This window comes from Neoarius graeffei, chromosome 15, assembly GCF_027579695.1.
Source record: "Neoarius graeffei isolate fNeoGra1 chromosome 15, fNeoGra1.pri, whole genome shotgun sequence".
Lineage (NCBI taxonomy): Eukaryota > Metazoa > Chordata > Actinopteri > Siluriformes > Ariidae > Neoarius > Neoarius graeffei.
In genome coordinates this window covers 1,170,528-1,242,616 of record NC_083583.1, presented here as the reverse complement: position 1 = coordinate 1,242,616, position 72,089 = coordinate 1,170,528, and the positions used below count along the sequence as shown (strand labels likewise).

Genomic DNA, 72,089 nt, shown 5'->3' with positions numbered 1-72,089 from the left:
ACGCACTTTGTGACCTCTCCCTCCCCCAGGGCTCTATGATCCTGACATACGCAGATGATCTTCTGATATCCACTGAGTCACCAGAAATCTGCCAAGACACATCATTGCACCTGCTCCAACATCTGGCGCAAAAGGGTTTCAAGGTTTCCAGAACCAAGCTCCAGTTCTGCAAGGACACTGTTAAGTATCTGGGCTTTGAACTTTCACAAGGTTGTCGTAAGCTGTCAGCTGATCAGCTGCAGGTGATTCTAGACACAAAACACCCTGCCACTAAGCATGCACTCATGTCTTTTTTGGGTCTTATCATCTATTGCAGACAATGGATCCCTGACTGCTCCTCATATGACAAGATTCTCCGTTCTGCAATCTCTCATCAAGATCCACAGCGACATCCTTTGACCTGGACTGACACTATGATTAACGCTTATCACTCCCTCAAAAGCGCTCTCTGCTCCGCCCCAGCTCTGGGTTTACCTGACTACTCAAAGCCCTTTCATCTCTACACCTGTGAACAACAAGGTACGGCGTCTGGTGTTTTGGCTCAGGAGCATGGAGGGGGGATTCGTCCGTGTGCGTTCTTATCTAAAACATTAGACACTGTTGCTCAAGGCTTGCCTGCGTGTCTAAGAGCTGTCGCCACCTGTGCTATGATGGTTTCAGATGCAGAGAAATTGGTTTTGTCTCACCCACTGATCTTGCACTCATCACATCAAGTTAAACAGGTATTGCAAAATTTACAGACTCAACATATGACTGCGCAGCAATGATCCGGATATGAAACCATTCTCTTTTCTACTGACAATCTCGAAATTCATGCCACATCCTCTAATACTGTAGGTCATGCTCTCGCACGCCTTCTTAACTCTCAGGGCAACACCTTAGAGGACACCGATCATGATTGTCTATCTGAAATCTTGCATACTACCAGTATCAGGCCTGATCTTTCCTCCAGCCCTCTGGAGATGGGGGAAGTAATCTTTGTTGATGGTTCTTGTTCTAAACCTTCAGATGGCGTTTTCCTCTGTGGCTATTCTGTGTGTTCCCTGCCTGACATTGTACACGAGGCCTATGCTCTCCCATTCTCTTCCGCTCAGGCAGCTGAGTTGTATGCACTAATGTGTGCTTGTATTTTGTCTCAGGGCAAGGATGTCACAATCTACACAGACTCTCGTTATGCCTTTGGGGTGGCTCATGATTTTGGGAAGATTTGGCAGTCACGGGGCTTCCACGCCGCAGATGGGAAGCCCATTTCACACTCTACCTTAGTACAAAACCTTATTGATTCTTGTCATCTCCCTAGGTCACTCACCATAGTTAAGACTAAAGCGCATGCCTCGGGAAACACCCCTGAACGCATGGGTAATTCTCTTGCTGATCGTATGGCAAAACTTGCTGCTGCTTCTGGTGTCATGTATCCTGGTCTAGACCCTTCATCATGTAATACATCTTGTCTTGCTAGTAGCCTGATCCCAGATTTAGACCTTATCTCTTTATAGGCTTTAGCTTCTCCAAATGATTCTGCCTTCTGGCAGCTACAAGATGCTTATGTCGCCTCTGATGGCCTATGGTACAGCCAGGATGGCCGCCTTTGTCTTCCATCACATTGCCTTCCCTTCTTCGTGCGTGAATTTCATGGCATGACACACCGTGCACGAAGGGGGTAAAGGGGGACATGAACAAACTTTTCTGTATAGCCAATCTAAACAGTTTGGTGGACTCAATTCTCGAGAGATGCCTCATCTGCGCACAAAACAATCACTCCAAAGCAGTCGCAAAACACGAGTGTTTACCTATACCTACATCTCCATTCCTAGAATGGCAAATCGACTTCACACACATGCCTCCTTGTGGGCCGTTTAAATATCTCCTGGTGATTGTGGACAAATTCTCTAAATGGGTAGAAGCCTTTCTGTGTTCTAGAGAGAATGCAAAGGTAGTGACTCGTATGCTGGCAAAAGAAATAATACCTCATTATGGGGTTCCCGATGCCATAGACTCAGACAAAGGTACCCCTTTTGCCTCAAAGGTCACACAGGACCTGTGTAAGTATCTTTCATTGAACTGGCGTTTTCACATTCCATACCATCCTCAATCTTCTGGTATCGTAGAACGTACTAATCGAACATTGAAAGACAAACTAACTAAGGCTATGCAGACCACAGGTTCCAAAAATTGGGTAGACTTATTGCCAGCTACACTGGCTGAAATTCACATGACATCGAAGCCTAGTCTTGGCGGCTATTCCCCCTATGAGATCATTTTTGGGTGACCGTTCCCTGTCCCCTGAAGAAAAGGGACTCCGGCTCTGGGTACCTCTGATTTGAAGACACATATGGATGAGTATTCTGCAGCCCTTATTGATAAATTGCATGAAATTTGTACTAAGGTCAATAGTACGATATCATTTCCACCATCAGCAAACACACACCTTCCAAGTGGGAGACAAGGTGCTGGTGAGACTTTTTAAATGATTTGGACAATTGGGAGAACCTAGATATAGTGAGCCTGCAGAAATAGTTGCCATTATTCATACTGCTGTCTTAACTGACCTTTTTCCACAGTGGATCCATGCCACCCGACTGAAGAAGGCTCCATAACAAAGTTGTGTTACACTAATCAGTTCGCTATTAACGCTTTTTGTGTCCCTATCCAGTCTGTCTGTCTCTCTCTCTCTCTCTCTCTCTCTCTCTCTCCCTCTCTCTGTGCTCTATATAGATTTGACCTGTGTGCAAACGCTGACTGAGTTCTGCAGCCTGGCTGACTGAGAATCAGTTACTGCCTGCGAGACGTTGTGAACAAAAAGGGGAAGAGATCTCGCGCCCAGTTTGGAACCACCCGTGAACCATTTGGAACCACCTCACTACAACCATGATGGTCCGCATCGCGGGTTTCGTGACTTCATCATTGCTCGGGGCAGGGCTACCCGCCCAAGCTTTCGGAACCACTTCATTGCTCGGGGCAGGGTTACCCGCCCGAGCTTTCGTGGCTGCTTCATCTCTGCTCGGGGCAGGGTTACCCGCCCGAGCCCTCGTGACTATTCTCTTATTGCTCGGAGCAGGGTTACCCGCTGGAGCTGGACCTCGAGACAACATCTTCTGGCAATTCGCTAACTGGACTGCACGGGCTCACACAAACAAAAGTTGTTATGTATGTCATTTGATGCCGTCTTCTACTATTATTACACACCCACCTTTGCCGTTATGCTCTGAAGCTTTATATTATGCTTGGGGGCCAAAGGGCCAACCTTTTAAATTTTGGGGCCCTTTCTGTGATTACTCTCCTCACCCTTCTGTGGTAGCAAGGTTAAACCAGACTTCTTTAGCACATGGCACAAATACCCCCGACATTATATTGCAAGATTCCATTCTCACTACTCTGAAAGTAGATATGCCTTCTAATTTCACTTTCCCTCAATGTTTTAGAATGAATTACTCTCAAAAAAGTAACATTTATTTAGGACACATTCCTAAGTCTCAATGTAAGCAGATATATGATCAGAATTCCCCCACCTCTCCATGTCCTCGCTGGGTCCCGAATTCATGTCGATGTAACCCTCCGCTAACTGATTGTACACTCAACAGTATCGGGTATATCAAAAATACATGTAGGGCTCATCCTAATTGTGTTCCACCACACCCTAATAATTATCCTGGTGTTAAATTAGCATTAAACTGGTACTGGTACTGCGGTAATAGTGATCTCCTTGTTTCGTTTCTCACCAAGTGGTCAGGCATTTGCGCTCCCATACAACTCAAAAATGCTATCACTGCTATCTATCCTCTCTCTGCTCATCGCCCAAAACGAGATGTCATTCATAATTTTCCACCCTTGGAACATCATCTTACTACTAGGTGGCACCAGTTTTGGACATCAATGTTTCCTCATTTTGGTGTAGCTGATCTATGGAAGAATGTAGAATTAACACATTATCGCTTAGCCAGCTTTGTTAATGAAACCATTAAAGCTGTTGATGGTATTAGGACTGAATTAACCGCCCTGCGTCTAATGACTACTCAAAATCGTATGGCCCTTGATATTTTGTTAGCAGAAAAGGGGGGTGTTTGTGCTATGATCGGAGACAGCTGTTGCACTTTTATTCCTACTAATGATAACCCGGATGGTGAAATAGGTGCAGCCGTACATCAAATGAGACAGATTGCTCAACAACTAGAACATGATGAACATGGGGATACGGCAGGGTGGGTGTGGTTTTCTAGACTGTTTGGTAATTGGTCTGCTATTCTTTCCATGTGTATCCCTGTAGTGGTGATTTTTCTTTTGTTTATTTTCCTGGGACCTTGTATTTTGAGATGCTTGATGGACAGAATGCATAAGATGATAAATAGTCTTACCCGCAAACCCCTGCATAGAGAAAACAACGTATATTATCGTCCTGCTAGGGTGTAACACTAATCTAATTAAAATCTAGTTAATACTGTGATTAGTATTAAAGGGGGGGATTGTTAGGTCAAATTTTATTATATGTAGGTTATGATCAGAATATGAATCAGAATCAGTAGGTTAAATCAAGATATATGTAGACATATGTAAGTTTAGTTAAGTATTAATTCTTGGCTTATTCTGTGTCAAAATTATATTAGTTGAAACGACCTTATGTCTCGGCTGGACATTGTTTGGGAACATTTTGTTTATTTTTTGATATGAATGTGTATTTTGAACAGAGAAGTGTCTGAAGGATTCACCAAGGTCTGTTTTAGTGTCAGATCGACTCACACACACTCTGAAATGGTAGAATTAAAGTTCATGTTTATGTTAATTCATTTAGTTGAAACTTAGGTTATAAGCTTCTTAAAAGCTTGAAATATACTATGGTAATGATTTGAATCCTGTAATTAATGAATGCATTCCGTGATTAATGTTAGTTTTATAGTTTTAGATTAGTTTCATAATGACATTATAATTATAATTAAGATCTTATGATTCTAAGGGTTTTTAGTTTAAAAGCATTAACCTAATTTAGTTATGAGTTTAATCCTGTTAGTTGTTTAATTGTTCTCCCACTTTCAGACATATTCTCATTGTTCTTGTGTTTAAGTTGCTCTTATTTTTTTATGTTTATTTTCTTATAACATTCCTTGTTTTAGCATTATTAAAGACATATTGTTATTTGTTATTTTACTTATGTTGATGAAATCAAGATGTAATTTACTGACTTAACACACATTTATGTGTTAAGAAATTATGTTTAATTATTAAGATCCTTTCTGTGCAAACTAGTGTCTTTGACCTTCTCTGTAGACTAGACATTATCCGTGTTTAAACATTCCATGCTATTCCATGAATATTAACCATAATATTGATCATAAGCCAAGACTCTGATATCTATCTGTACCTTACTGTCAGCAAAAATATATTATATTATGATTGATTCAAGATCATTACACACTTCCACATAGACGCACACCCATCACACACACACACACACACACACACACACACACACACACACACACACACACACACGAAGACAAAACATAAACACAGAGACACTATAAGACGTTTTCAAGAATGTTTTCAAGTCAAGTCAAGTCAAGTCAAGTCAAGTGCTTTTATTTGTCACATACATTTTACATGTAGTGAAATGTTAAAGGGGTCATCAGCTCAGCATATAAATAAATAAATAAATAAATAAATAAGAATAAAAACAACATATGCAAATAATTAACCGCACTAGAAAAGTAAAAGATGACTCCTGAAGCATGACATGTAAAAAAATAAGTCTAAAATACTAATGAGTAAGTTAAAATAGCCTGGGGATAACAACAAGATAAAAAAAATGTGCACAGTTAGAAAGAGGAAAATGAGTCCTCTAACACTGATATAAAAACTGTAGTAAAAGGGATTATTTAAAATGTACTGAGTTTAGCAGTCTAACTGCCTGTGGATAAAAATTCTTCCTCAGTCTCTCTGTTCGTGCATGGAGACTTCGTAGTCGTCTGCCCAAATTCAGCAGGGTGAAGAGGTTAGAGTTTGGGTGTGAGGCATCCCGCATGATTTTCCTGGCCCTAGCTCCCACCCTCTTTGTGTATATGTCCATCAGACTCGGTAGGGGGGCTCTGATTGTCCGTTCCACAGAGTGCACCACTCTCTGCAGTGCTTTCTGGTCACATGCTGTACAGTTCCCAAACCAGGCCGTAATACAGCCTGTTAGGACACTCTCCACCGCTGAGGAGTAAAATGTGGTCAAGATGGAAGGGGAGACCTTAAACTTCCTCAGTCAACGAAGAAAGTACAGCCGCTGCCTGGATTTTGCTGTGAGGTGTTGTGTTTGTAGTGACCAGGAGAGGTTCTCAGTCAGATGTACCCCCAGGTACTTGAAGCTGGGGACCCTCTCCACAGGCTCCCCGCTAATGGTGAGTGGTGTATATGTCCTGCTCTGCACCTTCCTGAAGTCCACTACCATTTCCTTTGTCTTGCTGACATTCAGGGCCAAGTTGTTGGACTGGCACCACAGTGCTAGGTCAGCCACCTCCTTCAGGTAAGCCTGCTCGTTTTTTTGTGAGATGAGACCCAGCACCACGGTGTCGTCAGCAAATTTGATGATGGAAGTGGAACTGCTGGTGGTTGTGCAGTCGTGTGTGTAGATGTTATAGAGCAATGGACTTAAAACACAACCCTGGGGCGAGCCAATGTTGAGGGTCAACTTCCCTGAAGTGACACCCCCCCCATTCTGACCACTTGGGGGCGATCTGTGAGGAAGCTGAGCACCCAATTGCACAACTGGGTGTTAAATCCCAGCGCCCTCATCTTATCAGCCAGGCGAAGGGGGATTATGGTGTTAAATGCTGAACTATAATCTATGAACAGCATTCTCACATAATTTCCCCTCCCCTCATCCAGATGGACCAATGTAGTGTGCAGTAGGCTTGAGATGGCATCGTCCCTACTTCTGTTTGCTCTGTAGGTAAATTGGTGAGGATCAAAAGAACTGGGCAGGGTGTGGCATATGTGTTTTTTCACAAGCCTCTCAAAGCACTTCATTACCGCTGATGTAAGGGCCACTGGGCGGTAGTCATTCAGGTCTGCTGGCTTACTGTTCTTAGGCACAGGAACAATGATTGATTTTTTAAAGCAAGATGGAACCACGGCTTCAGCCAGTGACATATTGAAGATCTCAGCATAAACAGGGGCTAGCTGATCAGCGCAGGATCTCAGAATCCTGCCAGGGATCTGATCGGGGCCTGTTGCTTTCCTCCCATTTACGCCTCTGAACACTCCCCTCACATCACTCTCACTGATAATGAAAGGAGGCGTCCCGTTACCACTAGACTTTTCAGTCACAGCTACCATGGGGTTAGCAAGGTCAAAGCGAGCATAGAATGTATTTAGCTCATCAGCAAGTGAGGGGTCAGAGCTATGCATGGAGGTGGGCTTGTTTTTAAAATCTGTCATGACCCGAAGGCCCTTCCACACACTGGCAGGATCACCAGCCTGGAAGTCAGCTTCCACTCTGTCCTTGTAGCGGAGCTTTGCAGCCCTCACAGTCCTCCTTAGGCCATAAACTGCTTCTTTATAGCCTGTCACGTCCCCTGATAGAATGCCAGCCTTGTATGAAGCAGTTCGAGCTGAAAGTGCTTTCCTCACAGTTTTATCTACCCAGGGTTTCTGATTTGGGTAAACTTTTATTTTGACAGTTTGTATGATATCATTGATAAGGAAGTAAATGTAGCTCCCAACCGCGTCTGCATATTCACTGATGTCATTTGAAGATACCTGGAAAATCTCCCAATCCGTGTTCTCTAGCGCGTCTTGAAGCAACATTTCTGATTGGTCAGTCCAACGTTGTACTGCTTTCGTCATTGGCGCTTCCTGCAAGATCTTGTGTTTATATTTTGGTACTAGGAAAACCGCAACATGGTCGGACTTGTCAAAAGCGGGCATTGGAAGGGCTTTATAACAGTCTAAAAACAGAGTATAGCAGTGATCAAGGATGTTATCACCCCTCGTTGGAAAGTGGATGTGTTGCTTGAATTCTGGCAGACCGCGGGAAAGTTTAGCCTTATTGAAGTCACCGAGGACGATGAAGGCAGCCCCAGGGTGACGATGCTGTTGTTTATTTATAACCTCCTGTAGCTCAGATATGGCGACATCAGTGCTTGCACTTGGGGGGATATAAACTGCAGTCATAATAACTGCTGTGAAATCACGGGGCAGGAAGTGTGGTCTGCATAAGATAGACAAGTGTTCCTGATTAGGAGTACAGGCATTGAGAACAGTGATGTTCCTCGGCTCACACCACCTGTTATTGGTCATAAAACAAACTCCCCCGCCCTTGGATTTCCCGGACTCCTCGGTTCTGTCCATGCGAAGGATGGAAAAGTGGTCGGCAGGCATGATTGAGTGATCCGGTATTGAAGATGACAGCCAGGATTCAGTAAAACACAGAACATTGCAGTCCCTGATGTCCCGCTGGAAGGCGATCCTTGCTCTCAAGTCGTCCAGCTTGTTCACTAACGACTGGACATTAGCTAGCAGGATACTGGGCAGAGGTGGACGGTTTGCCTTACTTCTCAGTCGATTTCGGATGCCTGCTCATCTGCCCCTGTGTTTCTTGGTCCGACGCTTGGGCCTACTTGCGTCTTGAGTCCCATCACTGTGCCGGAGTATCTCAGGTGGAAACGCCGTGTTGTTGTCAAAGGGCATGTCGCCAGGTAAGCACTGGTTTCTAATTTCTAGAAGTGTCCCGCAATCGTATGTAATCATACTTAAAACTGGTCAGTGAAAACTTAAAAAGGGTAAAAACAAAAAAAGATAAGGTTAGATAAAGTTAAAATCTACAGAGTGACCCCGACGGCGTCTGGACGCAGCCGCGCCATCATTTCATTTTGACGAAGTGACTGTGTGAATAAACCGGCATGTGAAACCTCTGGTTCTCTGTCTGTTTTTCTCGACCTGTTGATTCGTCCTCGGATCCGAGGGCCCACGAAGGAATCAGGGTCTCTTTCTGGGTGAACCCAACAGGTGGTGAACTGAAATGACAGGAGGAGGTTTGGTTGACAAGGCTGAGGATAGGACACACAAGTCTAAATAGTGGGTTGTATACAATAGGGAAACATCATTCTGGGGCCTGTGCACACTGTGGAGAAGTAGAAAAGGTTGAGCATGTTCTTATACACTGTACACAGTATTCTAGTGAAAGAGAGAAGATGGGGAGAACATTAAGAAAATCTGTAACTATAGACAACTTATTAAGTCAGCCATTCACACAATCAGCAGTAACAGCTCTAACACAGTATTTAAAGGACACTCAACTAGGAAATAGAATTTAGTTTTTTTTTTTAATAATCAGTCTGCAATTACTTGTTTATTTGTTTATCCTTGTGAAGGGTTTCACGGGAAGATCCTCGTATCCTCGTAATTGGTTTACGGGAAGATTTTTTGTTTGGTTATCCTTGTAATTGGTTTACGGGAAGATTTTGTTTGGTTATCCTCATAATTGGTTTACGGGAAGATTTTGTTTGGTTATCCTCGTAATTGGTTTACGGGAAGATTTTTGTTTGCTTATCCTCATAATTGGTTTACGGGAAGAGTTTGTTTGGTTATCCTCATAATTGGTTTATGGGAAGATTTTTGTTTGGTTATCCTCGTAATTGGTTTATGGGAAGATTTTTGTTTGGTTATCCTCGTAATTGGTTTACAGGAAGATTTTTGTTTGGTTACACAAATTCTAGACAATTTGGCCAGAGTTTCTCTAAGCTCCAGTGAGGTGGGACGAAGGCTGATAGGGCATGCCCACCCTCTGAGCACCAATACACGTCAAGAAGAGCAAGGATTGACTCAAGCATACATCTCTTAATATTGTTGATATTCTACTCCATTCTATTTTACTATTTCAGCTAGAAGGCTAGAATTCTTCTGTGACCTTGTGTCTCACTGTGTACTGTACTGTTGTGATGACACATTGCTCGAGACATAATATTGATATCGTTTTGAACATTTTATCAGGACATGACCTGCTCAAGGTCTGACTACAGGCTCAGTTTTGATTTATTCTCATGCAGGCATTTGCAACGATTAATATCCCTTGAGATCACACCTCAGCCTGATAGATGGCGGTAATACACATCGATTGTTAACTGCTAATAAATCGACAGAAGAAGAAGAAGAAGAAGAAGAAAAAGGGTACTTTGCCAGAATGTCTTGTCTGTTTTTCATGTCGTCTCTGTGCCATTTTGCTTCCTGAATTTTTGCTGTCTCTTTTTGCCTATTCTTTGCCACAGTTTTTGTACTCTCGTCTTGCCGTTTTTTCATGTTTTTGTGCTATGTTTTTTGTTTACAGTTTTTTTTGTCTGGACTATTTTTGTTCATTTATTCTCTTGGACTTTAATTAAATTTTTTTTTTATTAATTGGATTTTCTGGTTTGTGTTTCTGCTTTTGGATCCTACTCACCACATCTTGTCACCCATAACAGTACATTCTGGCCAACATGGATCCAGCGGAACTGAACCATCTGAGAATGGCTATGCAGCAGCAAGGAGCCCTCCTCGGGACCCACCAACAGGAACTCAGGCAGATCACCCAGAACCTGGCCACCCTGTCCGACTCACTCAACCTCCTAGCCACACAACTCCAGCACTCCCAAGCCATGCCTACCCCTGCCCAGCCGTCTCTTTCTTCAACTCCCACCACCGCCACTCTCCACGAACCAAGACTCCATTCGCCTCAGCCCTACAGTGGAGAACCAGGTACCTGCAGATCTTTTTTGTCACAGTGCTCGCTGATCTTGGAGCTTCAACCTCTGGCTATCTCCAAAGAATGCTCCCGGGTAGCCTATACCATCACGCTCCTCACCGGCAAGGCCAGGGAATGGGGACAGCAGTCTGGGACACCGATGTGCCCTGTTGTTCCAGCTTCAAGGAATTCTCTGAGGAAATGAGGCAAACATTCGACTGCCCTCTATCTGGCCGGGAGGCGGCAAGAGAGCTCATGGAGCTGCGGCAGGGGTCCCGATCTACCTCGGATTATGCCATCGAGTTCCAGACATTGACAGCGTCATGCGGTTGGAACGAGAGTGCCCTGGTCGACATGTTCCTACATGGCTTATCCGACACCATCAAGGATGAACTCTTCTCGCGGGAACTGCCGTCGGACCTCTCCAGCCTGATGGACCTTGCCAATCGTATTGACGCGCGGGTTCAACAATGGAGGAGAGAGAGGAGTCGCCTCAACTCTACCACCCACCTCGTCTGTCGAACCCATGCAGGTAGATCGGGTACAGGTGTCAGCAGAGGAATGACTGCACCAACGGAGCACGGGGGCTTGCTTCTATTGTGGTCAGCAGAGACACATCTGCCAAGCCTGCCTGCTAAAAGGACGAGCCCACCAGTGAATCGAGGGGCCCTGGTGGGCAATGCTCAGAACCAGTCCCCTGCCAACCGACCGTTGCTCCCCGTTATCATCACTCTCAACAACCAGCATCACCATCTTCGGGTGCTTGTCGACTCAGGGGTGGACAGGAACCTGATCTGCTCCGCCACCGCCAAGGATCTCAGAATCCCGTTACTCACCCTCGAGGTCCCTCTCATCGTCCTGACACTCAATGGCACTGGCTTGACCACCATCACTCACCTCACCACCCCGCTCACTCTAAGGATTTCAGGTAATCACTCTGAAACTATACAACTTCATGTCATGAACAACCCTCATGTTCCCATTATTCTTGGATTACCCTGGTTGATGCAGCACAACCCCCACCTAAACTGGACTGACCACACCATCTTAGGCTGGAGTCCTTCCTGCCTGGCCTCCTGTGTGAACTCCGCTCTGCCTCCCGCCAAACCACCTCTGCCCTCAGCCAGCGAGTTTCCCAACCTTTCTCATGTGCCTCCGGAGTATCTGGACCTCAAGCCTGTCTTCAGTAAGATCCAAGCAGTGTCCCTTCCCCCTCATAGGCTTTATGACTGCGGTATCGACCTCCTGCCAGGGATGGCGCCACCCAAGGGACGTCTCTACTCTCTTTCCCCCACCGAGAGACAGGCCATGGAGAAATACATCACTGAGTCTCTGGCAGCTGGGATTATCTGCCCTTCCTCCTCTCCGGTGGGGGCGGGATTCTTCTTCATGGAGAAGAAAGGCAAGTCACTCCGCCCCTGCATTGACTATCGAGGTCTCAACGCCATCACAGTCAAGAACTGCTACCCACTACTGCTTATGACTACAGCCTTTGAACTACTCCAGGGAGCCAAGGTGTTCACTAAACTGGACTTATGCAATGCCTATCACCTAGTTAGGATCAAGGAAGGGGACGAGTGGAAGACGGCCTTCAACACCACCACAGGCCACTATGAGTACCTCGTAGTCCCTTTCAGGCTGACTAACTTGCCCACAGTATTCCAGGCGTTGGTTAATGATGTCTTGAGGGACTTTCTTAACACCTTTGTCTTTGTTTACCTGGACGATATCTTGATTTTCTCTCACTCCCTGGAGGAACATCAGAGTCACATCTGGTAGTTTCTTCAATGCCTGCTGGAGAATAAGCTGTTTGTTAAGGCAGAGAAGAGTGAGTTCCACCAAAGCTCTGTCTTGTTCCTGGGGTTCATCATTTCACCAGCCAAGATCCAGATGGACCCCCTCAAGCTGGAGGCAGTCACTGACTGTCCCACCCCATCTTCGAGACGAGAGCTCCAGCGCTTCCTGGGGTTCGCCAACTTTTACAGGTGTTTCATCTGCAACTTCAGCACAGTGGCCAGACCTCTGTCAGCCCTGACCTTGACCAAGACCAAGTTCAAGTGGGGGGAGGAAGCAGAGGGCATTTTCCAGTCTCAAGCACAGGTTTACCACAGCACCCATTCTCACCATACCCGATTCTACCAAGCAGTTTATTGTCAAGGTCGATGCCTCCTAGTCAGGGGTCGGAGCCATCCTATCCCAGAGGGCCAACGACAACAAGGTCCACCCATGCTCCTTCTTCTCCCACCGACTATCCCCAGCCGAATGAAACTACAACATCAGCGACCGTGAACTACTGGCCGTGAAACTAGCCTTGGAGGAGTGGAGGCACTGGCTCGAGGTGTCTGACCTCCCGTTCCTAGTCTGGACTGACTATAAAAATCTGGAGTATCTCAAGTCTGCCAAACATCTCAACTCCTGTCAAGCCCGTTGGTCTCTCTTCTTCTCCCAATTCAACTTCACGCTCTCCTACTGCCCAGGCTCCAAGAACAACAAACCTGACGCCCTGTCCAGGATGTTCTCCTCCCACTGAGAGGAGTCCAAGCCACCCAAGACAATCCTTCCTCCACACTGCCTGGTGGGAGCCGCTATTCTAGAGGTTGAGACGCTCATGCAGAAGGCCCTGGAGCAGGACCCTGGTGAAGGTAACTCCAACAATATTCCTTGTAACCATCTGTTTGTCCCCTGTCATGTGCAAACTCCGGTGCTGCAGTGGGGTCACAGTTCCAAGTTGGCCTGTCATCCGGTAGCCGCCTGAACCCTGGCTCTCATCCAGCAGCGCTTTTGGTGGCCATCCATCAAGGAGGACATCCAGGAGTTCATGGCAGCCTGTGACACATGCTCCCAAAACAAGACACCCAATCGACCCCCTGCTGGCCTACTAAGACCCCTTCCTACTCCGCATTGACCTTGGTCTCACATTACCCTGGACTTCATGACAGGACTCCCCAGTTCAGGTGGCAATACATGCATCCTCACTGTCACTGACTGTTTTTCTAAGACCTTCCATTTCATTCCTCTGCCCAAGCTCCCCTCAGCCAAAGAGACCGCAGAACTACTCATCCACCACGTTTTCCACCTACATGGTCTACCTACTGACATAGTTTCTGACTCAGTTCACTGCGCAGTTCTGGAGAGCCTTCTGCAAACTCATTGGGGCCACCTGTAGTCTCTCCTCAGGCTTCCACCCACAGACCAATGGCCAGGAAGAATGGGCCAACCAGGCTTTGGGGGTTGCACTCAGGTGCATGGCATCCAGGAATGCCAGTTCTTAGAGCAAGTACCTTATTTGGATCAAATACACACATAACACTCTCCCTTCCTCTGCCACAGGTCTCTCTCCATTCCAGTGCTCACTAGGGTACCAACCACCACTGTTCCCCAGCCAGGAGGAGGAGGTCACTGTACCATCAGCCCAGGCCTTTATACACTGCTGCTGGAGGACATGGGCATTGGCCCAGAGAAGACTCATTCACTCCACACTCGCATTCAAGAAGCAGGTCAACAAACATCGCTCCAAGGCACCCACCTACCGAGTGGGCCAACGAGTTATGCTCTCCACGCACCACCTGCCACTTAGGGCCATCTCTCACAACCTGGCACCCAGGTTCCTTGGACCCTTCCTCATCAAGAAGGTAATCAACCCATGTTCTGTTTGACTGGCATTACCACTCACCATGCGACGTGTTCACCCTACCTTTCATGTGTCACAGCTTAAACCTCTGGTTTCCAGTTCTTTGGACACCAGGGTTAGGACAAGTCAAAGAACTGAAAAGGATGAGTTTATTGAAGGATCAAATCCCAAAACAAAGCACAAATGATGCAGTGTCAGTAAACTTACATGTCCTTCCCCTTTTAGTGTTTCTGTTGAGAGATCGAATGTAGTATTTGACCCTGTAGCTCTAACAGCCCAAAGATTGTCATCATCTGGTAGCATATGAGCTCAAGGAAAATCAGAGTGAAGGAAATCAAAATCAACTTCAACTTAAAAAATAAATGTGACAGTCCTGCTGTGTTTACAGTCCTTACTTGACTGAGTGAATTCCCTGCTTGTGTTCCTGTTCATGAAGTGTTTTGTATATTCTTACGGCTTTTTCATCTAACCAGCAGCCAGCAAAAAAAATTTCACTGTGGATTCTTCTCTGATCAGTGTCTATCTTTCTCAGCTCTTCTGCTGATCTTTTAACTTCTGCAGGTCAGTAATTATTGGAACACTCGTGTTGACAGACGGAGAAGGCTGCTGACTGTCACCCAAAGTAGAGATGTTCAAAGCATTCAATATAATATTTACAAGCATTTATTTCCTGACTGATTTCTCGAAGTCCACAGAAAAGGCTTTGCAGATTTCTTTAAGCTTTTGTTTAATTAGTTTTGACACTTCTTTGAAGGTTTTAGAGAGATTTAAATTTGACAGATTACTGTCAGTGTGTGACGCCATGTTGTTTTAGTTTATTTATATTTTGGTTACCCCCCTCCCCCCGCACAAAGCATTATGGATAATGTGAGTCAATATATAAATAGGTGTTGGTGCCCCCTAGTGGTTGGTGCCCCTGGGTGCTCACACAGTGCCATATATGTTTGATCTGAGCCAGACAAACAAATGTATTTAATAGCTAGTGTTTAATATTTGAGTTTAATATTTGACAGCATTAACGCTGTTTTTCCTTCTACACCAAACCCCTTTTTAACCCAAACACAGATCCTCAGTCAGTGGTTTAACAGTGTACAGTGTTTTCACTCGTGTAGTTTGAGTCTTAACCTCAAACGCTTCACCTACAGCTTACTGAGAGTCTGATGTTGTTTGGACACTTTTCTGGCCACAAGCTTCAGAATCCGACTCACACTTCTGTACAAAAACACATTTTAACACACTGACTTTTGTCAGTCAAAGTGCCCTGGGAAAGGAAGTGGCTTTTGGTCTCATGTATTGAAGAAACAATCTGTCGGTCCATACTGTGTTTTATATCAGGCTTGTAGTACTCGAGTCCGACTCGTGCCTTAATTTTAAGGACTCGTGACTTGACTTGGACTTGAGCACTGATGACTCGGGCTTGGACTTGGACTCATGCATTAACTGCATTTCGACTCATAAATTGGAGACAAGGACTCAAATGTTTTCTTTATTTTTTGTAACATGCCATAATAACTTGCCATAAAATATTTATATCTACATTAATTTTGCACTAATTTTGTGTAAGAGTGTGACACCTGCGCGTCTTGGCGCATGCATCAGATAGACTTTCGGGCACACTCTGGACAGTGCGCGCACCAAGCGGGCTCTCATATGCCCACGGCATAAATGACTCGCACCTGTACAGGATTAAGGCACAATCAGCGTGCCTATATAAATACTGTGAAAACACACTTACTTTGCAAAGTATTGAGTTGCGTTGCTGACACATTACCAAGCCTTATTTCCTTGTTTGGTTTCCTGATCCCTGATTTCCTGTTTCTCATCTTTGATCCTGCCGAGTCTACGATAGCCTGTTTGTGTCTCACTCGACCTATCGCCTGTATCACCATTTTACAATTTTGCCTTCCATTCTGGATTGTTTACGTGTCTTCACTTGTATTAATAAGCACACCTTCTGCACTCACATCTGTCTCCCAACCATCTCTGACAGAATACTTCACACTCCCTGATAAAGAGAAGCACATTCACCTGTTCATACGCCACGTTCAGGAACAAACTCATTTTAATGGTGCTGAAACAGACACTGTCACATGGTGTGGGTGGAGTCTCGTTCTCAGACTTGACTTGGATCAATAGTGTACTCGACTCAAAATTTTCTTTAATGACTTGGACTTGACTCAGACTTGAACACTGGGGACTTGAGACTGGACTCGGACTCGAGGTTTAGTGACTTGACTACAGCACTGATTTATATTTTAATGTTTGCAGCTTAATTTAAACAGAAATATGACTTCTGTTTCCAGTACAGTCCACAATACACGAAAACACAAATGAGCGAAAGAATTTTAAATAATAAATGAACATGCACAAAATTTGTGTTTGTTTATTTGATTATTTGTTTATTCACGAAGGTGCCAGTCCCAGTGCCCCCAGCATGTTTAGAGTTAAACCTGTTCAGATTTAAACCTGATTAAAGGCAACAAGTTTCAGGATTTATTCAGTAAATTTATTTATCTGTTTGTTGTAATTTAGTCTTTTACTGAGAAACACACTGACGAGAACTGAGAACACACACACACACACACACACACACACACTACAGCAGCACTCAGGATAAAGTGCACTGTTCAGTCCATTCCCTTATGATATGTGTGTTTCCTGTTTACACAGCTCTCAGTTCAGAGGTCAATCAACACTGATTTGTGTGTCTTCATGGATTTTTCAGTGTTAAGTGTTGAATGTTAAGTGTTCATGTGGTGTTGAATAAAATCACAGTAGTGAGAGGAATGATCTATAAATACATAAATAAAATAGAAATACAAAACACTTCACACAGACGCCATGAAGCTGTCATAAAGCACTGTGATGATGTGTTACATGGCTAAAGTTAGTCTCTCTCTCTATCTCTCTATCTCTCTCTCTCTCTCTCTCTCTCTCACACACACACACACACACATTCAATAATACTTTACAAAATTAGAATAAGTCCAACATTAACATGTAAAATGTTTATAAAGTGATTATAAGTGGTGCCTCATGAGGAAGCGATCAGTGGTGATGTTAGCATTAGCATGTTCAGCATTAGCGTTACTCAGAAAACTGCAGTTAATCCAGCGATGACACTGACGATGAGATTTCACCGCGAATACAAACGCATGTGCTGTAGCACTGAAGTTACACAATAATTCCTTTTAACATGAAATGTTAACATGGAGAAGAATCTAAGGGCCGCATGGGTGGGGCTGCTTGTGCTTTTTCCCGCACCGTCGTCCTGAAAAGCAGCAGGAAGCTCTCCAGGTCCAGGGTGTGGTCAGTCTGAGCTCCTGCGTGGTCTCACAGAGGCTTCAGTTAAATCAGGACTCATGCAGGTCACCGAAGTCCTTCTGAGGGAATCAGGACGTCCTCTCACACGTCCTCTTGCCATCAGACCTGCTGCGTTACTCACAGGCCAGTTTGCTGTCGAAGCTGGACAGGGCGATGGCGAAGGCCTGCAGTGCACACATGGGGTAGTTATAGTCCATTGTGAAGACATCCTCTGCCACTCGGCCAAACTGCATCACGATGTAATCCGCTAAACACACAGAGGACATGATTTACTGTTGTGGAAATGTCAGAATTTAAACATGAATATTCACTGCACTGTAAACATCAGGGCTTTTATTTACAGCCAGTTTTACAATAAACTCTGCATTATGGGATGTTTTAGTCCTTTCCTGGAAATCAGCTTAAAGAACTGGAGGATTGATGTGTAAATCAGTTTCCACTGATACACTTCTATACTGTAAGTGATGGTATGAGTTTACAGTGAATTATATCTCAATATATTCTATAGATTAATGACATCCCCTCACTGCACTGTTCATGTTCTTTCAGAAGCTAACGTTATTCACTGACTGACAGCATGCTATGTGTTCATCTCCCAGCGAATCCAACACACCACCAGGTGAAAGTGTTTTATGGCAACTCAGAATCCGATCTCCTTTGTGTATTGAATTATGGCACATTTTAAAGCAACATCACACCTCAGTTATCTTTTAGTAAAGTTGTGTGTAAATGTTTTTTGGAAGACAACCTGAACTAAAAACTTCCAGTCAATTTACAAAAGTTTCACCAAAACTCTGATCTTCTTCGTACTCATGTGCAGATGTTGATCAGCTGCAAAGTGAAAAGCTCATTTGCCGATCTGCCCACAAAACTCCCACGAAAAAAGAATGACCATTTTTGTCCTGCCATGGCCATCTCCATCTCCTGCCATGGCCAACTTTATGGAGAACTTCCTCGAATCTCAGAAACCATTCAAAAATATAGACTGAGATTTGCAGGCCATTGTTGGCACAGCAAAGAGGAACTCATCACTGATGTGCTCTTATGGCAACCACCTCACAGGAGATGTGCCAGAGGAAGACCTGCAACAATGTACGTTGACTAATTACTTAAAGATACTGGGCTCATATATGGTGAACTCCAAATTGCCAACAGAGATGATTGGAAGACTCATGTCAGTGGCTGCCGAGCAAAGTCCTCGTTGCAGTAGTATGGCCATCTCAGTCCTCTGAGCTGAACCCCAGTGAAAACCTGTGGGTGGAGCTGAAGAGGCGAGAGCACAAGAGAGGGTCGAGGACCCTGGATGAACTGGAGAGATTGTGGAGAGAGGAATGGGCTCAATGTCCTGCTCTGGATCTCCAACCTTATAAAATGTTACAGGAAAGAGTCAGTGCTGTTTTACTGGTAAAGGGGGTTGGACAGAATATTAAATGCAGGGGGCCAATAATAGTAGCACATTTGTTGAAAATAATTATTTTTTGATGAGGGATTTGTTTTTCTCTGAATAAATTTATTTAGATTAATGGTTGGATTTTTCTCATTTTTCAGTGTGAGATGAAGTGACTTCACCAAAAGGTGGATTTTTATTTATTTATTTATTTAATCATTTAATTTGAATTTTTTTTCATTCCTTTTTTAAATTTTTATTTATTTTTATAGGGCGGCACGGTGGTGTAGTGGTTAGCACTGTCGCCTCACAGCAAGAAGGTCCTGGTTTCGAGCCCCGGGGCCGGCGAGGGCCTTTCTGTGTGGAATTTGCATGTTCTCCCCGTGTCTGCGTGGGTTTCCTCCGGGTGCTCCGGTTTCCCCCACAGTCCAAAGACATGCAGGTTAGGCTAACTGGTGACTCTAAATTGACCGTAGGTGTGAATGAGAGTGTGAATGGTTGTCTGTGTCTATGTGTCAGCCCTGTGATGACCTGGCGACTTGTCCAGGGTGTACCCCGCCTTTCGCCCGTAGTCAGCTGGGATAGGCTCCAGCTTGCCTGCGACCCTGTAGAAGGATAAAGCGGCTAGAGATAATGAGATGAGATGAGATTTATTTTTATTTATTTATAATCTTTTTTTTTTACTAATCTTTACACAGGGTGCCAATAATTATGGAGGGCACTGCATATTTTGAGCATCAGAATTAATTATTATTTCATTACTTTAATTCTCATCATGAGAAAGAAAGTAATTTTGGAACCACTTTTTAAAGAAAAGAGGCAGACCTGAAGAGTGTCTGTCCCAGCTGGGGGTGGAGCTACTTTCTGGGTGGAGCTAATTATTCTGTTCACATGTATGTAAACTGAAACTATCCAGATCTGTCTTACAGTTACACTCTTAATCCCAGTTTTTGGTTTTAGACTTAAAGCAGCAGCTCTAAGTTTTACAGACATATGTGATCATCCTGAAGACACTTTAAGAGCTTCATCAGTTCTTCTGTAAGGTGAGAATCTTCTCAGTTTGTATGTGTGAGGGCATGACTGACAGGTGACATCATTAAACCTGATGAGGTGAAGTGAGAGACACCAAAGTGTAAATGGATGTAAATGTTCGTCTGTGTCTCAGTGTTAAAAGCCTGGTGGAGTCTCCAAATCTGAAAGCTCCTGAAAGTAACTGTGAGCTGAAAGACGTTTCTGAACTCACGGTCGTTGTCGTGAATGATCTGGAAATTCTTCACCGAGGCCTGAGTGACCCTGCCATGGAAGTTCAGCACATACGACTGAGTGTCATCGTTCCACACTGGCGTCTTGTTGTGGAGCTCAATCACACTCTCTGTGCTCTTGTTCTGCCAGCGAGCCAACAGCGTTTCATGCTCCTGCGGTAAACAGGACAGACGTGAGACAGACATGAGACAGATATACAACCCCGATTCCAAAAAAGTTGGGACAAAGTACAAATTGTAAATAAAAACGGAATGCAATTATTTACAAATCTCAAAAACTGATATTGTATTCACAATAGAACATAGACAACATATCAAATGTCGAAAGTGAGACATTTTGAAATTTCATGCCAAATATTGGCTCATTTGAAATTTCATGACAGCAACACATCTCAAAAAAGTTGGGACAGGGGCAATAAGAGGCTGGAAAAGTTAAAGGTACAAAAAAGGAACAGCTGGAGGACCAAACTGCAACTCATTAGGTCAATTGGCAATAGGTCATTAACATGACTGGGTATAAAAAGAGCATCTTGGAGTGGCAGCGGCTCTCAGAAGTAAAGATGGGAAGAGGATCACCAATCCCCCTAATTCTGCGCCGACAAATAGTGGAGCAATATCAGAAAGGAGTTCGACAGTGTAAAATTGCAAAGAGTTTGAACATATAATCATCTACAGTGCATAATATCATCAAAAGATTCAGAGAATCTGGAAGAATCTCTGTGCGTAAGGGTCAAGGCCGGAAAACCATACTGGGTGCCCGTGATCTTCGGGCCCTTAGACGGCACTGCATCACATACAGGCATGCTTCTGTATTGGAAATCACAAAATGGGCTCAGGAATATTTCCAGAGAACATTATCTGTGAACACAATTCACCGTGCCATCCGCCGTTGCCAGCTAAAACTCTATAGTTCAAAGAAGAAGCCGTATCTAAACACGATCCAGAAGCGCAGACGTCTTCTCTGGGCCAAGGCTCATTTAAAATGGACTGTGGCAAAGTGGAAAACTGTTCTGTGGTTAGACGAATCAAAATTTGAAGTTCTTTATGGAAATCAGGGACGCCATGTCATTCGGACTAAAGAGGAGAAGGACGACCCAAGTTGTTATCAGTGCTCAGTTCAGAAGCCTGCATCTCTGATGGTATGGGGTTGCATTAGTGCGTGTGGCATGGGCAGCTTACACATCTGGAAAGACACCATCAATGCTGAAAGGTATATCCAGGTTCCAGTGGCGGCTGCTGGTTTTTAAAACAGGGGAAGCCCATTTTATGCATTCATCGTAAAACCTGTAGGCCGGATATCAAAGCATAGAAAGGTGTGCCCCATTAGCATAGTGAACTAGACAACCCCACCTAGTGGCAGAAAGTATTTTTTGCTTGTACATTTCATGTTATAGTCTGGCTTGCCAGGCTAGTGCCTCATATCCTTAATCAAAAATATCAAACATCCAAAAATCACTGGCTATTCAATGAAGAGCCTTGAACATCATACCCTGATATGCAACACAGAGTCTTTAACACAACACCCAGCTGTGCAACACATCCTTGAACATCTTCTGCAACACAGTCTGGAAATTCATAACCAGGTAGGCTATGCAACACACAGAACCTTGAATATTATACCCAGGTATAACCTATAACACAGAGCCCACCATTCTCTTAACATTACTGAACAATATACACACTTCAGATTCATGAACATTATATGATGCACACTATTTATACACAAATTCTGCCCTTCGCTCCTTTTTCCAGAAAATGGTCTGTGACCCTGTCATACCAGCTGGTTGTGCTTTCCAGAGACTTCACCAATTTCTTCTCAATGGCCAGCAGAGCAAGACTACTTAAACGGTGTTGGCCCATTGTATTTCGAGTGAAAGACTTCACTCTTTTTAAACAAGAGAAGATACGCTCTACTCCAGCTGATGTGGCGCCAATAGTTGCAACTAAAGACAGCAGCTTGTATAGCTGGGGCATTGAACTGTCCAGCTCCATGTTTTTGAAAAACAACAGAGAATCACTCAGCTTGCCCAGAGTGCCCTGCAAGTCAGTGTTTTTGTACCAAACCTGCAGCTCAGACCGTAGTCTCCCTAAATAAAAAAAAATGACCATACATTTTCTCAACACTGATCATGCTTACCGTGTTCCTCGCCGACGCCGAAGTACAGCGACCGCCCCCCTCATGTCTTTCAAACACCATCTCCAATAATCCTTTATCAGCCCGGCTTCTTGGCCCTCACAATGTCCCATTTACCCCAGAGACATCAATGAGAAGAAACGTTTATATGAAAAGAAATTCGGACAGCATTTTGGCACACGACTACACTTTCTCGACATCCGCTAGGGACTGACTGATCATGCTTACCGTGTTCCTCACCGAAGTACAGCGACCGCCCTCCTCATGTCTTTCAAACACCACCTCCAATAATCCTTTATCAGCCCGGCTTCTTGGCCCTCCCAATGTCTCGTTTACCCCCAGAGATAACCGGCTTCCCTGGAAGTGATGATTTTGTTGATTTTAACCAATAACAACTAGCCGAAATTGGCTGTTCAGAGCTGTCTCGTAGACTACAACGGATACCCGGCTGTCATCAAAGGTGATTCTCGTAGCGAACTGCAAGTTTGTCAGACATCACTCAAATAAGTTACAGGATGACATAGGGATAGTTATGAACGTAAATACAATCTTGGGCATATATTATGTTATGCAAGTTATTGTTTTAATGAGAATTCAACGTCGTAGACGCCACAGTTTGGGGAGAGAATTTTAGGGGAAGTTCGGCTTCCCTTGTTGTCTCTGAGAAATCGTCCCTGCCAGGTTCTAGAGCAACATATGCTCCCATCCAGACAACGTCTCTTTCAGGGAAGACCTTGCATTTTCCAACATGACAATGCCAAACCACATACTGCATCAATTACAGCATCATGGCTGCGTAGAAGAAGGGTCCGGGTACTGAACTGGCCAGCCTGCAGTCCAGATCTTTCACCCATAGAAAACATTTGGCGCATCATAAAACGGAAGATATGACAAAAAAGACCTAAGACAGTTGAGCAACTAGAATCCTACATTAGACAAGAATGGGTTAACATTCCTCTCCCTAAACTTGAGCAACTTGTCTCCTCAGTCCCCAGACGTTTACAGACTGTTGTAAAGAGAAAAGGGGATGTCTCACAGTGGGAAACATGGCCTTGTCCCAACTTTTTTGAGATGTGTTGTTGTCATGAAATTTAAAATCACCTAATTTTTCTCTTTAAATGATACATTTTCTCAGTTTAAACATTTGATATGTCATCTATGTTCTATTCTGAATAAAATATGGAATTTTGAAACTTCCACATCATTGCATTCCGTTTTTATTTACAATTTGTACTTTGTTCCAACTTTTTTGGAATCGAGGTTGTAAAAGAGGTGTGAGACAGACATGAGACAGATGTGAGACAGATATAAGAGAGGGGTGAGACAGATGTGAAACAGATATGAGAGGTGTCAGACAGATATGAGAGAGGTGTGAGACAGATGTGAAACATATATAAGAGAGGTGTCAGACAGATGTGAGACAGATGTGAGACAGATATAAAAGGTGTGAGACAGATATAAGAGAGGTGTCAGACAGATGTGAGACAGGTGTGAGATAGATATAAGAAAGGTGTGAGACAGATATAAGGGAGGTGTGAGACAGATGTGAAACAGATATAACAGAGGTGTCAGACAGATGTGAGACAGATATAAGAAAGGTGTGAGACAGATATAAGAGAGGTGTGAGACAGATGTAAGAGAGGTGTGAGACAGATGTGAGACAGATATAAGAGAGGTGTGAGACAGATGTGAGACAGATGTCAGGGATTTTGCTTCCTGCTGTGTCAGGTACTAACATTAATATCTCCCTGAAAATCTGTAGATTTTATTAAAAATACGGAAACACTTACATTCCGTGGTCGAATGCAGACTCGTTCATGATCCATGTTCATTCCCGGAATAATGACGCTCATCTTCCGAGGACCTTTAAACCCCAACACGTTGGTCTCCTGAAGGAAGAACTAAATTCATTCTGTCTGTTTTTATTCAGATTTCTCCTGATTAAAGGACCATCATGTCAGGAGTCACTTCCAGGGGTCTCACTGCTTCACCCTTCTCTCTCTCTCTCTCTCTCTCTCTCTGTTCTAGTCACTATAGATCAAAATTATTGGCACCCTTCAGTAAATTCAGTATGAAATAAAATGCAGTGGTTGATATTTGGAGCTGAAGCATGACGTATAAAGATGTCGTTTTGCTTTAACACAAAATTTAAATAATTCCTGCACTGAGTCTCTTCCTGTAATGAAACTGAAGATTCCAGGACATTTTATATCTATCACCTGACTTGTGCAAGTCAACAATCATCTTTAAATTTAGTGTAAAAATGTTTTTATTTTCCACACAGTGATGATGAAGGGATTTTAGATCAATGTGTTCAGTCCTGTGTTGAGCTTGAGGAAACAGGAAATGTTCAAAGGCGGTGATTACAGGATTCTCTCAGACTAAAGAGAGCTATAAAAATAGAGAATTTTTTCCCAAGAACAATTTGTTTTAATTTTATGTTTTTAATTTTAAAAAATATGAAATAAGAAAGTCTTACAGCCCTGACTGTTTGAGTAAAGCAGAGTAAAGTGTAAACGAAGTTCCTCTCATTAACTGAAAGTAAATAAATCAGTTTGTCCTGTTTCTCTGGAGCAGGTGAAGAATGATCATGTGAAGTTTACTGACGTAGCAAATAGCCGCTAGCTCCTGGCGCAGGTTGCTGGCCTCCAAGCTGGACGTGCTCTTCACCGGGTTCGTCCCGCTGTCGTAAACTGTAAACTTGGTGCCCATGAGGTTGGACCTGAGGATCAGATGGAGATCAGAAAATCGACTCTTCAGCTCTCTGTGAGTTTAACCTCATTTCTCTTCAGAAAAAAAACCCTAATGGAGCAGAAAATGAATGTTCTAATTAGGCTACTCTTAAAAATAACACCCTTTTCTTAGCGTTATGAATAATTAATCAGAACAGTGTGATGAATGTTTCCTTCCTGTATAAAACACTGCAGCTGGAAATGAAACACGTCTCGTCTGAAGCACAGCCCAGAAATAGTCAGAGTTCTGGAATAAAGATCAGCATGTGAGAGAAACCGCTGAACACCATGAAATGTTCATTCACAACTCTGTCCCAAATCCATCCCATAATAACACTGAAGCAGACGACAAGGGCTTTTAAAGCAGCTGCTTAGATTTAAGGAGATTTTATTCTGCTGTTTACTTTTATAAAATTAAACACCACAAGCTGATGGACATCTTCACGTCCCACTGTTCACACCGTAGTTCAAGTCCTGCTGAATTTCTCATAGTGATCTAATACAGCAATCTTTTAAATAATAATAGTAGCAACTAGAGGTAGCCTACTGTGCCAAGGGCACAGTGGTATCCCATTTCCACACCTGAGGCCTTGGGACAAAGGTCATGGTCACAGAACTGAGAGAAATGAGGCCACTTGTCTGGAATCTGATGACAAATGGAAAAGGATATAATACTTCTATGGTTAATAATATTAACTAAGTTCCTATCTTTCACCAATTTCTTGATGCAGACCAGTGAAAAATATGCAAGTCATTGATCTGACCTGTCAAGGTCACTCCAGGGCAAAACCATCCATCCATCCATCCATCCATCCATTATCTGTAGCCACTTATCCTGTGCAGGGTCGCGGACTGGAGCCTATCCTAGCTGACTATGGGTGAGAGGCGGGGTTCACCCTGGACAAGTCACCAGATCATCACAGGGCTGACACATAGAGACACACAACCATTCACATTCACACCTACGGTCAATTTAGAGTCACCAGTTAACCTAACCTGCATGTCTTTGGACTGTGGGGGAAACCGGAGCACCCGGAGGAAACCCACGCGGACAACATGCAAACTCCGCACAGAAAGGCCCTCGCCGGCCACGGGGCTTGAACCCGGACCTTCTTGCTGTGAGGCGACAGTGATAACCACTACACCACTGTGCCGCCCCCAGGGCAAAACCAATGTTCCCAAATGAAAATCCATATATGAGTTCCTATTCATGGTTAATTGTAACTATGGCCTTATCTTACTCTGTTTTTGAGATAAAGGCCATTGAAAATATGTGACCTAATATTGACCTAGGTCAAAGGTCAATATGTCAAAACTATCAATATTCATTAAAACGTTTTTCTATGGCAAAGGAGCAAGGCTAGCTCAAAGACCATGAAAAATAGACAAAATTCTGACTTTTTGCTATCGAGTCACCTAATTGACAAGTTCAAGTTCATGTAACTCAGTGAAAATGGGTCAAATCACTTAACCTATTTTGAAGCCCCCCAAATGAGGGAGGAGTAGTGATTTAACACATAAGTGACCGTTGACCTAATTCTGGCAAAAGGTCAAGGTCAGAGGTCAAATGAGTGCAAAAAAGTACTAAGGTATAAGGGCTATGGAAAATGGCATGAAATAATTTTGTCCAGCTTGTCCTGGTACTGTACCAGGTGGTCCCATTCATAGCCATTCCTGAAAAATTTATGATGTCACAAAATGACATCATGACGTCATGTGATGTAATGCTTGATATGGAGATCATAGAGGGTCACTATGTATAGGCACAAGTTTCATCCAGATATCTTGAAAACTGAGCGAGAAATGACCCTTGTCTAATGACTACTACAACATGTACACTAAACCTCAGCAATTTCAAAATCCCATTTCCACTGAAGGATAATAATTACACTGAAGTGGAAATGGGATAAGGAAATGTTTCACATTTTAAATGCTCAAGAAACAATTAAAAAGGCACTGAGAACACGCATGAACATGAATATGCATGAAATATGCAAATATATGTATGTTTCATTGGTGCTACTTCTGCCTGCGCCTGTCTATCTATCTATCTATCTATCTATCTATCTATCTATCTATCTATCTATCTATCCAACTACAGTGGTGCTTGAAAGTTTGTGAACCCTTTAGAATTTTCTATATTTCTGCATAAATATGACCTAAAACATCATCAGATTTTCACACAAATCCTAAAAGTAGGGGGCGTCATGGCTCAGGTGGATAAGATGCCATAAATCCATAGCCTAGTAAACTAGACCCACCCGCCTAGTGGCCAAAAATATTTTTGCCTACAAGTGGGTCTAGCCTCGCACCATATCAACAAAACACCCCGGGCATCAAATCATGCCCGCCAATCACAATGCAAGGTTTTTGTTTGGATTCTTTGGGAGGGCTTTTGCAGGAGTGATGACAAGGCTGCGCGACGCTGGAGAAAGCACAACAGGAAAGATGGCTATGGCTAGTGAACAGCGCTAGTTTGACTCCGCTTTGGAATCAGTTTTAGAAGAATTAGACTTGGAGTTTTCATTGAAACATGAGCAGGAAGAGGCTCTCCGCTCATTCCTTTTCAAGAAATACATTTTCGCTCTTTTGCCGACCGGCTATGGCAAAAGTCTGATCTACCAGCTTGCTCCGCTGGTAGCCAAAAGGATGGGCTAGTTTGTGCAGTACGAAGAATTAATAAACAGCTTTGAAACATTACTTTTTGATTGTTTCTTATTTTCCCGTTATTTTAAATTTAGGGCGGCACGGTGGTGTAGTGGTTAGCGCTGTCGCCTCACAGCAAGAAGGTCCGGGTTCGAGCCCCGTGGCCGGCGAGGGCCTTTCTGTGCGGAGTTTGCATGTTCTCCCCGTGTCCGCGTGGGTTTCCTCCGGGTGCTCCGGTTTCCCCCACAGTCCAAAGACATGCAGGTTAGGTTATCTGGTGACTCTAAATTGAGCGTAGGTGTGAATGTGAGTGTGAATGGTTGTCTGTGTCTATGTGTCAGCCCTGTGATGACCTGGCGACTTGTCCAGGGTGTACCCCGCCTTTCGCCCGTAGTCAGCTGGGATAGGCTCCAGCTTGCCTGCGACCCTGTAGAAGGATAAAGCGGCTACAGATAATGAGATGAGATGAGATTTTAAATTTAAGGGAAATTATTTCACCAAACACCACTAAATAAAAATAAAAACTCTCAAAAACAGTTTAAGCAAACCCTTGAAAACACTTGAAAAAAAAATAAGAGTGTATGTTAAGTATGTGGTACAGACTCCAAACTTGTGGTCATTATCTCCAAACTTCTTAATATCTAGAACCTGTTTATTAATTAATACGCATTTTGAAAAATTATTTCAAGGCCTCCCCCGCTGCTTTCTGTTGCTCTGACTACGTCACAGTCACTGTTGCGCTGATTGGTCAGAGCGTTGGCCTATACGCACAGAGACAGTTTGAAAGACAGCGGGTTGTTCCTACCCACACCCTTCGGAAATGTCTACGACTGAAACCAGACTAAATATTCACATTTAGTCTGGCTTGCCAGGCTAATAAATCCGGGGACCCAGGTTCAATTCTGACCCAAGGTAATTTCCCGATCCCTCCCCATGTCTCTCTCTCCTGCTCATTTCCTGTCTCTGCACTGTCTTATCCAGTAAAGGTGAAAAAAGCCCCAAAAAGTATCTTTATAAACAAGTCCTAAAAGTAGACAAAGAGAACCCAGTTAAACAAATGAGACAAAAATATTATACTTGGTCATTTATTTATTGAGGAAAATGATCCAATATTACATATCTGTGAGTGGCAAAAGTATGTGACCCTTTGCTTTCAGTATCTGGTGTGACCCCCTTGTGCAGCAATAACTGCAACTAAACGTTTGCGGTAACTGTTGATCAGTCCTGCACACCAGCTTGGAGGAATTTTAGCCCGTTCCTCTGTACAGAACAGCTTCAACTCTGGGATGTTGGTGGGTTTCCTCACATGAACTGCTCGCTTCAGGTCCTTCCACAACATTTCCATTGGATTAAGGTCAGGACTTTGACTTGGCCATTCCAAAACATTCACTTTATTCTTCTTTAACCATTTGTGGCAGTTCCTGATGAGGGTGGAGCACAGAAGCATGGCAGGCAAGTTGATGGTCACACATAAACCCTTTATTTCACTTTACTACTAGCTTTTCAGCTTGCTTGCGTTCATTAATTCATTCATTCATTCATTCACTCACTCACTCACTCACTCTACCCACACACACACATGCGTTGTGGTCGGGAAGGAGCCCCTTTTCTCTGTTCTCTCCCTCCTTTTATGCTCCGTCCCTGTAACAAACACACACACACACACACACACACATTAATTGACAGCAGCTGGAATGACTTTGCCACTTACCTTCCCCGACCCCGCCCTCCATTCACAGACTGCTGCTTGGCTTGGGCTTGGTTCTTTAGTAGAACGACTTGTGTGCTTAGGGTCGTTGTCTTGCTGCATGACCCACCTTCTCTTGAGATTCAGTTCATGGACAGATGTCCTGACATTTTCCTTTAGAATTTGCTGGTATAATTCAGAATTCATTGTTCCATCAATGATGGCAAGCCGTCCTGGCCCAGATGCAGCAAAACAGGACCAAACCATGATACTACCACCACCGTGTTTCACAGATGGGATAAGGTTCTTATGCTGGAATGCAGTGTTTTCCTTTCTCCAAACATAACGCTTCTCATTTAAACCAAAAAGTTCTATTTTGGTCTCATCCGTCCACAAAACATTTTTCCAATAGCCTTCTGGCTTGTCCACATGATCTTCAGCAAACTGCAGACGAGCAGCAATGTTATTTTTGGAGAGTAGTGGCTTTCTCCTTGCAACCCTGCCATGCACACCATTGTTGTTCAGTGTTCTCCTGATGGTGGACTCATGAACATTAACATTAGCCAATGTGAGAGAGGCCTTCAGTTGCTTAGAAGTTACCCTGGGGTCCTTTGTAACCTCGCCGACTATTACACGCCTTGCTCTTGGAGTGATCTTTGTTGGTCGACCACTCTTGGGGAGGGTAACACTGGTCTTGAATTTCCTCCATCTGTACACAATCTGTCTGACTGTGGATTGGTGGAGTCCAAACTCTTTAGAGATGGTTTTGTAACCTTTTCCAGCCTGATGAGCATCAACAACGCTTTTTCTGAGGTCCTCAGAAATCTCCTTTGTTCGTGCCATGATACACTTCCACAAACATGTGCTGTGAAGATCAGACTTTGATAGATCCCTGTTCTTTAAATAAAACAGGGTGCCCACTCACACCTGATTGTCATCCCATTGATTGAAAACACCTGACTCTAATTTCACCTTCAAATTAACTGCTAATCCTAGAGGTTCACATACTTTTGCCACTCACAGATATGTAATATTGGATCATTTTCCTCAATAAATAAATGAGCAAGTATAATAATTTTGTCTCATTTGTTTAACTGGGTTCTCTTTATCTACTTTTAGGCCTTGTGTGAAAATCTGATGATGTTTTTGGTCATATTTATGCAGAAATATAGAAAATTCTAAAGGGTTCACAAACTTTCAAGCACCACTGTATCTATTGATCTATCTGTCTGTCTATCTATCTATTGATCTATCCTCCTGTGTGTCTGTCTCTGTATCTATTTATCTATCTATCTGATTGTTTATCTACCTATCTGTCTCTCTCTCCACAGATTCACACTGTATGAAACCTGACTCTTGTTATTATCAGTAGAATTTTAGTTCCACTCAATATTTCAGTTTAAATCATTAAAATATTTTGTGTATCAAAATTTATTCTTTAATATTTTGTATTTTATATTTAATAATGCAGAAGAATGACTAAAACGTGTGAGAAACATCTCTGCACCTTCGTTCTCATTAAACCCCCAGGGATCTGAACACATACAGTGGTGCTTGAAAGTTTGTGAACCCTTTAGAATTTTCGATATTTCTGCATAAATATGACCTAAAACATCATCAGATTCTCACACAAGGCCTAAAAGTAGATAAAGAGAACCCAGTTAAACAAATGAGACAAAAATATTATACTTGGTCATTTATTTATTGAGGAAAATGATCCAATATTACATATCTGTGAGTGGCAAAAGTATGTGAACCTCTAGGATTAGCAGTTAATTTGCAGGTGAAATTAGAGTCAGGTGTTTTCAATCAATGGGATGACAATCAGGTGTGAGTGGGCACCCTGTTTTATTTAAAGAACAGGGATCTATCAAAGTCTGATCTTCACAACACGTTTGTGGAAGTGTATCATGGCACGAACAAAGGAGATTTCTGAGGACCTCAGAAAAAGCGTTGTTGATGCTCATCAGGCTGGAAAAGGTTACAAAACCATCTCTAAAGAGTTTGGACTCCACCAATCCACAGTCAGACAGACTGTGCACAAATGGAGGAAATTCAAGACCAGTGTTACCCTCCCCAGGAGTGGTCGACCAACAAAGATCACTCCAAGAGCAAGGCGTGTAATAGTCGGCGAGGTTACAAAGGACCCCAGGGTAACTTCTAAGCAACTGAAGGCCTCTCTCACATTGGCTAATGTTAATGTTCATGAATCCACCATCAGGAGAACACTGAACAACAATGGTGTGCATGGCAGTGTTGCAAGGAGAAATCCACTGCTCTCCAAAAAGTACATTGCTGCTTGTCTGCAGTTTCCTAAAAATCATGTGGACAAGCCAGAAGGCTACTGGAAAAATGTTCTGTGGACAGATGAGACCAAAATAGAACTTTTTGGTTTAAATGAGAAGCATTATGTTTGGAGAAAGGAAAACACTGCATTCCAGCATAAGAACCTTATCCCATCTGTGAAAGATGGTGGTGGTAGTATCATGGCTTGGGCCTGTTTTGCTGCATCTGGGCCAGGACGGCTTGTCATCATTGATGGAACAATGAATTCTGAATTATACCAGCGAATTCTAAAGGAAAATGTCAGGACATCTGTCCATGAACTGAATCTCAAGAGAAGGTGGGTCATGCAGCAAGACAATGACCCTAAGCACACAAGTCGTTCTACCAAAGAATGGTTAAAGAAGAATAAAGTGAATGTTTTGGAATGGCCAAGTCAAAGTCCTGACCTTAATCCAATGGAAATGTTGTGGAAGGACCTGAAGCGAGCAGTTCATGTGAGGAAACCCACCAACATCCCAGAGTTGAAGCTGTTCTGTACGGAGGAACGGGCTAAAATTCCTCCAAGCCGGTGTGCAGGACTGATCAGCAGTTACCGGAAATGTTTAGTTGCAGTTATTGCTGCACAAGGGGGTCACACCAGATACTGAAAGCAAAGGCTCACATACTTTTGCCACTCACAGATATGTAATACTGGATCATTTTCCTCAATAAATAAATGACCAAGTATAATATTTTTGTCTCATTTGTTTAACTGGGTTCTCTTTATCTACTTTTAGGACTTGTGTGAAAATCTGATGATGTTTTAGGTCATATTTATGCAGAAATATAGAAAATTCTAAAGGGTTCACAAACTTTCAAGCACCACTGTACGAACCTGAAAAGCCGGATATCACTCACGCTGGTTTTAGATTAAATGTAAGTTTTTTAGCTTTGCATGGTGGTGCTGTGACCTCATCCCCTTCACATCCGAACCAAACACCACATTTTTATAGAATCAGATTCAGGAGAAGTTCTAATGTTTAAACATCAGGCTCCATAATTCAGAATGAAGTTTAAAAACTGTATGAGTTCTGTATCAGCTTTAAGACTCGCGAGTCTCACTGCGACTGGATTTCTGTCAGAGTCACAGTCAGTTTATTCTGTTGGAGTGATAAAGCATCAGTGAAACATCCACATCAGTTATTATTTCTGTTTGCTTGTTTGTTTGTTTAACAGAATAGAGACTGAATGTGATTGAATGATTTGCTCAAAGTCCTTTAAGGCCTTGGGATTAAAAGGTCACAGTAAAGGTCAGCAGGGCGTTACAAAGACGTGTGTGGATGAGGAGTGACAGGACGAAGGTCGACTGTCGACTGACAATCTGAATTCACAGCCTCGATCAGTGACATCACTCAGAGAGGGAAAGTGGGCAATAAAAGAAGAGAAGACAGATAAACAGGTCCGTAGTTTAGGATCCGCAGCAGGTCGAGAACCCTACACCTGCAGGTTGACTTTATGGCAGCAGGTAAATTAATCCAAATACCTTAAATTATAAATAGTTTTACACGTCTATATAGTGATCAGGAGGCGTGTGCTGAAGTCTGTAGAAATATTTAAAACATGTATAAACAGATATTTATAGGATATTAAGACTCCGGGTTGATGGAGGAAAGAGTTCTACAGTTTCACAGTTAAATACAACATACATTCACATTTCCACCTGGTAGGAATTCTGTGGCGGTATCATGTGTCACATGATTGACAGTGGCATCTCCATGGCAACGGTGTCATCACTAGTGCTAAAAGAAGCAAGTTATGAGAGCTTCTACAAGATGAGTAGTGAGTCAGTCGCACGGCAGGCTGTGCTGTGGTTTTATCCGAATTTCTGATTCACAAAATCAGCCAGAGGACGTCTGAGTGCTGTGTGGAGTTTAACAAGCTGCACTGATGAGCTCCATCTCACACCGAACATCTGATCAGCTCACTGCGTCGCGTTTAAAGTGAGCGTTATTCTCCTCATATCTACTGCATTCTGTTACAACGATACACCATTAAAGACATGCCCACATTTCCATATATGGTCCACACCCACTCAGAGCTGGTTCCCTGGTTCCTCTTGGAACCTTTTCTAAAGTTCTGCTCCAAATGAGATGAAGGTTTTACAATCATATCAGCAGTTCAGATCCTTAATGCTGGTTTGAGTTTCTGTGATTGTTTTAATGTCTTCTGGTTTTCTGTTGACGTGTTTGTGTTTTAATTCTGCGACCTGCACAAGACAAGCCTGATCCCTCATCATGAGCTTCTCTCTCAGCAGAGGAACATGTGCTTAAAAAAGCTCTTTAAACCTGCCTGAGTTTCCCGATGAAGCTCTCGCCGCCTCTCGACAGGTCAGTAGGGTCGATGGAGATTAGGTAGTTGGACGTCTTGCTCTTCTTCCTCTTTCTACCAGCTAAGAGGAACATCTACAACGAGAGGCAGTTTAATCAACTGATGAACAACATCAAGCATAGAAAAATATTAACATATTAAGTTTATCATTGTTTCATCAAGTTGATCTGAGGCATTGTTCTATTCCAAACTAAACACTATTGTTCTGAGCAGTTAGTAGTTAGTACTCATAGTAGTTAGTAGTAGTTAGATGTTCATGCTCTATTTTCACACACTGCTGTACAGCAGATGATCTCACACACACACACACACACACACACACACACACACACACACACACACACACACACAGCCATTCTGTCTGCACAGAGGTAAATAAACCCCTTCCACAAAACTCTCTGTAAACATCTTGGTGAAGTTTTCAATCAACGTATGAATATTAATTAACTTCAGTAATGTGCTTCATGAATATTAATGAAACTGGAGCATCTCAGGCTGTGAGGTGGCGAGACAAAAATACACTTAAGATGTATTTCATGGAAACTCCGGAATTATTTGTTTAAAAAAATTAAGGGTAAAATTAAAACATTCCATGTTTAAAAGTTTTGGCACATGAATATTTTCCAGTTTGAACATAAACAGGAGTGATCACTTTCTGATGAATAAAAATGGCTTGTTTTTCATTTTTGCAGCAGAAATCATCTATGGGGGGTGGCACGGTGGTGTAGTGGTTAGCGCTGTTGCCTCACAGCAAGAAGGTCCGGGTTCGAGCCCCGGGGCCGGCGAGGGCCTTTCTGTGCGGAGTTTGCATGTTCTCCCCGTGTCCGCGTGGGTTTCCTCCGGGTGCTCCGGTTTCCCCCACAGTCCAAAGACATGCAGGTTAGGTTAACTGGTGACTCTAAATTGAGCGTAGGTGTGAATGTGAGTGTGAATGGTTGTCTGTGTCTATGTGTCAGCCCTGTGATGACCTGGCGACTTGTCCAGGGTGAACCCCGCCTTTCGCCCGTAGTCAGCTGGGATAGGATCCAGCTCGCCTGCGACCCTGTAGAACAGGATAAAGCGGCTACAGATAATGAGATGAGATGAGAAATCATCTATGGGGTGAAATTTCATCTCTTAGCTGGTCATCAATGTCTCTGACTCTTGATCTAAAATGAGAAATGAAGTCTTTCTATTTCTGTAATTACAGGAACACAACAGCGCTGGAGCTCTTCAAACCCAATAAATCCAAAGCTCTTTGATCAAATGCAGAATAAAGAACGCTGGACAACTTCACTGACCTTCTTTCCATCTTCTCTTTCGAGGTGGAGGTAGTAGGTGGGGTACATGCCCCGGTCCATCCCTTTCTTATCCCGCGTGATCCTGCATTTGATGGCCACTCCCTGTGGCGCTGGCCTCAAGGTGAACTCCTCCAGATCGCCCACGTCGATGGATGGCTCGTTGGTCACCAGAGTCGAAGCTGAAGCTGCTTCCTGACAGGTTGGAACGTAGACAGATTTATATACTGTATCTATTTTTTTTATATTTACAGTCATATTTATATTTAGATATTCAATATAAATGCCTTCACTGAGTCCAAAGCCAGTGAGCGAGGCAGAGCAGAAACACACAGCTGCGCTCAGGGTGACATTTTTAGCCACGAATCTAAATTCAGGGCAAATTTTCAACATGAGAGGAAGTGCAGCAACCCTCAAGACATTCATGACTAAAAGAAGGAGAAGTGATGTCTCACACACACACACACACACACACACACACACACACACACACACACACACACGCGCGCACACACACGCGCACACACACGCGCACACACACACACACACGCACACACACACACACACACACACACACACACACGGTGGCCCTTAACAAAGCTGCACTTCCTGTCCATCTGTGACTCATGAGAAGTTGAGGATGAAGTGGAGAGAAACAAACTTTATCTGTGAGCTGTAACTCCACTCCTGCTGCAGTGTGACCTGAGCAGAGTTCGCACATGAGCGCAGATGACTGGCGTGAATAAATACACACTCCAGCTGAGACATGTGTTTGGGTCTGTGGTCTGCTGCACCTTGCTGGACTTCTTGCTGGTGGCCGAGCCTGGTCTGGTGTTGCTGTTGAGTTGAGAAGAACTGGAGCTCACTTCATCATCATCATCATCATCATCATCTTCCTCATCAAAATTCATGCTGCTGGAGATTCCTGTAGACAGATGGAGACTTTCTCGTGTCATCATCACTGAACATCAACATCACAAACAGATAAACCTGCAACCTGCAAACTTCTCAGCGGAGAACCGGACATTTTCAAGAAATAACAATCTGCTTCTTCTCTACTTCTGTGTGAAAAAAAGACACGAAACCAGCTCTGTTTCTCTCACTACAGAAGGATAGAGGAGAATTTATTCAGTAACTTCATCTCAGGTACAGTCGCATCACTGGGTGCTTGTGATGTGGTGTTAGTGTGAGATGTTCATGATGGTTAGCTTATTAGCAGTGTTGTTTTTAACTTAATCAAAATGATCTGTTCCTCAAGAAACACATCCACATCATCAACATCATTTCACTGACTGATTCCTGAAGCTTAAATTTCTACATGCTTCCTACACTGACACTGATCTTCTACAGGTTTCTCAGAGTGTACGTACATGGTCAGTCTTGTACCTTTCTTCAGCATCGTGACCCGCAGGTCCTGCTTGCTCTGAGCCCGAGACACGGTTTTGCTCTGGACCTCAGCATCACTGTCTTGTCCAGCAGAAGGTCCCACTGTGAGGATCTGGATTTGGCCGCTCAGGTCCTGGGCCTCATCCTGGAATGCCGCTGGTCCATGAGTTCCTGCAGGATGACCACAACATGGACACACAAGCGTCTGATGGTGAGCCTTGTGACCTGGTCCACTCTGAGTTCTCATGGTGAACACAAACATGCTGACACAAATTCACATGTATGCATGCATGTTTTCATGCAGTGTGACATGGAGATGCATGCAAAAAAAAAAAGTGTGTTCAGGGATTCACAAAGTCCAAAGAACACAACACTGATTCCTGCTCTGACGTCTGACCTCTGACCTTCAGACTTATCTTTCTCACTGCATCCTGATGCTTTTAAGTGCTAAAGCACTCTCAGATAATCATGTTCTTTTGTGAGGTTCTCGTGTCAGCTGAGTTTTTTTTCTCTCATTTACTCTACACACAGCAGAGAAACACTCTGTCCATAACGTTCCTGTCCAATCACTTCAGACCTCAATTACGCCTCCAATCAAGTCATTACATGTTGAAAGATCAGGTCTGGGGCTGGACTCTGAAACACCAAGCAGACGCAGATAACTGCTGTGACATTTAGAGAAAAATTACCTCCAACATGGCTGATGTTCTGAGTGAAGATCTGACCGACTGAAAAAGTGACTCAGTTTTTTTTCATCAGACACACAATTTGAGTAAAAATTACAATTATGACTAAAAAAAAAGAAAGAAGAAAAACAGAAAGTCCAAGAAACAGACAAGACAGGAAGAGAATGATCCAAAAATCCACCGTGAAAAACTGATTTCTGAAAAACAAAAACATTTGATTTCTCACTGACAGTAAAATGATGTCATGGTTTAATAATATTTTATTTTACAGTAAATCTGTCAAAACAATTTGTTCTTACTGACTGACTGCAGCAGTGACAAAAACACGCCATGCAGAAACAAAATATTTAACTACAGTCAGTGGGAAAAGAAAGTACACCCTCCTTCAGTTCTACACTTTTATTGATCAGGGACAAAATAATAATTGTGTGGTCCTCACTAACATCTATAAACAAACATATAGCTTCAGATGACAATAAAAACAATAGATTTTACTATGGAGTCATCTCTTTCCCCAAAAAAGGAAACCAACATTCAGAAACATTAAGACTATATATTTAGTCACTGTCTAAAAGTGGAGCTCCTGATGAATTTATGAGCAAAATATTTTCAAGAGCACAAAATCCCCCTGAATAGAATAATAATATTACAGCACCATGAATGAACCATCGAATTGTGTTGTGTCGTGTTTTTCACATCAATAAATTACTGCATTGTCTTGTGACAGTGAGACCAATAATGAGATTCACAGCGCAGTTACGATACATATTTACTGCTTCCTTTGATGCCGCATGCCCTGCGCCAGCAACAACACCAGCACATTTATTATGGTGAGACTCTGCTGGGTGCCTGGGGGACAGCAGTGAACCAGCGCTTTCACTTTACACCACTACTGTAGAGTTACCATCCAATATCACACTCCGTACGCCACACAGCTGTCTGGTTTCATCTGTCACGGCCACACACAGCAGCAATAGAACTAATCCCCATGCACCTGTTCCTGATTAGAGCTCAATCACAGCACAGACATTTATATAAGGACTCTGAGTAACACACAGACTTTGTGAAAGCCTTGTATTTTGTGTCACTTTTCTGGTTTTGACCCTTTTTGTGTTTTTGGACTGTGAGTATTGTATCCCTCTGATATCCTGTCTGTGCCTCACTCCACCACTGCCTGGTTTTCCACTCGGCCTTTGTTTCCATTTTGGATCTGTTTGGTCGCGTGTTTTCAATAAAACTCTTCCCGTGCTTACATCTGTCTATCACCCTTACACGACACAAACTGTCAACTGTCCAACAAGTGAGTGGAGTAATAAAACTGTTTTAACTCATTTTATATGAAACTGTTGTGAATATTTTCTGTAAAATGTGTTAGTAAATAATCCCATGTTATTTTTAAAAAGCAAGTTAACAATAAGTGCTGGATAAAAACCCGTCTGTCTTATGGAAATAAAGAGACAGCTGTCGTTGTCTGGTGGTCAGGTGTTTATGAGAGACATTGCTTTGTGCTTATGGTCGGGTTCCCTGTGGTGGGAAACGTTCACCATACGGTCAAAGCATCAGAACTCAGGTCGATGCATTTACCATATTCTCTTCAGTACGGAGCTCTGCTCTAATTCACTGACGTAAAACCAGCTTCAGCAACAATAACTTTTCTGTAGGAGTTTATCAGTCTCTCATCGTTTTGGAGAAATTTTGGCCCCCTCTCCTTTACACTGATGTTTGAGGGCATTAGTTGATGCACAGCTGTCCTCTGATCCCACCACAACATCTCACTGGAGCTGAGGTCTGAACTTTGACTCGTCCATTCCAGCACCGTGATGTAAGGGAAAAATTAAATTCTACTTTATTATTTAATAAAAATTAACAAAATGCCTCTAATGAGTCTGAAACGCAACAAGAAACTGAACCTTAAAGGACAATAAGTGGCATTTAATCAGACAAATAAACTTTAGAAGGTCTGATTGTGCTAAAGTTAGTTTTATTCTCTGCATGTCGAAGTAATTACACATCGAGTCTCACGATGAAGAATCTAAAGGTGAAGAGACACATCAAAAAATCTAAATTTAATATAAATGTAAAATAATAAAGATTTGACTCTAACATTAAACACTGTCAGTGTCATAATTACATCATATTTTATTTCTTCTCTCTCTCTCACTCACACACACACACACACACACACACACACACACAGTCTGCAGTCTATGATGTGACTGGACGGTGTTTTATCACATGATGTTTTATCACATGATGTTTTCCTCTTTTGACTCTGCCGTTACACAAATTGTGTTAAAGCAGCGCGAAGACAAAAAGTGTGTGTTGTTAATTAACACCTCGCGCTTGCGAGTGTAAAAATAAGACCATCTCAGCTGGCGTTGATGAGACACTGCTGAAATCTTCCCATGAACTCAGTAAACATTCTCTGTGATCACAGAGTCCTCTGTGGACTTCGACTGAATGTATTACTCATTACTGGAACTGATCTTCAGTCCACACCACTGAGCTCTTTTACAAACACCTCACTGTCGTCTCCTGCGTCCTCAACACTATTTGTCTTTAGAGAACTGAACTCGCTGATATTTTTGTCCTTGTTTATGCTCACTGAGGAACAAACCCACACACACTTCTTCACCTGGTCAATAACAGCAACCAGGTGCAGATAATCCATTAAAACTGATTTTTTCATGTTTATGAATCCACAAATGCCCAACACGTGTTATTTAACTGTGTGGATCTAAAACTTTAGTTTGTTCTTTAAAACTCTGAAGCCCTGATTACATCAAACAGCACATGCAGAGCTGAGAATAACACACACACACACACACACACACACACACACACACACGCACATGCAGAGTGTTAACGGCATGGCGGTCCTCCAGCTGACCTTTGTGCTTGCCCTTTTTCTCCTTCTTGGCACTGCCCGTTTGTGGGGTCGATATGAGCGGCTTGGATTTTTTAGCTGAGCGAGGAACCTGAACCTCTGCTACGGCCTTGTCCTCCTCCTGCTCAGCTTCTTGTACTACATAAAGGAGGAGGTGAGGAGCGATGTGGGAGAGATTAATACCAGATAAAATGGCATCAGTGTGAGAATGAAGGTGAAGTTAGAGAATTCACTCTCTAAGTTTTATTATTTATCATATGTTAATAAAATTTTCTGTTTAGTTTCACAAAATAAATTCCAGATCACACGCCAGCTATTGTTTTTAAACTGTACAGAATGAAGAACTGTAAATCTGAAAAGTGCCAATAATATATATTTTTTTCAGTTTGCATGTCGCTCTGCTTTTTGAATTGTTTACTAAAGAGTGAACTTGGGGGATTAAAACCTGAATGAGTTCAGATGAAGATTAAAGACTGAGGTTTGGAACAGATGCAGTTTCTTGATGTGGTTTGATGGAAGTAAAGCTGACTGCAGGAAAAATAATGTTCAGTAATATCAGCAACACACTCGGCTCCTCTGGAATAAACATAACAAATATAAACCCGATGCCTGCTGTACAGATGTGTGTTTATGGTCACAGCAGCGTTTTATAGTGTTTACCTCATTATTACTGGGGGATTTAATGAGGTGATTTTACACAAATAAAACATCCTGCATCACTGCTTCACTCCAAACGAAGGCTCCTCCCACTCTCTGCTTCACTCACGTTTCTGTGAATCTGATCAGTGAGTCAGTGACGTGAGAGGAGGACACGTGGCAGGAGACGTTATATCTGTACATCTGTAAAAGTTTCACATTTACTTATGACAGTGATGGCACTTTACTGTGTAAATATTCAAAAATAAATTCTTCCTCTTCCATTCAGCTGCTGTTGTTTCATTTGCAGTGCACATTTACATTTATTTGAATAAATTTAAATATGTAAGGAATGAAGCGGTATTGTAAACACACATTGCTTCACAGTGTGTGATTTATTCCCCGGTCTTCACAAAGCCAGCAGGGTGACTCAGTATAAACTCACAGTATCACAGCTGGTACATGAGGCTCCTTCACACTGATCTGAGAGCAGTTTTCCAGCCTGCTGTGTTCAGAAGAATGTGCAGAAGAACCTGATTGTAGTAGAGAGAGGAACCTGATCGTTATTTTCCTACCGTGGTAGATGGTGCTGCTGTTGCTGCTGAGATAGGACTCGACGAGCGGCGCCTGCTCCTCGCTCTGTCGGGTTCTGCGGGTCCGAGAGCGCCCGTCCAGGTTTGACTGCACCATCAGGGGCTCCTGACGCTTCTTCTTCTGCTTCTGCTCTAAGAGAGCTCGCTGGAACACACGCATACATCATATATAAACACCGCGTTACCCAAACCACTCACTCATTTACTTTCAATCAGCGCTGTATCCTGATGGCGGTGGGGCTCAGCTGATCTATGACCTCAGGTCTAGCACTGGAAGCCTGGGGGGTCTATTAAATAGAACACATTGTACTAATGTTTAGTAAAATCAGTCACACTACAAAACAATCCACAATTCATTCACAACACACTAACCAGTGTCACAGACAGAGTGTTGCATTAAAATAAGACCAGTCTGGACACCAGTAAGGTAAGCTGGTTTGGTCCTGACTCCCAGGTGACAGTGTGGGGTGATGAGGAACATTGTGATGCTTGAGTGTGAAATCAACACAGATGGATAAGAAAAGGTCTGAGATCAGCCATCAGGTGCCCAGTTTAGGAAAAAGAGGAAAGAAGAAGAGGAGAAACATGCAAAAGATAAAGATTGTGGCAGCGGGGGCGTGGTCAAGTGCCGGTCTGTGACAGGAGGGCGGAGTCAGGGAAGGTGAGTGGCAAAATCACTACACCTGAGAGCAATTAACCTGTGTTTGTGTCTTCCCAGTGACCGCGACCTACTTAAGGAGGGAGAGCGAGAGCAGAGGAGCTCATCCCGGAACCAGACGCCGGTTGTGTGTGTGTCTGTTTGAGTAAATGAATGATTGTTAAACTGAAAAGTCTAGCAATAAACGCACTGTCAAACCTGATCTCTGTCCTGCCGTCCTCTGTGCTCCACCCACGAACGCTGAATCGTTACAGTGGTGCTGAAACCCGGGACCTGGAGCACAGCAGCCTCACAGCCCCATGGAGTCCTCCCCATTCGCTGAACTGATCCACGCCCTCGCCACGGCCCAGCAAAGCCAGCACCAGGCGCTACTCACCCTCCGAAAGGAGCAAGAAGAGCGGTTCGAGGCCCTGGTGTTGGCCCAACAAGAAGATCGGCAGGCGTTCCGGCACCTCCTCGCATCGGCGGGGCCCACCAGCGCTCCTACCGCGGGCCCGTCTCCCCTCACTGTCACCAAGATGGGCCCGCAGGACGACCCCGAGGCGTTCATCACGCTCTTTGAGCAGGTCGCCGAAGCCTCGGGGTGGCCGATGGAGCAGCGCGCGGTGCGCCTCCTCCCCCTACTCACAGGAGAAGCACAGCTGGCCGCGCTACAGCTCCCCGCCGACCGCTGGCTGGCCTACGCGGACCTCTGCCGGGCCGTCCTCCAGCGCGTAGGGCGCACCCCAGAACAGCAGCGCCAGCACTTCCGCGCGCTGCGCTTGGAGGAAGTCGGCCGGCCGTTCGCGTTTGGCCAGCAGCTCCGGGATGCCTGCTGGCGGTGGCTGAGGGCCAACAACTGCGACGCTGAAGGAATCCTCGACCAGGTGGCGCTGGAACAGTTCGTCGCTCGCTTGCCAGCAGGAACTGCGGAGTGGGTCTGGTGCCACCACCCGGCGTCGCTGGATCGAGCAGTCGAGCTGGCGGAGGACCATTTGGCAGCTGTCCCGGCGGCAGGACAGCAGATGGCATCTTCTTTTCTCTCCTCTTCTCTCTCTCTCTCTCCCCCTCCTCCTGTGTCCCATCCTCGCCCCATTCCCCCTCCGTGGAGGCGGGGGCCGGCACCCCCCCAGCCGGCCCGCCGCACCCGCAGTGCCCTCCCGTTTCTCCCTTCTGTGTCTGTCTCTCCCCCACCTCAGGTGAGTGAGCCCCAGATCACCAGTGCAGAGGGAAAGCCCGGGCCGGTTTGCTGGCGCTGCGGGGAGCCGGGCCACCTTCAACAGCAGTGCACGGCAAAGGAAGTGGGTGCGGTGGTTCGGATCCCCGACGCACCAGAGGCCGCCCTCGATTGGGCCAGAGCGTATTGCATACCGGTAAGTATCCAAGGGGCTACATATCAGGCGTTGGTGGATTCTGGTTGTAATCAGACCTCAATTCGCCAAAGCCTGGTTCAAAACGAGGCATTGGGGGGAGCACAAGGGGTGAAGGTGTTATGTGTGCACGGGGATGTTCACAGCTACCCTTTGGTGTCGGTCCACATTATTTTCAGAGGGGAAAAATTTATAGTGAAGGCGGCGGTTAATCCCCGCCTTACCCACTCTCTAATTTTGGGGACGGATTGGCCAGGATTTCGGGGTTTAATGACATGCCTAGTCGAGAGTGGGTCCTGCCATTTGCCAGGGGAGGTCCCGGTGTCGCGTTGGCAGGAGCAGCTGTCACAGAGCCGTCTACGTCATCTCCGCATCAGAGTGAGGAGCCGCCGGCTCCTCCTCTCTCTATTGGGGAATCCCTCGCGGATTTCCCATTAGAGCAGTCGCAAGACGAGACTCTGCGGCATGCGTTTGACCAAGTGAGAGTAATCGATGGTCAAACGCTCCAGCCGAACGCCACCCCGTCCTTCCCCTACTTCGCAATTATGAAGGATAGATTATACCAAGTGACGCAGGACACTCAAACTAAAGAGTGCGTCACGCAGCTTTTAATTCCGAAGAGCCGCCGGGAATTGGTATTCCAGGCGGCTCACTTTAATCCCATGGCTGGACACTTGGGGCAGGATAAAACACTAGCCCGAATAATGGCCCGATTCTATTGGCCGGGGATTCGCGGCGATGTCTGTAGGTGGTGTACGGCATGCCGCGAATGCCAGTTAGTAAACCCAGCGGCCATTCCAAAAGTGCCTTTGCGCCCTCTACCATTAATCGAGACCCCATTTGAGAGAATTGGGATGCATCTCGTCGGGCCATTAGATCGGTCAGCACGAGGGTACCGCTTTATATTAGTTCTGGTGGACTATGCAATGCGATACCCGGAAGCAGTGCCTCTGCGCAATATCTCAGCACGCAGTATTGCAGAGGCACTCTTCCGCGTCATCTCCCGAGTTGGAATCCCGAAAGAGATTCTGACTGATCAAGGCACTACGTTTATGTCACGAACACTGCGCGAACTGTATGGGTTATTGGGGATTAAGCCGATCCGCACCAGCGTGTATCACTCACAAACGGACGGTTTAGTGGAACGATTTAACCGCACCCTCAAAAATATTATTAAGAAATTCGTAAGTGAGGATGCACGTAACTGGGATAAGTGGCTCGAACCCTTGCTGTTCTCAGTGCGAGAGGTCCCCCAAGCCTCCACGGGGTTCTCCCCGTTCAAATTATTATATGGGCATAAGCCGCGCGGCATCCTGGACGTGCTGCGGGAAAATTGGGAGGAGGGACCTTCACAAAGTAAGAACGAAATTCAGTACGTTATGGACCTGCGCGCAAAACTCCACACGCTCACCCACCTAACTCAGGAGAATTTGTGGCAGGCCCAGGAACGGCAAGCCCGCCTGTACAACAAGGGTACACGCCTTAGAGAGTTCACACCGGGAGATAAGGTACTCGTACTGTTGCCCACGTCAAGCTCCAAATTGATCGCCAAGTGGCAAGGACCCTTTGAGGTCACACGGCGAGTTGGGGACGTCGACTATGAGGTGAGGCGAATGGACAGGGGTGGGGCGCTACAGATTTACCTGCTTAAACTCTGGAACGAGGAGGTCCCCGTGGCGTTGGTGTCGGTGGTTCCGGAGAAGGCGGAACTGGGGCCGGAGGTTCAAAAGGGGACATTGGCATCACGTACCTCTCCGGTCCCCTGTGGAGACCACCTCTCCCCGACCCAACTCACGGAGGTCGCCCAGTTGCAGGCCGAGTTTTCGGATGTGTTCTCGCCCCTGCCCGGTTGCACTAACCTCATAGAGCACCACATCGAGACGCCCCCGTGGGTGGTAGTGCGTAGCCGCCTTTACAGGCTACCCAAACACAAAAAAAAGGTGGTTTGGGAAGAACTTCAGACCATGCTCGAAATGGGCATCGTCGAGGAGTCCCACAGTGACTGGAGCAGCCCGGTGGTCTTGGTATCCAAGGCCGACGGGTCGGTCCGGTTTTGTGTGGACTATAGGAAAGTCAACGCGGTGTCTAAATTTGACGCGTACCCAATGCCTCATATTGATGAGTTGCTTGATCGACTAGGCACGGCTCACTTTTATTCGACACTGGATTTGACGAAGGGATATTGGCAGATCCCCTTGACTCCACTATCCCGAGAAAAAACGGCCTTTTCCACACCGTTTGGGTTACACCAATTCATTACACTTCCATTTGGGCTGTTTGGGGCGCCCGCTACGTTTCAGCGGCTGATGGATCGGGTCCTCCACCCCCACGCCACCTATGCGGCCGCCTATCTGGATGACATCATCATATATAGTAATGACTGGCCGAGGCACTTGGAACACCTAAGGGCCGTCCTTAGGTCGCTGAGGCGGGCGGGTCTCACAGCCAACCCAAAGAAGTGTGCGATTGGGCGGGTGGAAGTACGGTATCTGGGCTTCCACTTGGGCAACGGGCAGGTGCGTCCCCAAATTAATAAGACCGCAGCGATTGCGGCCTGCCCGAGGCCCCAGACCAAAAAGGGGGTGAGACAGTTCCTGGGGCTGGCTGGCTATTATCGTAGGTTTATACCTAATTATTCGGACGTCACCAGCCCGCTGACTGATTTCACTAAAAAGGGGGCACCAGATCCGGTCCAGTGGACGGAGCAGTGCCAGCGGGCTTTTTCAGAGGTAAAGGTTGCACTGTGTGGGGGGCCACTTCTACACTCCCCTGACTTTTCTCTCCCCTTTATGTTGCAGACCGATGCATCAGACAGAGGGCTGGGGGCGGTTTTGTCCCAGGAGGTGGAGGGGGAGGACCGCCCCGTCCTGTATATAAGCAGGAAGCTGTCGGTGCGTGAGGGGCGCTACAGCACCATAGAGAAAGAGTGTCTGGCCATCAAGTGGGCGGTCCTCACCCTCCGGTACTACCTGCTGGGGCGCCCTTTCACCCTCTGTTCAGACCACGCGCCCCTCCAGTGGCTCCACCGCATGAAAGATGCCAACGCGCGGATCACCCGTTGGTATCTGGCACTCCAACCCTTTAATTTCAAGGTGGTCCACAGGCCGGGGGCGCAGATGGTCGTGGCGGACTTCCTCTCCCGCCAAGGGGGGGGGGGGAGTCGGCTGCAGGCCGGACGGCCGCCCGGCCTGAGTCGGGCGGTGGGGGTATGTGGCAGCGGGGGCGTGGTCAAGCGCCGGTCTGTGACAGGAGGGTGGAGTCAGGGAAGGTGAGTGGCAAAATCACTACACCTGAGAGCAATTAACCTGTGTTTGTGTCTTCCCAGTGACCGCGCCCTACTTAAGGAGGGAGAGTGAGAGCAGAGGAGCTCATCCCGGAACCAGACGCCGGTTGTGTGTGTGTCTGTTTGAGTAAATGAATGATTGTTAAACTGAAAAGTCTAGCAATAAACGCACTGTCAAACCTGATCTCTGTCCTGCCGTCCTCTGTGCTCCACCCACGAACGCTGAATCGTTACAAAGATATACAGCTACAGGACCAGTCAAAAATCTGTACACCCCTTCTAATTCAGTGTTTTTTTCTTTATTTTTATTAATTAGAAGTCACTTCCTGTCTTAAAGTAATGATGGATGTTGTTTCTCTTTACTGAGTTGTTAAGTTCTTCACATAATATGGATTACTACAGTTGTGTTATAGGGCTATTTACTTTATTTTATTATTCATTATTTACTGTTTGATCTCAAATGCGTTAAGAAGGTGAGAAACTCGTCCACTAATGACCTTCTGATGAGACACAGCTGTTAATTGAAAAGCATTCCAGGTGACTCCCTCATGAAGCTGGTTAAGGGAATGACAATAGTGTACAAAGAGTCATCAAGGGAAACGCTGGATACGCTGAAGAAACTAAATGTCAAACATTTTGTTTTTTAACACTTTTTTTGTTTTCCACATAATTCCAGATATGTTCCAGATGTTATTTCACAGTTTTGATGTCTTCAGTTTTGTTCTATAATGTAAAAAATACAAAATACAGAAACACCTATAAATGAGTAGAGACTTTTGCTTCCTATGCTGTGACAATATTCTGTTTTCTGTTGAACTCACATACAGAAGTCTGGAGATAATTTCATACAGTTCCATCATGGGAAAGTGTGACCCTGCATCAAAAACATAACCAGGACTTTTATTCTAATAATTTCATTATTTTTTCTTTGTACTGATCTATGACAATTTGCTTCTATGTGTTACTTCTTTCTGATGTTTATGTGTCTGTTTTTGTAAATATTTTAATATTTACATAGATTTTAATGTTTATTTGTGTTGTTTCAAATGTCTGAATAAAAAATACAATCAGTGCAGATTGGTCTTTTTTATTGCTGGGGGGAGACTGGGGGTTTTTGGACATAAGATGCATAAAACATGAGACACTGAGACATGAGACACATGAAGCATGAGAAACATGAGATGTGAGACACGGCTCCTAGCTTCAGCTCCATGTCTCTCAGTGTTGTTACACAAAGCAGACGTTATTGAAATCACATGCTAATCTGGCGTCTGCTCCTCTGAGAAACATGGACGAGCTTCATGCGCTCTTCTCTCCTCCACCTATTGCATCCACAGCACAGCCGCTTCAGCTCCATCTGAGCAGTGTTTAAAGCAGATGTCCTCAGACTCCCACATCACAGCTGAAAGACAGCGAGTCTCTTCCTCGCTCTCTCTGCAGCGATCTGACGGCACTGATACAGAGACCATGAAGCTGGAGAGATACGGTGATGTGGAAAAAATCTATCTGTCCTCCATCTGTCCTCTCCTCCAGAACTAAACCTACAGTTCAGCAGACATTTACTGTTAGTGTAGCGCACGCCCGCTTCCTGAGTCCATCATGTGGGAGGAGGTTTATTGTGGAAAGTAAATAATGATTCAGTTCAATGCATCAACAACAGAAAATGATTAAAGCATCATGGATGGAGAAGTTCTTCAGAGAACCTAAAGTAGATCTTCTGTGGCTTTGCTCTGCTTTTTCAGGACAGGGTTGGAATTATATACAACTGTTAAAGTTTTAGTTTAATTTTTAAAAACTGAGCGATATTATGGTTCGACAAAATTAACTTTAGACACGAGAACACATAACTGCAGGTGTTTCAGAGGATGTGCTGTTTCAGGAACACACACCAGGTCCAGTCTGATTTTATTTTCAGCACTCACACACTCACTGTGGCTCAAAAACTTTTCATTCATTTTCATGTGTAAAAACTAAAACTTTACAGAACCGCTCCACTCAGTCCCTGCAACTAACTCCAGGTTATTTCTGTTTCCAGGAACATGGCTGTCAATCACCGTGGAAACCTGACATGCCCACACACTTCAGGAGTTCTATTTCTAAAATATACACTTGGTTTATTTTTATTCTGTGACAGATATCATGTAGATGCGAAAATCTCACCTGTCTGTCCAGTTTCTGCTGTCGGAGATTACTGCACTCATCATCCAGGGTGCTGTAGTGAGAAAAACACAAACAGGACATTTTTAATGCTATTTTATTGAACAACTCTGAGCTTTGTGTTGTAGGTCTTCGTTTTCATTCACAGAGCAGTGAACAGTGAAGTGACGGAGAGGGAAAGGAACGCTGTGAGTGTAGATATGATGACATGCTGCTGTGTTAACGATATGCGTGACTGTAAGTTCTCTTTCAGGTCCTGTAGGAGCCACTGATCTTTACCCAGCCTTTGAAGTGTCAGCGGTTCTCATCTGCTTCCTTCTAATCATCTCTGACAAGCTGAAGCGTTCACTCAGAGCTGCTGAGGAGGACATGAAGCATGAAGGAATGGAATTTATCTCAGTGTGTGTGTGTGTGTGTGTGTGTGTGTGTGTGTGTGTGTATTAGGCAGGCTAAATACTGTCATGGTGTTAATTCTGTATCCAAAGGGTTGTTGAGTCCAGTCCATCATTTTTAAGACTTTACTCACACAGTTTTGTCTTTCCAGCCTCACTGATGCACTTCTCTCTGACCGAGATTGAGTTTTCATGTCTATAAAAAGGCCATTTATAGGAGAATGATGAGGATATATCCAGTACACGCTCATGGAGCTCATATACATTTCAGAAAACTCCACCGTGTTATTAATAAACATTAAATATGAACATGAGCGACTCTTCATTGTGAAGAAATTTCTCCTTAAATAAATCTCTGTGTAATTATGAAAACCAGATTAATTATAATAATTAAAACAGAAACCCAGGATTCTGAAGGATTACTGTAGCGATTACTGTCGGGTCTTCGTTCATCATGGCACCCAACTGTGTTTGTGGCATGTCGTTGTAGGAAAATAATCAACAGTGTGGTGGTGTGATGAAGCAGAGCTCCTGTTATCAGCCTCACGCTAGTGATTTTCCTCTAACAGCACCTCCCTGTGTGTTTTATTCCTCTGACACAACAGCAACTTACTAAAGATCATTTTTTTAAAAGATCAGTACAGAAGATACCGGTACAGGGCGTGGCTCGGTGGTGCAGTGATTCACTGTCACCTCATCACAAGAAGGTTCTGGGTTCGAACCTCATGGCTGACTGGGGGCTTTCTGTGTGGAGTTTGTGTGTTCTCTCCTCGTGTCTGTGTGGGTTTCCTCCAGGTCGCCGGTTTCCTCCCACAGTCCAAAGACATGTGGATTTGGTCCACTGGCAACTCTAAATCCCCCAGAGGTGTGTGTGTGTGTGAGACAGTTGTACGTCTCTGTTTAGCCCTGTGACAGATTGGTGACCCACCCAGGGTGAACCCCACCCCTGACCTAGAGTCAGTTGTGATTGGCTCCAGCTTCCCCCATGACCCTGATGGATAAGTATAGATAATGGCAGTGTTGTGCAAGTTCACACTTTTTTTGAACTAGTTCAAGTTCAGTTCAAACATGTTAAAAGTGAACTGGGTTAGGGTAACCTAACCCTAACCCTTGCATATATGCTTTGAAACTGGACAGATGCTTCAACTCAATGTGTCGTTTCAAATTTGAGAACGACGTTGTCGATGTTCTTACTTGTTTTTTTCAGGAAAGGTGGACAGAGCTTACACAGAAAGGTAAGGTTTTTACCGTCTGAGTCTTTGTGTGAAATTGTGTAAAATTGCTGTAAATAACCATGAGGAGAATCCGTCTCATCTGTGTTCTCCGTGCTGCTACTTGAACTTTCACTGGCCATGTTGCTGTGAGTGCGCGCCGGCTGTGGTGTGCACGCTGTCTGCTGCCTGTAGCTAGGGAACGCTGGGTTACGCCTACTCTGCTCTGCTGCATCATGGGTAACGTAGTATGGAGCCAAATCATAGAGCCATCCACTATCTCCGGCTTCACACTACGTTATCCATGATGCATTGCACACACGCGGCACCTCAGGGCAGTGAGTGACAACAACATCAGACTGACAGTGAAGTAGTAGAACGTAAAATATCTTGCAAGTAGACGTGCCACTCGATTCACCAGGTTTCATGTTTCATTCATCTTCATGTTTGTCGTTCATGTCGCATAATTTGAACGAATTCACGTTCAAGTTCTTTCATTACAAAGTTGTTGCGTTCAGTTCAAAGTTCATGGAAAAACGAGCGTGTTCAATGAACGCGTTCTTTTGAACATGTTCATGCACAACACTAGATAATGGATGGATGGATGGATGGATGGATGGATGGATGGATGGATGGATGGATGGATGGATGGATGGATGGAAGATAAATCATACTTTTTATCCATTTATAGTTACATTTAATGTCAGTGAAATGTTCTCACGATATCTATAACACTGATAACTATAGCTGCTTTATAACCCACTGTAACAAAACACTGACACTGGAGACTCCTTCCATAAATGTTAAATAAACTTCTTACAAAAAAGAAAACTTCATATCAGCACTGCACTAAATGTCAGAGCTGCAGTTATGGAAAATTAATCAACACCTTCTGACCAATCACCATCCAGAGAAGTGGGACAAACAGACTGACGAAAGAGAGATGATTAGACTAATAGATCTGATCAGAAACAGAAAAGTGTGTTGAGGAACAAAATCAGTGTACAGAGTTACAGAAAACATGACATTTAACAGACAAATTCATTTGGTGATTTTATTCTTCTGTGTTTTTGAGTTTCCTCTCCCTAATGAATTAATGTCTTTATTGTCTTTGCACAAAGTACATGAAATTAAATCAGCTCTCTGTTCTCAATGTGTGCAGTGGAGCTTGATCGCTTCGCCCTGATCGCAGCCCGAACATCAGCTTTAATCAACGCTCCTGTATTTACATTTACCTTAAACCCCGACGAATCCTTGTGAAAACTAAACCCAGCTCAGAGTCCAGCTACAGCTCCTGGAGTAATGATGGTCTGGTCTGGTAAAATATCAGGATTAGGGGCTGCGTGAAATCATCAAAAGGTCCAGAAGATCTTTACTCCACTCTGTACAGTATATTTATACTTTATTACACTCTCACTGGAGTGAACTCGAGGTGTGTTTTTTCTTTCTTGCTCTGTCTGCTGTGGGCTTGAACAAAAACCTCATCTCCTTTCCTAATCAAACCATCCCATTTCACACACACACACACACACACACACACACACACACACACACACACACACACCAGTCAGGATCATCAGTTTGTTACTATCAAACTAGAAAATAATGACATAAACAGATTTACTATAATGAGGGTCGGCATCTCATTATATAACACAGGAAAGATGAATCAGTGCGCACACACACACACACACACACACACACACACACACACTGCTCCTCATAATGACACTACTCAGTCTGAAACATATGTGTGTGTGTGTGTGTGTGTGTGTGTGTGTGTGTGTGTGTGTGTGTGTGTGTGTGTGTGTGTGTTTCTCTGAAGGTGTTTAACTCACTGCTCTCACTGTATCTCTTCCAGTTGAAGTCATTTCTCAGCATGACCTTATTTTCATTTCGTCTCTTTGAGGAACAAAACTCAAAATGTCACGAACGATCACTGAATCATCGGAAAAAAAAAAACAACACCACTCAAAGAGATTCATTCAGCCAGTGTCACTCAGTGAGTTTGTGACAATCCTGCGCTTCATTTGGGTGTCTGAGTCTCAGCTCCACTGTGGGTAATAACGCGTGGTCTCACGCGTGGCTTCATCTGATCAATTTCACTTTTTACACAAAAGACCAAACTCATCCTCCGAGTAAAAACCACCACCTCGTGTGTTACGCTGTGTGGATTCACGACTAGGAGAAGAAAACAGAGATCATCCAAAACAGTGAAGTCTGTTGTTCTGTGATTGGCTCCTGACAGTCACATGATCTCAGCTCCAGCACGTGTAGCCTGGACGTTAGAGTCAGTGTCTGTTATTGTTGCTCTGTTAAAATTAAACACTATCAACACCGCGTTAGTGAGCGTCAGACGTGATGCTGTGTCTCCAGCGCTATGTGTCTGCATCCTCTCTGTTCGTTACTGACTGCAATAAAGAGCCTTTTAGTCACAAAAAATCTGCTGCTTGATGGAAACAGAATAAACAGATGAATTGTGTGTAGTGTGAAGCTCAAAATAAACAATTCCTCAAAGTTACTTATTATAGATTTCTAGAAAAATCTGCATTTGGAACATTTTCTAAATGAAAAACCTTCTGTTGCTGGGTTCTTAATGGAATCTTTAACAGTTCTCCAAAGGCACAAACCAAAGAACCCTTTAAGGTGTTATTTAACAATTATTCACCAAAGGTGAAGTGAAATATCAGGAATTATTATCCATACAGGTCACTTTTTCCATGGAATAAAAACATGCCTTCTATTCCCTTCTAGCGGGTTTCATTAATTCAATTTGATAGCATGCAATATTGTTAGCATATCGCTTATCCTACGTGTATTACATCACTCTACCCAATGGAGAATGAGCGCTGAATATGGTTTATGATATTACATGGTTGTCAAGACAACATGACGTCACACATTGGAGATGTAAAACTTCCATGCTAGCGAGCGACTGTGACAATTTGTAAACAAACATGGCTGCCAGGTTTGCTCTGTTAAATACAGAAGATTTTGAGAGAATTTTGAAAAAGAAAGATGTGTTGAGCACCTGAAAGGAATGTGTATACATAATAATAATAATAATAATAATAATAATAATAATAATGTCTGGCTTTTTTTCGTGGTCTATCAGATATATTCCATTCAGTTTCTCGTCTTTGACTCCTTCAGTATCAAGCTCGCTGAATGGAATAGAAGCCAGGCGATATTATTTAAATAATAATCAAGATAAAGTCGAGGTTATTATTCACTGATATTCACTAGCCTGAGGTGGATACAGTGGCATGCAAAAGTTTGGGCACCCTTGCTGAAAATGTCTGTTACTGTGAATAGTTAAGTGAGCAGAAGATGAACTGATCACCAAAAGGCATAAAGGTAAAGACGACACATTTCTTTTCAGCATTTTCTGCAAGATTTGTGTATTATTTTTGTTTTGTACAATTGGAGAGTGAAAAAAGAAAAGGAACACCATGCGAAAGTTTGGGCACCCCAATACATTTGAGTTCTCAGGTAACTTTTACCAAGGTTCCAGACCTTAATTAACTTATTGAGCTGTGGCTTGTTCAAATTCTTCGTTAGGAAAGGTCAGATGATGCAGATTTCAAAGCTGTATAAATTCTCTGACTCCTCAAACTTGTCCCTTAAATCAACAGCCATGGGCTCCTCTAAGCAACTCCCTCGCATTCTGAATAATAAAATAATTGATGCTCACAAAGCAGGAGAAGGCTACAAGAACGCAGCAAAGTGTTTTCAGGTAGCTGTTTCCTCAGACTGTAATGTTATTAAGAAATGGCAGTTAACAGAAACAGTGGAAATCAAGGTGAGGTCTGGAAGATGAAGAAAACTTTCTGAAAGAACTGCTCGTTGGATTGCTAGAAAGGCAAATAAAAACCCCTGTTTGACTGCAAAAGACCTTCAGAAAGATTTAGCAGACCCTGGAGTGGTGGTGCACTGTTCTACTATGCAGCGACACCTGAACAAATATGACCTTCATGGGAGAGTCATCAGAAGAAAACCTTTCCTGCGTCCGAGCCACAAAATTCAGCATCTGAAGTTTGCAAATGAACATCTAAATAAGCCTGATGCATTTTGGAAACAAGTCCTGTGGACTGATGAACACTGGCCCCGGACACTCAGATCATATGTTTCAGTAATGCGACACTAAAACTCACACCACGCCCTGAACACACGTCTGCTGTCTCAGTCTGCTGTGAGTGAAAATCACGGTGTCACTGACGGACCAGCGATGAGCTCTGAAGGTAAGACGGGTCTCTATGAGCTCTTATAACACTTCTACATATTATTTACTCATCTTGGGTTTCAGACCTGCTTTGCCATGACCGAGTGAAGAGTGAGTGTGACAGGGTCAAGATCGAGACGAGACCAACACCACACATGACTGAGTCCATGTCCAGCCCAAGACCAGATGCTCAGGAGTGTTAATTTGGTGCATGTAATATCTTCCTAACCTCACATGAAGTTTCTCTTGAATTAAATAAATTACGCATCTCCTTTAGTTTTACAATTTCATACAAAAGAACACAGAACTTACACAGGACATATGACGCCCATTCTTCTAGAAAGTGCTGCAGTATAATCCTACTGTATATCACTGCATTGAGGTGTGTGTGTGTGTGTGTGTGTGTGTGTGTGTGTGTGTGTGTGTGTGTGTGTGTAATGACACACACTTTGCTAGTTATACAGAAGATTTTTAAGTGCAGCACCAGCACATGTAAAGGTGTGATAATTCCTGATGTAAACAAACAGCTGGTAAATAAAATGAGCTTCTTTTGGTTCAGATTTCTGAGATGAAACACAGGGATTTGTGGAAATCATTTTGAACATAAGGAGATAAAAAATACTGAAACAAAGTCACTGGAAATGTATAAGTGATATATAACTCCACAGAGAGAGAGAGAGAGAGAGAGAGATTGACTTATTGTAACAGGAACATTATGAAGGACTCATCCATGGAAATGATGTTAACAGTCTCAGGGAGTCTCAGAGAAATACATAGAGTCCTCGAGGACAAGACTCAGACAAGACAGAGACGAGACAAAGACAATACTGAGATAAGTTTGAGATAAGATCAAGAAAAGATCGAGACAAGACCAAGTAAAATTTCACCTGAGTTCATGACTGAGAACGTTGTGTCATCTTGAGAACCACAACAATATTATTAACTCTTCAGTTCAATAGAATCTTCATCATTTACTGTATCTTCAATGTGAATTTCTTCATCTCTTATTTTTAACTTTTGGTGATTTTTCCCTCTTCTTTAAATATGGAGATTTTTTTTCCCTTATGTAAAGTTTTAGAGATTTTGTACTCCAAGTGAAAAGTGATATATAACAAATTATTATTATTATTATTATTATTATTATTATTATTATTATTATTATTATTATTATGTTCAATGGCAGAAAGCTCTTAAAGAAGTTTCAAAGCTCCAGTGAACAAGTAAAAGTTTGTCATAAACACTTATTTATATTTATTTCATTTTTTCTTCCCCAGAATATTCTGAAAGCACGTTTTGTTTTAGTGTGTAGTTCTGACTGAAATTAAAGAAACTTCAGATTGTTCTGTGCTCAATTTCCACGAAATCAGAGACTGAGGCTGAAATACAGAAATGAGGCGAGTGGAACTACGAGCTGATCTGGAGTCACATAAAAGTTCATCTTTCAGAAATCTGCACAAATCAGATCAGATATGAGTGAGAGTGAATCAGATGGATTGCAGACGCTGATCTGGAGTCAGTCACAGATCTGAAACCTCTGATAAAGTGTGTAAATGGCTGTAGAAGAGCAGCTGAGAGTAGATTTGATCTAAACAAAGTATAATGCAGCATGTGGACTGAACAAGCTGATCTGGAAGCAATTTCTTCTCACATCCTAACCTGCCAAGAAACTGCACACCTGCTCCTGGATCAGCAGTTGAAGCTAAAAAGCCAGAAAACTGGAGGACCTTCTTTCACTTTCAACGCATAGGTGGCTGAGAAGATCCTCATTTCATAATTCTTTTCTTGTCTCTTCTTCAAGCTGTACTTGAGCTCCTGTGAGAATGTGTGAGGGTTCTGAAGCCTACACAGCAGCTCCAAAAATAGTTCTTTCATTTAAGAGGAGCGGAGCAAGAATGAAAAACCCAAATAAACACTGGAGATGTTGTTTGGAACAGGACACGTGCAGGAACAAGCATTACATACAGAACAGGTAACAAGCGCTTGCTCCCTGATGCAATCTTTCAATAAACAAGTGATGGCAAATGAACTGTGTAACTTATAGCAACCAGGAGCCAATAAGAGGCGAGGAAGCAGTGCAGCCATGGCGATGAGGTTCTCCTGGAGGCAGCAGTCGGAGCGGCAGCGTCTCAGACTCACACAGAGAACACACACAGATCTGTGTTTCACCCACAGAGAGGAAAAGTGCTAATTAACTCCGACATCATCCACTATTCCGAGTGGAATCTATAAATCAGGATTCTTTGAGAGAGGACGGAGCGGATGTGGGACACGTTGGAGAAGAAAAAGAAGAAATGAACTCCATGAACGCAGGAACCACTGGTAAAGAAATCACACCACACATGCATGAATAATAATGCACAGATTCTTTAAGCAGTGATTCACTTTCTAAAGTGTGGAGCTGAAAGTTCATGAAGGATTCGTTCATTTCAGAGTAAAAAAAACCAAATCCAACAGAAAAGAGCAACACGATTGCAATAAACATATGAACTCGCAGCTGCTTCAACAAATCTTTCTACTAAAAATAATTCAACACACCATGAAGCTCTGAAACGTCCATGTGTTCTGAATCCATCTCACATATGCACACATACATGCACACACAAACACACATGCACACACACTCTTGTACTTCTATCTTTGTGGAGATTCTCACTGACATAATACACTCCCGAGCCCCTTACCCTAATCTTAACCATCACAACTAAATCCCTAACCACATCCTTAACCCTAACCCCACCCCGAACCATAAACCTAACCCCATCCCTAACCCCACCCCGAACCATAAACCTAACCCCATCCCTAACCCCACCCCGAACCATAAACCTAACCCCATCCCTAACCCCACCCCAAACCCCACCCCTTACCCTAACCCCACCCCTAACCTAAACCTCATTCTAATCTGAACCCTAAAACTGAGTCTTAACCCCCAAACAGCCCTTTAAAAAGTGAGGACCAGACAAAATGTCCTCACTTCACAAAAATTACCTCACTCTGCTGTGGTAAAAAAACATTCTAGTCCTCAATCTATAGCAAGTATAGACACACACACACACACACACACACACATCAGCACATTAAAATCAGACTTCACACCAGAGCTCTTGTAACGTGCTGCAGCTCTGAAGGCCACTGTACCTGTACGGAATCCAGTCTGCAGTGTGTTTGGAGCTCATATCTCACACTGTCGAGGAGCCGCTGGATGAAACGGGGGCTGGGGAGCGTTGAGGCAGAGCGACGCACGACAGCGGAGGATTCGGAGATGGAGACGGACGACCATTGTCTGAATTTCCGCGACAGCTCTGATGCTAATCTTCAGCCTCTGTTGTTCTGCAGCTGGAGCTCAGCTCTCGCTTCAACGCTTCTCATTCTGTGTGCACTAAGCTCTCTCTCTCTCTCTCTCTCTCTCTCTCTCTCTCTCTCCTAACCCTCTCGCTCACACACACTCCTCCTCCAATACGCAGCTGCCTTCTGCTCTGTGTGTGTGTGTGTGTGTGTGTGTGTGTGTGTGTGTGTGTGTGTGTGTGTGTGTGTGTGTGTGTGTGTCTTTCTGTCTGCTTGATTGGTTGCTTTGATGTCAACTGTCCTTCAGTCAACACACACACACACACACACACACACACACCCTCATGTGCTGTGTGATTTATTCATGCTTTCATCCAGTGTAAGTCGTATTATTATTATTATTATTATTATTATTATTATTATTATTATTATGAGACAGTGCAGCTTTAACTGTCTTTGATTTAATGCGAGTGCAAACAAAGGGAATGTAACTACTGAACTGTTTACACTTCTCTGTGTGTGTGTGTGTGTGTGTGTGTGTGTGTGTGTGTGTGTGTGTGTGTTAGTTTACTCAGATGCGAAACCTCTCCCTAATAACTAATAAAATTTACCAATCAGACAAAAGAGCTCACAGTGAATTAAATGCAGTGTGTTAAACTGTGTTAATCCCAGGGTTTGATTAATTCTCTCTAACAGCAGCAATAACAGTAGTGTTGGTTTATATTAATGTACTCGTTCTGATGCATTATTGTTTCTATAGTAACGGCTCATTCACATCTCTGGAAGGAGTCTCCAGTGTCAGCGCTGGTGTAACAGTCAGAGATGAAGCTGGAACTTTAAGTTTTCCGACATCTTCAGGACAGAGGGGTTTGTTGTGTTGCAGTGTGTTTTGGGTCACTGATGGGTTTTGATCTGTCTGTACTGAAGGAGGTCGAATTGACAAACTATGATCTCAGAATGTGCTCCTCTGCTGCTCAGGAGATTCTACCTCGCAGATCGATCCAGGAGCAAACAGTCACTGACTCACACAGCTGCTCAGAGATGTTTCTCAGTTTACTATAGGACAAATATGAGTCTATATCCACATTCAGGAGTGTGTTGTAGCTCTGTGATGTGATTAACAAAGCTGTTATCTATGTAGGACAAGGTAATAGTGAGTAATGGAGCATTACATCACTGGTCAGGATAACCTTCAAGAGCAGATGTGCAAGTGACGATAAATCTCAAGGATTTAACTGGAACTAGCCAAAACAAGTATCACTCAGACCAGCCTGGACCAGATTCAGGAATAAAATATATCTTTATGTCACTGCACATTGTACAATGAAACTGGATGCAATCCTTCCCGTGCAAAATCTGTTTATAAAAATAAAAATAAAAAATAAATATATCTGTAGAATATATATTAAGAACTCTAAAACTCTAAAAAGACATACACACATACAAGACATTCACACTCTGTTGTTTTTTTAATTGCACAGTCCCTTTAAAACAACCAGTGTTTAGTGCCATTATGGCTCTTGAGTAAAAGCTGGTTTTCAGTCTATTTGTCCGTGTCTTAATTGATCTGAACCGTCTGCCCGAGGGCAGCAGTTCAAACAGAGAGTGCCCAGGATGGGATGGATCTTTTAATATACCCTGGGCTCTTTTGAGGCAGCAGGAACAGTAAAGCTCTTCCAGGGAGGGGAGAGGACATCCGATGATCTTCTGGACGGTGGTGACTGTTATGTTATTAGATGCAGTCTAATAACTAAAAAGAATGACGACGACAACCGTTAACATGGAGGGTCTCCAGGTTTACTCAAACATGCCCAAACATGTACAGGGTACCACACGTGACTCTCCAGAACAGTAGGGGGCAACAATCACTCATTAACACAACATCCCCCTTTCTTAGTTCTGTAATTACACTGTCATTACTGTCATTAAAGTTTTACTGTCAACTCAATATTTTCCGTAACTTCAATGTATATGACTATTCTTATAACTAGAAACTCAATAGAAATTACTCCTCACTAAGATAAACTCTTAACGACATATTTCTTTATGTGGAACACTTTTTCTTCACACAGAACACTTTTTTCTCATGTCACATCTGTTCTTTTGTCTTTTTTGTCTTTTTTTTTCTTACCAAACCTAACTATGAAGGTTGGGTAGACTGCCCAGCCTTCAATCTGAGTGAGGGTTTTATTCTGACCCTTGAACCACTCAGTTCCTAACTAGTAACAAAGTTCTTCAGGTGCGCTGGGGCTCTTCTTTCTCTTGCTGGGTATCTTCTTTGCTGCTCTGGACTGCTGGGCTGCAAGGGTTCCTGTTCAGTAGAACCGTGTGGTGCAAGCTGAGGTTCCGTGGCAGCAGTGTCCGGTGGAGTATCAGGTGAGTCCCCAGGCTCTGCTGGAACTGCAGGTGTGTTCACAAGATGTTGTCGATTGCGGTGGAGAACTCCACTGGGGGTCTCAACCAGGTAAGACCTAGGTGTGTGGGCCGCTTTCAACACTGTCCCTCTTTCCTTTGTGTCTGACACCCAGACCTGGTCGCCAGTGTTGAGCCAAGGCAGGTGGTGTGCTCTATGTCACCTGTTGAAGTCATGCTGTTGTCTCTTTTTGCCTTCTTGTTCCTTTTGTCTGAGTTGTCATAGATTAGTCCATCTGGGTCTGAGAGAAGATGGTATGACAGGCAGTGTGGTTCTAAGGCGCCTGCCCATCAGTAGTTCAGCTGGACTGTGACCATTGGATAGAGGGGTCGCGCGGTAGGTCATGAGTGCTGGATATGGATCGGACTCTTTCTTCAGCATATTTTGATGGTTCTCACTGCTCTTTCTGCTTCCCCATTACCATGACGAAATCTCAGGCTTGAAGTGATGTGTTTAAATGACCATTCTTTCGCAAACTGACAGAAAAGATCAGACAAGAACTGAGGACCATTGTCTGACCTGACTGTTGTTGGAATCCCATGTCTAGCAAAGATACTCTTGAGATGCTCTATGACTGCTGCTGATGTAGTGCTGGACAGTTTGGCTATCTCAATGTAACGTGAAAGATAATCTACCACTAGGAGGTATTGATGCTGGTTCCACTCAAACAGGTCGGCTCCAACGACCTCCCATGGTCTCTCTGGGATGTTGGAAGGGATCAGTGTCTCTTTAAAGTGGACTCTCTCGCGCGCGCAGGTGTCACATGTTTCTACCAGGTTCTTGAGTTGGCTGCTTAAACCTGGCCACCAGACAGCTTGTCTGGCCAGGTCCCGGCACTTGACTATGCCAAGATGGCCCACATGCAGCTTCTCCAATATGTCCGACTGTAATGTCTTGGGTATGACCAGTCTTTTATTTTTCAGTAGTAGGCCTTTCTCTACTGTTAGTTCTGCTGCAAATGGTGCATATTGACGAGTCCTTGCATCCATTCTGTATTTCTCAGGCCATCCATCCTGACAGAACTTTTTCACCTCTTGTATTATCTCGTCTCTGTCCTGATGTTCTTTTATGTCATTTAGTCTTTTCTCTGTGGCTGGAAGACTGGACAGGATCATGTTGACATACAGGTTCAGCTGTGTTTCCAGGGGAGTGTCTGGCTGTCCATCCTGGGGAGCTCTTGACAGAACGTCTGCAGTGGCCATGTTTTTTCCAGGAACATGTGCAATTGTGTGTCGGTAGCGCATCAGTCTCATGCGCAGCCTTTGAATGCGTGGGGGGAGTTCGTCTAAGTCCTTTGATCCTAACATAGGAATGAGAGGTTTGTGGTCAGTTTCTATATGGAAGTCTATGCCACCCAGAAAGTCTGAGAAGTGTTCACATGCCCATGTGACAGCAAGGGCCTCTTTTTCTATCTGGGCGTATCTCCTTTCTGTGTCACTAAGCACACGTGAAGCATACGCAACTGGTTTCAGTGTGTGGTCTTCTTGCTTCTGTAGTAGGACAGCTCCCAGCGCATATGAGGACGAGTCAGCGGACACAACTGTGTATGCCTGCGTGTTGTACAGGGCCATAACAGGTGGACTGCTGAGCTCTCCTTTGATGCTGTCAAATGCCTGTTGCTGGGGTTGTCCCCATGTCCACACATTTTTTACTCTCAGAAGGTCTCGCAATGGCTGTGTCTTCCCAGCTAGCTGAGGTATGTATTTGGCGAGGTGGTTGACCATGCCTAAGAAACGTCTCACCCCGCCAACATCTCTAAGCCGCTCCATAGCGGTGACTGCTTTGATCTTGCTTGGGTCTGCTCTGATGCCCTGAGTGTCAATGATCTTACCTAAGAACTTGACTGAGTCTCTTGAAAACTCACATTTTTCGGCTTCAGTGTCACGCCATTTTTCTCTAATCTCTTCAACACCTTCTGCACGCGAGCATCATGGACAGACTGCATCTCTGCGTAGACCAGTACATCATCCATCTGGCAGAGCACTCCCTCAAAGCCCTTCAGTATTCTTGACATTCTTCGCTGGAAGTGTTCTGGCGCTGATGATATACCAAAGCACACCCTGTTAAAACAGTACTGTCCGAATGGTGCGATGAATGTTGTCAGCAGCTTGGAGTCTTCAGAGAGAGGGATTTGCCAGAATCCGGCATTTGCGTCTAACTTTGAAAACACTTTGGCACCCTCTAGCTGCCCTAGAGTATGCTCAACAGATGGTAGCATGTGTTTCTCTCTCTTCACTGATTGATTCAGTTTTGATAAATCTACACATATTCACACTTCCTCATTTGGTTTTGGAACTGGCACCATACCAGCACACCAGTCAGTGGGCATTTCTACTTTTGAGATCACTCCTAGACCTTCCATACAGTATGTTTCAGTTCCTTTTTAACTTTGGTCATGAGAGGTAATGGTATGCGTCTTGGGGTCGACAATGAGTATGGCTTTGCATCATCTTTCAGTTCTATTTTATACTCTCCCTCGAGTTTTCCTGGACCACTGAATAGCTGTGGGAACTGTTCTTTTACATTCTGTTGACTGCACGTAGCATTAATGGCAGCTACTCTGACTACAAGTCCCAATGCAACACTATCAGTGTGGCCAAGTAGCCCTGACTTCAGTCCTGATACCACATACACCTCCAGTTCACTTGTGTTGTTTAGACTGACACTCTTCAGTGTGGCTGTGAATTTTCCTTTGACAGTGAGACAGTTCATTCCAGCCACGTATAGGACTTTGTCGGACATCTGTAATGGTGGAAAGTGTTTGCAGGCATTGCACTCTGATTCAGGGAGAACAGTTACGTCTGCCCCTGTGTCTATCTTTAGCTGTGTTTCATGCTCATTTAATTTTAGTTCTATCACCCACCCATTGTCTTCTGTGTCTTCTAGGTTAACCAACCCTAGGAATGCTACATCTTCCTCTGGGATGCTTCCCGTTTCAGCTTCGATTTCCCCTATTGCTCTGTTTCTACACACTCTTGCGTAATGGCCTCGCTTATGGCAGCCATTGCAGAGTACGTCACGAGCGGGGCATTGATGTTTACTGTGTGCAGGCACTTTCCCGCACCACACCACCTTTGTCGTACTGTTTGGATGCTTGCATGTTTTGTTTCCTGTATTGTGCGCACGGTCTCTCTTGGTTTTTACTAGCCTGGCATTTCTGGTGAAAACGAACACTGTCTACGTTTGCATTTGTGTCTGGTTTAAAGTTAGTTTTCATGAGCTCTTATTGCTTTTTCACCCTTTCACTCTGTCGTGCATGATTCATGGCTCTCTCTAGAGTAAGCTCTGCATCCACTTGAAGCTGCTCCGATAGCTTTTTATCACGCAGTCCCACAACGAGTCTATCACGTATCATCTCATCGTGTAAAGCACCATAGCCACAGTGCTCTGCTAAACAATAAAGGGCTGTGATAAAACTATCCACCGTTTCTTTCTCATCCTGGTGCCTCAGGTTAAATTTTGCATGTTCAAAAATCACATTCCTTCTCACACAAAGTAAGCTTCTAGCTGTTCTACCACAGTTTTGTACTCTTTGACTTGGTCATCTGTCAGTCGGAGTGAGGTTACTACATCCTCGGCATCATCTCCCATAGTGTACAACAAGGCATTTACCTGGCTTTCACCTGGCTGTTTATCTAGCCCCGATGCTATCCGGTACCTTTCAAACCTTTTCTTCCACTTGGGCCATTCCTCTGGTTTCAAAATGTCGAATCTGGTGGGGGAATCTGGAGTCCCGGGGGTGGAGGAATCTGTCGCTGCTCCATGTTAGCATCCTCTTGAGCCTCTTCCTTATGCCAGCCAACATCAGTCTCACTTCACAAACTAGTCAGCTAGCGAACTCCGCGGATGTACGTTAAAAACACTCCGAAAGACTAACCTTCGCCTTCTAAGCAGGTCCCATTACATCTAATGGCCCTTTTCCACTACCCTTTTTCAGCTCACTTCAGCTCGCTTCAGCTCACTTCAGTCCGACACGGCTCGCGTTTCGACTACCAAAAACCAGCACGACTCAGCTCGTTTCAGCCCTGCTTAGCCCCTAAAACTCGCACCGTTTTGGAGTGGGGCTGAAGCGAGCCAAGCCGTGCCGAGTGAGGCTGGGGGCGTGAGCAGACACTCCCCTGTGCACTGATTGGTGAGGAGGAGTGTCCTCACATGCCCACATACGCCCCGTGAGCGCGCTGGGATCTGTAAACACCGCAAACCCGGAAGAAGAAGAATTACGAATTACGAGAATTTCTGAAGCCTTATGTGCCTCGCCTCATCTATACGCTCTTGCCAGCATCTGTTGGCATTGTCGGTGACAACAAGCCACAGCACCAAGACCAGCAACACTAATGACTCCATGTCCTCCATGTTTATTGTTTACTATTCGGGTCGTGAGACTACCGCTTAAAAGCTCACTGATGTCACTGTTTGCACTGCTTAACGACACGTGACGTCCACCCACTTTCGCTAACTCCACCCAATGTGTCCACCCACTTCCAGCCAGCACGGTTCAGCGCGGTTGTAGTCGAAATGCAACTCCAACAGCCCTGCTCAGCCCGACTCAGCACGGCACGGCTCAGCCCGACTCAGCCGCGTTTGTAGTGGAAAAGCGGCATAAGACACTTCTGACACCATGTTATGTTATTAGGTGCAGTCTAATAACTAAAAAGAATGACAACAACCTTTAACATGGAGGGTCTCCAGGTTTACTCAAACATGCCCAAACATGTACAGGGTACCATACGTGACTCTCCAGAACAGTAGGGGGCAATAATAACTCATTAACACAACAGTGACAACCCTCTGGAGCCCTTTGCTCTCTGCTGCTGTGCAGCTGGCATGCTGATGCACCCTTTTGTTACAGCTTCAAGGACTTCTTTGAGGAAATGAGGGGAACATTTGACTGCTCTCTGTCCAGTCGGGAAGCGGCTAGGGAGCTCATGGAGCTGCGGCAGGGGCCCCGATCTACCTCGGACTATGCCATCGAGTTCCGGATGACTGGAAAGAGAGTGCCCAGGTCGACGCATTCCTACATGGCTTGTCCAACATCATCAAGGACAAATTGGTATCTTGGGAACTGACATCGGACCTCGCCACTCTCATGGACCTCGCCAATCATATCGATGCTCGGGTCCTACATTGTAGAAGAGAAAAGAGCCGCCTCAGCTGCAACTTCTCCCCACCTCCTGCCTCGTCCGTTGAACCCATGCAGGTAGATCAGGTATGGGTGTCAGCAGAGGAATGATTGCGCCGGCAGAACACGGGGGCCTGCTTCAACTGCGGTCAGCAAGGACACATCTGCCAAGCCTGCCTGCCAAAAAGTATGAGCCCACCAGTTAATCAAGGGGCCCTGATGGGCAATGCTCGGAATCAGTCCTCTGCTGACTGACGGCAGTCTGGGACACCGATGCACGCTGTTGTTCCAGCTTCAAGGAATTCTCTGAGGAAATGAGGCAAACATTCAACTGCTCTCTATCTGGCTGGGAGGCGGCAAGAGAGCTCATGGAGCTGCGGCAGGGGTCCCGATCTACCTCGGATTATGCCATCGAGTTCCGGAAGTTGGCAGCATCATGCGGTTGGAACGAGAGTGCCCTGGTCAACATGTTCCTACATAGCTTATCCGACACCATCAAGGATGAACTCTTCTCGCGGGAACTGCCGTCGGACCTCTCCAGCCTGATGGACCTTGCCAATCGTATTGACGCACGGGTTCAACAATGGAGGAGAGAGAGGAGCCGCCTCAACTCTACCACCCACCTCGTCTGTCGAACCCATGCAGGTAGATCGGGTACAGGTGTACAGGTGTACAGCAGAGGAATGACTGCACCGACAGAGCACGGGGGCTTGCTTCTATTGTGGTCAGCAGAGACACATCTGCCGAGCCTGCCTGCTAAAAGGACGAGCCCACCAATGAATCGAGGGGCCCTGGTGGGCCATGCTCAGAACCAGTCCCCTGCCAACCGACCATTGCTCCCCGTTATCATCACTCTCAACAACCGGCATCACCATCTTCGGGCGCTCGTCGACTCAGGGGTGGACAGGAACCTGATGTGCTCCACCACCGCCAAGGATCTCGGAATCCTGTTACTCACCCTCGAGGTCCCTCTCACCGTCCTGACACTCAATGGCACTGGCTTGACCACCATCACTCACCTCACCACCCCGCTCACTCTAAGGATTTCAGGTAATCACTCCGAAACTATACAACTTCATGTCATGAACAACCCTCACGTTCCCCTTATTCTTGGATTACCCTGGTTGATGCAGCACAACCCCCACCTAAACTGGACTGACCACACCATCTTAGGCTGGAGTCCTTCCTGCCTGGCCTCCTGCCTGAACTCTGCTCTGCCTCCCACCAAACCATCTCAGTCCTCAGCCAGTGAGTTTCCCAACCTCTCTCACGTGCCTCCGGAATATCTGGACCTCAAGACAGTTTTTAGTAAAACCCGAGCAGTGTCCCTCCCTCCTCACAGGCGTTATGATTGTGGGATCGACCTCATGCCCGGGACAGCACCACCCAAGGGACATCTCTACTCTCTCTCACCCGCCAAATGACAGGCCATGGAGAAGTACATCACGGAGTCACTGGCAGCTGGGATCATCCACCCTTCCTTCTCTCCAGCAGGGGCGGGGTTCTTTTTCGTCAAAAAGAAGGACAAGTCACTCCATCCCTGCATTGACTATCGAGGTCTCAATGCCATCACAGTCAAGAACCGCTACCCACTACCACTCATGACCACAGCCTTCGAACTACTCCAGGGAGCTAAGGTGTTCACTAAACTGGACTTATGCAATGCCTATCACCTAGTTCGGGTCAGGGAAAGGGACAAGTGGAAGATGGCCTTCAACACCACCACAGGCCACTATGAGTACCTTGTAGTCCCTTTCGGCCTGACCAATGCATCCGCGGTATTCCAGGTGCTAGTTAACGACGTCTTAAGGGACTTCATTAACACCTTTGTCTTCATATACCTGGATGACATCTTGATTTTCTCTTGCCCCCTGGAGGAACATTGGGGTCACGTCTGGCAGCTCCTCCAACGCCTGCTGGAAAATAAACTGTTCGTTAAGGCAGAGAAAAGTGAGTTTCACCCAAGCTCCGTCTCGTTCCTGGGGTTCATCATTGCTCCGACAAAGATTCAAATGGACCCCCTCAAGCTGGAGGCAGTCATTGACTGGCCCACCCCATCTTCGAGATGAGAGCTCCAGCGCTTCCTAGGATTCGCCAACTTCTACAGGCGCTTCATTCGCAACTTCAGCACGGTGGCCAGACCTCTCTCAGCTCTGACCTCAACCAAGACCCAATTCAAGTGGGGGGAGGAAGCAGAGAAAGCCTTTTCCACGCTCAAGCACAGGTTTACCACAGCACTCATTCTCACCATACCCGATCCAACTAAGCAGTTTATTGTCGAGGTCGACGCTTCCGAGTCAGGGGTCAAAGCTATACTATCCCAGAGGGCCAGTGATGACAAGGTCCACCCATGCTCCTTCTTCTCCCACCGGCTATCCCCAGCTGAACGGAATTACGACATCGGCGACTGAGAACTACGGGCTGTTAAACTAGCCTTGGAGGAGTGGAGGCACTGGCTTGAGGGGTCGGAGCTCCCCTTCCTAGTCTGGACCGACCATAAGAATCTGGTGTACCTCAAGTCGGCCAAATGCCTGAATTCCTGTCAAGCCCGTTGATCTCTCTTCTTCTCCCTATTCAACTTCACGCTCTCCTACCACCCAGGCTCCAAGAATGGTAAACCTGATGCCCTGTCCAGGATGTTCTCTTCCCACCAAGAGGAGTCCAAGCTGCCCAAGACCATCCTTCCCCCAGGCTGCCTGGTGGGAGCCGCCATTCTAGAGGTTGAGATGCTCATGCAGAAGGCCCTGGAACAGGACCCTGGTGAAGGTAACCCCAACAACACTCCTCCTAACCATCTGTTTGTTCCCTGTCCTGTGTGAGCCCAGGTGCTGCAGTGGGGTCATGGCTCCAAGCTGGCCTGTCATCCGGGAGCCGCCCGAACCCTGGCACTCATCCAGCAGTGCTTTTGGTGGCCATCCATCAAGGAGGATGTCCAAGAGTTTGTGGCAGCCTGCAACACATGCTCCTGGAACAAGACAGCCTATCAACCCCCTGCCGGCTTGCTAAGACCCCTCCCGACTCCGCAGTGACCTTGGTCTCACATCGCCCTGGACTTCATCATAGGACTCCCCAACTCAGGTGGCAACACATGTATCCTCACTATTATTGACTATTTTTCCAAGACCGTCCATTTCATTCCTCTGCCCAAGCTCCCCTCAGCCAAAGAGACTGCAGAACTACTCATCCACCATGTTTTCCACCTACATGGTCTGCCTACTGACATTGTTTTTGACTGGGGTCCTCAGTTCACTCCACAGTTCTGGGGAGCCTTCTGCAAACTCATTGGGGACACCTGTAGTCTCTCCTCAGGCTTCCACCCACAGACCAATAGCCAGGCAGAATGTGTGAACCAGGCTTTGGAGGTTGCACTCAGGTGCATGGTGTCCAGGGATGCCAGTTTTTGGAGCAGGTACCTTCCCTGGATCAAATATGCACATAACACTCTTCCTTCCTCTGCCACAAATCTCTCTCCATTCCAGTGCTCACTAGGTTACCAACCACCACTGTTCCCCAGCCAAGAGGAGGAGGTCACCATACCCTCAGCCCAGCTCTTTATATGCCACTGCAGGAGGACATGGGCATTGGCCCGGAGAAGACTCATTCGCTCTGCACTCGCATCCAAGAGGCAGGCCAACAAACATCGCTCCAAGGCACCCACCTACTGAGTAGGTCAACAAGTTATGCTCTCCACGCACCACGTGCCACTTAGAACCTTCTCTCACAAGCTAGCACCCAGGTTCCTTGGACCCTTCCTCATCAAGAAGGTAATCAACCCATGTTCTGTTACACTCGCATTACCACTCACCATGTGACGTGTTCACCCTACCTTTCATGTATCTCAGCTTAAACCTCTGGTCTCCAGTCCTTTGCTCTTGGATCCTACTCACCACATCTCACCACCTATAAAAGACCCTCTCCACACCTTCCCTGCTGATGAGAATAGGCTGAATGTCCATTTTCTTTTTCCTGAAGTCTTTGATCAGCTCCTTGGTTTTGGTGCTGTTGAGGACCAGGTTATTGTCTCTGAACCACCCAGACAGCTGCTCCACCTCATCCCAATAAGCAGACTCATTCCCTCCAGAGATGAGCCCCAATACAGTAGTGTCATTCACAAATTTGATGATGCCATTACTGGAGTAGGTGGGGTGCAGTCATAAGTGTAGAGGGTGAAGAGTAGGGGGCTCAGCACACAGCCCTGTGGGGAGCCAGTGCTGAGGCTGAGGGCTAAGGAAATGTGGGGGCCTATTCTCACCTTCTGGGAGTGATCAGACAGGAAGTCCTTAATCCAGAGGCAGATGGAGTGAGATAGTCCCATGGTTGTCAGTTTGGACACCAGTCTGTGAGGGAGGATGGTGTTGAATTCTGAGCTAAAATCCACAATGAGCAGCCTAGCTTAGCTCCCTTGCTGCTTGAGGTAAGTGAGGGCAGTGTGGCGAGTTGTGGCTATGGCATCCTCTGTAGACCTGCTAGCTCTGTAAACATACTGGTGTGTGTCTAATGTGGATGGGAGGCTTGTGAAAATGTGAGTCTGGACCAGTTTCTCAAAGCACTTCATGATGACTGGAGTAAGTGCCATTGGACAGTAGTCATTCAGGCTGCTGATGATGATCTTTTTTGGCAGTGGAACTATGGTAGAGGACTTCAGGCAGTGTGGGATGGTGGACTGGGATAGGGACTGGTTGAAGATCTTGGTGAAGACCCCAGCTAGCTGATCTGAGCAGTCCAGCAGCACCTGTCTGCAGATGCCATCGGGTCCCGCAGCTTTCCTCGGGTTCACCGCCCTCAGTGTGCACCTCACCTTGTGCTCCTCCACTGTGAGGATGTGGCTGCTGTGGGCTGGTGGATGTAATGTAGCTGCCTCTGGTGGCTCCACCTTGAAGCGGGCAAAGAAGTGGTTCAGCTCCTCTGCCAGTGAAGCATCACTGAGAGGTTGCTGAATTTGTAGCTGGTGATGTACTGTACTGGACCCCCTGCCACATCTTTCTTGTGTTGTTGCTGTGAAAATAGTCCTCAAGCTTCCTCTTGTAAGCAGCCTTGACCTTTCTTATATAATTTTCAGGTTCGCTCTGGCAGCACTGTATTGTGCCTCATCACCAGACCTGAAAGTGATGTTTCTGCCCCTGAGCAGGTACTGAATCTCTTTCATCATCCATGGCTTCTGGTTGGGATCGATCTGGATGCACTTGTCTACAGTGACAGTGTCCATGCAGTACTTAATGTAACACATGACAGTTGTTGTGGACTCTTCCAGGTCCTGATGTTCAAAGATATCCAAGTTTGCTCTTTCAAAGCAGTCCTGCAGCTGATGAGAGGCACCTTCAGGCCATGTTTTAACAGTCTGAGATATAGCCAGAGCACTTTTTCTGAGGGTGGTATATGCTGGAATTAAGAGCAGGGATGTGTGGTCAGACTGACCCAGGTGTGGTAGTGGTTTAGCCCTAAAGCCCTGTTTGATGTTGAAGTAGACCTTGTCCAGTGTATTTGCTCCCCTAGTAGCACATTTGATGTGCTGATGGAATTTAGAGAGCTCTGCTTTTAAATCAGTATGGTTGAAGTCCCTCGCTATGATGTGAACAGCTTCAGGATACATACTCTGTTGGCTGCTAATAGTGTTATGTAAATGATCAAGAGTTGAGTTAGCATTAGCATCCAGTGGAATGTACTCAGCTATTATCATGACCACAGTAAACTCCCAGGGAAGATATAAGGGCCTGCATTTAACAATTACATTCACCAAATTTGGAGAGCAGTGGCTGTCTACAGTCTTAGTACACCAGTCATTGTTTATATACAGGCACAGCCCCCCTCCTGTGCTCTTACCCTGGTCCGATCATGACAGTGTACTGTGTGGCCTGCTAGCTCGATAGCTGTATCCAGAATGAGTGAATGAAGCCAGGTCTCTGTGATTAGCAGAATGCAACTGTTCTTGATGATCTTGTTTGCTGCAACCTGTAGCTTCAATTCATACATCTTATTTATGAGCAATTTTGCTTTGGTGAGAAGGATACAAGGAAGAGGCAGCTTGTGTGGCCGTCTCCATAACCTCACCAGTACACCGGCCCTGCGGCCTCGCTTCTGCCTCCTCCCCCTGCACCACCTCCATCTCCTGCTTGTGGGGATGGTAATACACAGAGAGCGCGGACACTTGGCTATGTCCATCGGGATGTTGTGGGAGTGGAGAAACTCAGCTGTAACAGTTCACTTGCTGCATAATCCTATTTTTAGGAGATCATGCCAGCTGTAGATGTTGTTCGCCCAGCAGAATGTCATCATGACGAATAATAACACATGCATAACCAGTCAAACAAAGCATCGAAAAGGAGAGCGCTGAGCCACTGTATCTATGCGCACTACCATTACAGGAATGGATTCAAGCAGCCAAACACGTA

The 72,089-nt window shown here is 44.8% G+C and overlaps 1 protein-coding gene across 3 annotated transcripts; it reads right to left on the bottom strand.

Moving 5' to 3' along the window:
- Nucleotides 1–16,733: 16,733 nt before the first annotated feature.
- tub (TUB bipartite transcription factor) lies at nt 16,734–58,240 on the bottom strand. Of its 3 annotated transcripts, none has more exons than XM_060940390.1 (12): nt 58,022–58,240; nt 49,065–49,116; nt 41,597–41,759; nt 40,389–40,523; nt 36,813–36,983; nt 36,221–36,351; nt 35,430–35,621; nt 34,111–34,223; nt 25,039–25,153; nt 24,222–24,320; nt 20,279–20,450; nt 16,734–17,895 (listed from the first exon to the last, which is right to left on the bottom strand). In XM_060940390.1, the coding sequence occupies exons 1-12, from the start codon at nt 58,057–58,059 to the stop codon at nt 17,762–17,764; spliced, it is 1,515 nt and encodes a 504-aa protein (XP_060796373.1). In that variant the 5' UTR covers nt 58,060–58,240; the 3' UTR covers nt 16,734–17,761. The 3 variants fall into 3 exon arrangements, with proteins under 3 accessions (XP_060796373.1, XP_060796374.1, XP_060796375.1); XM_060940391.1 differs by having other exon boundaries at nt 41,597–41,901; nt 58,022–58,058; XM_060940392.1 differs by lacking the exon at nt 40,389–40,523.
- Nucleotides 58,241–72,089: the final 13,849 nt, after the last annotated feature.

Excerpts from the sequence above, each read along its gene's own strand:
- tub (XM_060940390.1), bottom strand. The coding sequence starts at position 58,059 with ATGAGCTCCAAACACACTGCAGACTGGATTCCGTACAG. Across the intron at positions 41,760-49,064 it reads AGCAGAAACTGGACAGACAG|CGAGCTCTCTTAGAGCAGAA; the intron begins GTGAGATTTTCG and ends CGTGTGTTCCAG. Across the intron at positions 36,984-40,388 it reads GAAAAAGGGCAAGCACAAAG|GAACTCATGGACCAGCGGCA; the intron begins GTCAGCTGGAGG and ends GTCATCCTGCAG.